At 39.3% G+C, this 70,280-nt stretch overlaps 1 protein-coding gene and 1 long non-coding RNA gene across 4 annotated transcripts; one reads left to right on the forward strand and one right to left on the reverse strand.

The window, feature by feature from the left end:
• Positions 1-4,458: 4,458 nt before the first annotated feature.
• On the reverse strand, positions 4,459-6,765 carry LOC127381364 (uncharacterized). Of its 2 annotated transcripts, none has more exons than XR_007888707.1 (2): positions 6,626-6,765; positions 4,459-5,770 (listed from the first exon to the last, which is right to left on the reverse strand). It is a non-coding gene; the product is annotated as an uncharacterized LOC127381364 (long non-coding RNA). The 2 variants fall into 2 exon arrangements; XR_007888708.1 differs by lacking the exon at positions 6,626-6,765 and adding an exon at positions 6,012-6,089.
• On the forward strand, positions 6,214-53,649 carry PRTFDC1 (phosphoribosyl transferase domain containing 1). 2 transcript variants are annotated; one of them, XM_051611611.1, is made up of 9 exons: positions 6,216-6,301; positions 10,173-10,279; positions 13,214-13,397; positions 31,676-31,741; positions 47,382-47,399; positions 49,242-49,324; positions 49,735-49,781; positions 51,745-51,821; positions 52,401-53,649. In XM_051611611.1, exons 1-9 carry the CDS (start codon positions 6,257-6,259, stop codon positions 52,446-52,448), a joined length of 675 nt encoding a protein of 224 aa, XP_051467571.1. In that variant the 5' UTR covers positions 6,216-6,256; the 3' UTR covers positions 52,449-53,649. The 2 variants fall into 2 exon arrangements, with proteins under 2 accessions (XP_051467570.1, XP_051467571.1); XM_051611610.1 differs by lacking the exons at positions 51,745-51,821; positions 52,401-53,649 and having other exon boundaries at positions 6,214-6,301; positions 49,735-50,919.
• The last annotated feature ends 16,631 nt before the right edge of the window (positions 53,650-70,280 follow it).

The raw sequence follows: 70,280 nt of genomic DNA on the forward strand, positions 1-70,280 counted from the left end.
GTCTCGATCTTGCTCCAGATCCTTTTTGTTATGTAATGATATGTAAATAAAATATGAATTCCATGGTTTCATCCTCCAGGCTAAGCAGTGGCATTATGGTAGGAATCCAGGGTGAGTTTCTTGGTTGTGTTTTTTTCTTTTCTGTTTAAGGGGTGCTAAGGTAAATGTGACTGACTTCCATTTCACAGAATCACAGAATGTTAGGGGTTGGAAGGGACCTGGAAAGATCCTCCAGTCCAACCCCCCTGCCAGAGCAAGATCACCTAGAGCACATCACACAGGAATGCGTCCAGGTGGGTTTTGAATGTCTCCAGAGAAGGAGACTCCACAACCTTTCTGGGCACCCTGTTCCAGTGTTGTCACCCTCACAGTGAAAAAGATTTTCCTCACCAAGTTATAAAAAACATACTTTTTTTTCTAGACTGTATGTCCAACAAATGGTTGTAGATGAGCAGGCATAGCAAAATAGTAGATTATGTTTATGTCAGCTGGTCTTGTGGATGTTGCTGTGAGGATTAAATTCTCTTCAGTCACTGTAGTAGCCTAGGTTGTTAATTTGTTATTCCATGCTTGCCTCCATATTGACTACACAGCATGGAGAAATGCACACAAACATGCAAACACTGGAATCACTTTGTATTCCAATCCTTCTTCCAATATTCTTTGCAGTGGTGCCCACCAGAAATGTAAGTGCAGCTGAGCTGCTGGTGAGCTGAGATTAGGGGTTATCTTGCTGGCCTGTGCAGTTTCCTTGAACTTCCCTGGCACCGTTGTCAGTTGTTAGATTGTAAGTTATCTGTCATGTGGATCATCTTTTTCTCTCTTTGCTTAGTGTTTGATGCATAAAATTTTGTCTGTAAGCAGAGCTCTCATATGATGATGATGATGATGATGATGATAACAACAACAACATTATTAATAATACATATTATCATCTAGGAATGAATTATTACCATGCAATAAAGGGGACAGATTCAAGTTGTTTACTGAAAGGATCTGTTTTCCAAGAACCATCATCTAATTTGTTTCAGTAACTGGGAAGTAGGAGTTGAAGGAAGAGAAATGAGATTTAAAGCACTTAACTTATTCCCTGGAGCAATGTCATAGAACATTTTTGAAATGCAATGGTAAATTCCTTTTACCCGGCTTTTCCACTGGTAGCTGTTTATACTGCATTTCTCATTTTTGTGGTTCCTGAATTCTGCAATTTGAGCCTGTATGTTTCCAATATGGCATATGTATGCCTGAAGTTAGAAGCTATGTTTTGAACCTAGACAGCACTATATAATAGTTTGAAAGCTACTGTCTCAAACTGGTCACTCAAACTTAATTAATGTTTCATTTACTCTTGCTAGGTGAGCAGCCCCATATAGAAAATTCAGGTGAGTCCTTTAATTCCCAGAGCTGCTGTAAAGATAGACAAGTACCTCTAGGACTAGGCCCCTCTTCAGGGGCCATATCAATGCTGAGGAAACAATGTAATCATTCTCTCTTCAGAGGAAAGAAAAAATTACTAGTGTTCAACATGTGGCCCCAAGCACTGCACAGTGAGGAAACACCAGGTTTTGCTGTTTGCTGAGGAGAATCGTCTGTCTTTTACGCAAACAATAAAATGAACAAATGGTCCAAACCCAGCATTCCAGCACCCCGAGGGAGCAGGTCATTCTGTGCAGCAGCAGAGCTTGGGGGTTGGCAGGCCATGGACATTCAGCAAGCCTGCCCTACTGGAGAACTTGCTGGACCAGATTCTGCTTTTCAATACACTTTTGTTACTGTGCTGTTTATTCTAGGCAAGCTGTGAGGTATACAAATTACATCAAAGATGACTGAGATGTTTGGGGGGGGAAAAAAAGAAGTCCTTAAACCATAACTTGTTTAAAACACTCAGAACTCTGGTTTTGCAGATTTTCCCACACTTGCTGAAGTTTAATAAAAAAAGTAAAAAGGGTGATCAAGCCAAGTGAACAACCTCCTTTGAAAAGAAAACAAAACTCCTAACAGCTTAGTTCATTACATTGGGTGTGACCCACTATGTACATATTTACAATTCCCTGACTAGTTTTCATGGCAGTGCATGATGAATTTGTCATAGGATATGATGTGAGCAGCATTCCCTGAAAATAACGCTTTATCATTCAAATGTCAATACTTCTCAATAGCTTGTTGGGAGAAATATTTGCATAATATTATGAGGGAAATAAAGTTTATTCTAGTATTAAAGGACGAGGAAATTTTTGTTTGCATTTATTTCAGCTATAAGGAACTCTTATTAATAACATGAACCTGAAAAGCAGGAAGAGTATCTTCAGGAGCCAGGAAATTGCCAAGTGAAGCTCTCACTGCTCTAGTCTGGCATAGCGAGATTAATAACAAACAAAAATGTAGTTTTGTATTAAAGATGTTTATCACAGACCAAATAAGTCAAAGCCTAGAATTCTGTCAAGCAGTGCCTAACACTGATTTAAAGGTAATAAAAAGGTAAAAGCAGATTAACATCTGGAATGGCAGCTTTTAGCAATTTTCTTGATATCAAAGTTATTGTAGTTAATTTTCAAAACCTATGTCAGTCTTGTAGGCTCAGTACAGGTAAACTGCAATAGCCTCATGTTGTGAGCTTCCCTTGTGGATCTTAAATGCTACGATTGCTTTAAAACTGAACTTTCCAATTCCTCAAGGTGCTAATTCTGCTGGAATTGAAGATGGACAAATAGATCCCAGCTTGCAGTGCTGCTCCATCAGCTGCTGTGGTACAGTAGTCACAAGGGGGAAGTAGAGCTTCCCTGCAGGATACCACCTTGCCCTGACTAATTGGACAGCTTTTCCTACTTTCTCCCTAGGTTCTTGAATGTTGGGGAATGGTTTGAAATAGTATTTCATGTTCTCCCAGATGTCTGCAACACTGTCTGGCAAGTAAGTTCTGTTGCACTCAGGGTCTTCAGCAGCCACCCTGTGGACTGGGTATCTGCCTCAGGTAATGCAGAAGAACTCAAAATTCTGGAATACATTAAAACTGGATATGAAAACAATTTAGAATTGCCTTCAACATGCCCTAAAGTAGTGCATATACTAGACTTTTGTTTTTAATATTCTCTTCAGTGGCCATTTTACCAAAAAATGTCTTTCTCTACAACACCTGGGGGGCGAGGGCGGGTAATTTGCCTTGTAACCACTAAGAAATGCAGGTTTATGCTTGATAAGACTGTTTACAGTTCTGCTGTTCACATAACAGCTACAGCAACAGGCAGAACCAGAATAAGAGCTCTCACTTCAACCCCTAATTGGCAAGTTTCGATCTAGGTAAGCCATACCTCTTGAAAGATTCTGGATGTTCATGCTTTTCTTGTCTATTTTGGTTGTTTACATATTAAACTGACTTTTCAAATGTTAACTTCTTGGGAGGAGAATACATATAATGGATTTGCAAAGGCTAACAGGTAACTCCATGGTAATGTTTGTCTTGGACTGCTTTCTTGATACATCTCTGCCCTAACCTTCCACTTCCAGTATTTCTTTACATTAGAGTTGTGAAAGGCTATACTACATGTCCTGCTTTTATCAGTAACAGGGTAAGAAAGGTAAGGATGTGTAACTGAAATGATAAAGTTAATTCTGTAAGGGCCCAAGATATAAATACATTTACAAGAGATTTGCATAGAATTCTTAACTCTCCTTTTTTTCTCTGTGTGTCGCTTCTTCCATCTGCTCCTTTATGTCTTTTGGCTATGTGTCCAGACCTACTTGTTAGTATTATCTACCCTATTTTCTTTGTTCTTTCCCCCTTTGATCGTTTCCCATGGCTGTATATCTAGAACTGTTTATTCTGTTCCTCCTATTTTTAGTTTATAAACAAACAACTAAACAAAGATAATAGGAACATTCTTCAGAACGCTTACACTTTTTTTCACAGTTAAGGACCTAACATCATGTTTTAAATGATCATATTTTGGCCCTAACTGAAAAAGATTTTGAAAATCTACTGTAAATTCATTAATTCTACACCACATAGTACAATATAAACACTAAGTAGGCACATACACATCCATAGCAAAATCCCTAGCAGCTGCATTTCCATCATGCACAAAGAGCCTCATTCATTCTGGTTTCTGATATTTCTGTGGGCTTACAGAACCGTGAATTTGTCTCATTTGCAACAAAAGTAAAAGAAAAAATAAAAAATTACATTTTATGCCAATGAAAAAAATCTTATGCAGAGAAGTGCAACTTTGTGTATTGGGCTGGTGGCTGCTGGTAGCAGCACTACCCTTCAAACTTCACCCCAGCTAAGTTTGTCTAGTATTTCATTTCCATACTCTTATTTATTGTTAGCAAGACATGACACTTCATTACACTTCTTAAGTGAGCCCTGTAAGATTGTTGGATGAGAAGAATACCAAAAGGAAGACCTGACAAATGCAGTCATCCAACCTTGACGGGAAGAACAAACATTTCCTGCTTAAGTTTTTCAGCACAATGCCAGAGGAATTTATTTTTTTTTTAGTATCTTGTTCATGTTTGTCTTTTGCAAATCATTAAGCTTCTCTCTGCAGCGCAGTTAGAACAATTTCTTGTATTGTTGTGTTCTGATAAAGAATGTGGTTTAAAAAGACATAAAGCTCTGTAATAGTATGCCAACTAGTCCAAAAAGTAGAAGAAACCAGGACTCATACAGCAGTGGCAACAGTAATCTTGAGTTTCTAGCTGTAATCCAATTACCTTCAGAATGTGGGCTTTAGAAACAGTTCTTGCCCATCTCCAAGCGAGAAGAACCTTCACACCTTGAAATGTGGCTGTGGGTACAAATAAGTAGCATTTAATCCCCAAGATCAGATGAAACGTTAGACTTTCTTTCTCAATAGTTGTATGAAATGTTGACATGCAATTGAAATGCAAAAGTATTTAGAGATTTTCCCCATTATTAAAATCTTCTATATATTTTACAAAAATATTTCTATTTACTTTAGATAGGTTTGTACAAGTCTGTATATGCTGTTTATCAAATTCATTACTTTTTATTAAGTTTATTTGAAGCACTGTGAACAGGAACTTTTTTTCAGCATACCTTTTCAATTGCTTTAGGACTTAGCCAGACTTGAATTGGAGTGAGTGTAAATGCACTAACAGGATGCACCTAAAAAACCAGCCCATGTTGGACACCAAACTCCTACTGTAGACACACCCATACTTTTCTCTGGATTCATCTGTTAGGACTTGTGACCAGCAAGTGTAAATGACTGCACTCTAGAAACCAAACTGAAATGTCTTCCTACTTGGAAGAAAGAGCACCCCAGGTATCACTAAGCATGTTTCATTATTGCCACATCTTCTCTAAAACTCTCTGCCTTTAATAATTTCTAGTATAGGAATGGCAGAATTCTACTACTTGTGTATTTAATGGATAAATACCAGAAATCATAACCAACTTTCACTTCTAAGAAAGTGAAAAGCTGCAACTTTGTCCACAGTGGACTGAGAGGCTGTTCGCATTTTTCCCCAAAGGGACGATACAAAAAGGAAAGAGCAAGTCCAAATTTAAACTTCTTACATGGGAAAGTAAAGGTAGAAAACAGAGGAACCAAAGAGAAGAAGCAAGCTCCTTCTCATCCATGAGGCTATGAGAGCAAAATATTAATAATAATTTTAAAATAATTGGAAGGGGATGGCAGAAGACTGCATGGTTCCTGGTCATGGTGGTGGACTGAAGGTTTGGGAAGACGTAGCTCATTCCATCATACACACAGTGGTGGGGATGAAGGAGCACCAGTTCAGCAGTCTGCAAGAATGGAAAGCAAGATTAAAGAACTACTGGAAGTTTGCTTTCTGGAATCTTTTTCTCCCTAGAGTGTAAATAAACCCATGTCAGTTTAAACTACACCAGCTTAATCTTACCCAGTAACTTATTCCCAGGCCTCTTGCTTCGCTCTGTCCAAACCTTTCCACCACCCTGCCCGTCCCAGCGCTGCCTGAACACCCACCCCGTCCCTTACGGACACTTCAGCTTGTGCCTTACAAACCTCCAGCAACTGAGCCTGTTTGGTCACGGCATAAAAAAAGCTGACGAGTGCTCGTCTGGCGAGCCCCGGCTGCCGGCGGGCACAGCGCAGCCGGCTCCCTGGGGAGGCGGAGGGAGGACGGGCCGGGAACACAGGGACACAGCCCCCCGCACCCGGCGGGCGCAGCCCGGGCCCCGCCGCCGCTCCAGCCCCGCTCCCCAGCCGGCCCCGCCCCGCCGCAGCCCCTCGGGCGGGCGCGCCAGAAGATGGCCGGGCGAGGCGGCAGCAGCGCTGGAGGCCGCGGCGTTGTGGTAAATGCAAAGCGTGGCCCGGCCCGGCCCGGCCCGGCCCGGCCGCCGCTCCCCGCCCCCCCCCGCCCCGTTCCCCGCCGCGCCCTCCCGCCCTCCGCGAGCACGCGGCGCCGCAGCCCCGCACCGCCCGGCCCAGCGCGGCTCCCCGGCGGCGGGCGCTCCCCCGGCGCGTTGTGCCGGCCGGGCCCCGGCACCGCTCCGCTCCCGGCCCGCCTGAGGCCGCTGCCAGCCCCCGCCGCCTGGCCCCTCACGCTCTTCCCGCCCTGCCCGGGTCCCCGCTTGCTCCGGGCTGCCCGGGATGGCGTTCGGGCCGTGTCCCCTCACCCATCTCTCCTCCCCGCGTTCTCCTCGCCGCACCCGCAGCCGGCCGTCCCCAGCCCTGCGGGGGCCGCCGCACAGGGACGGTGCCCGGCCCGGCCCGCGGGCTGAGGCGGGAAGGGACGTGTTGGCCTCCCCGGGCCGGAGGCAGGCAGGCCGGCTGGCTCCCCGGGCTTCGTGCCGCTGCTGTCTTCCTGCGTGTAAACACGGCCCTGAAGGGCTCCGGGCGGCGGCTGTGGCGGTGCGTTTCGCTAGGCTGTCCGAGGAATGGAGATCGGGGGGATCCCGCCGAGTCTGGCTCCCACCCGAAATGGATATTAAAGCGAGTATCTCGACTCTCTGTGTGGATCGGCTTCTTGCACCCCGGGTGACGGACCCCGCTTTTGGGACCACACTCGGAGGCCCCACGGCACCTGGGAGGGCTGCGATGCCCGTGTTGGGGTTGCTCCTTATTCTGCTCTGGTGGGAATAACCTTGGACTTCGGCAGCGTGTGTTGAGTACCCGTGAGCCTGAATAAATTAGGCAAAAATTAACGGAGGGGAATAAAACCACATTATCGTGTGAAGCAAAGAGCATCCCTGCCACCGCCTGAGTTATGGTTTTACTTTATTGTGGTGTTGGGATTTTAACCAAGTTGCAGAGTAGCTGCCCGGATCACGGCCCGGAGCTGAGGGCAGCGGTCACACCCCATCCATGCCAGCATCTCCTTAGCCCCACTTCCGAAGAAACCCACCACTGAATGTTCAAGCTCTGTCAGAAGCCACCATGCATCAGCCACCTCCCCTGACACCTGTGTAATAAATGGCATTTTTAAAGTGGATGACTGTGTTTAAGTGCCAAAGCAACGTGAGGATATTGCGAGGGAGGGGATGAGTGATCACAATATTCTGCTGAACTGATCTCATTTCTTCCACTTGCATACGTGCATACACTCTGCAGCCCCCCAAAAAACCTACCAAAAGTAAGGCCAGCACACTAGGATTTAAGTTTACAAAAGCTGGGCTTTGGTGGATGCTTGCACCCTTATTTTATACGAAAGCAGAATCCAGATTGTTTTTCCTTAGAGGGAAGCACTGTGCTCAAATGTCACAAGTACCACTCAGACAACAAAACTAGCGATGTTGTTCCACTTGAATGTCTTCAGCTTCTTTCTTATGCCTCAAGGGAATGCTTTCTGGTATTGCCACGTATTTGTACCACTTTTTGTAGACATTCACATCAACTTTGTAAAGACCTACTGAAGAATTATCCAGTTGAATACTGTCTTTTTATTGGCACAATCACAAATATTTAATATTTTTAAGGGCTAAAGCTAGAAGTACATAGAAGTTGAGTTTAATTTGGGGGAAATCTTTTTATATGCTTAGCTATTAAACTGAGGATAATCACTTTACAGTTACTAGAAAATTGTCTTATAGCATAACATTGTGAATAGCTTCAGAATAAATGAAAATTTCTAAGCCTTATTTTTAGGAAATGCCTGTCCAAAATAAAGAAGGATATGAAATGGCCTTATATGAATAATTAATTAGAAAGTACATGTGAATTTAATCTTTATTAGTCAAATGCTGGCGGTCACTTGTAAATGAGAACTTCTGTAATGCTGAAAAGTGATGCAGTTTATGTTATTTTACTCAAGACAACCATAAGGCTAGATAGTAGAATGAAAATTTCATCCTGATCCAGAAAAGACTTACTGTAACCTAAGTAAAAGCTATTGGTTTGTATGAATTCTGAATCATTTTCTATCCATGTAGTTTGATCTCCTGCATGACACTAAGAACATGCAATTTGATGAGAACGCAGAAGCAAGTGATAGTGACAAAGGGTTTTGTCAATGTTTATAGTGCTACTGCAATTTAAAGCACTATCTGAAATGGTTTCATTTTATGTTAAAATGCTTTTGAACAAAACCACGTGAGGCAGTTCATTGCTACAAAATGTCTAAAAAGTGTCAGCCACCCTTATGTACTGAAAATGAAGATGGGAAAATAGGCTTCCTAGGACTGCAGCAGTGTTTTTAGGGCAGGATTTGCCTCTACTTAAAATCCTCACCAGGGAGGATATTTATAATCTGTTTCTGTGGAAATGAGGAACATAACTAAGCAACTTTTTTCTTTGTGTAGTTTCAAGGCTTGTCTAAGTCAGGGGAAAAGCTTTCATTAATTCCAGTGATCTCTAAATCATGCTCTTTATGGACAAATAGTAGTTACCAACAAATAACTTATTTTTTGATACAGAAACTGCTGGGCAGAGTTAAGAAAACACAACAGTCAAGATGTCTGTAGCTCTGAATTAAGGTACAAAAAACCCCCAATCAAACTAAAATCCATGGCTCAGCACACTTGTTCAGTACAGCTTGAGGAAGGGCTATGACTAGAGTCAAGAAGACTAGATATGAAGGAACAGTTTAACATCAAATATCCTGTGTTAGCCTAGACATTTTTGGGACATTATTTATTGCTCTTATACAAGAAATTGTAAGCTGAAGTTGGTTTCCTTTAAAGGCTACATTTAGCAGAAATGCCACTAAGATGTGTGCTTAAGAAAGGCCAGTTTCTCACCATTTATCCTTCTACTCAAGATTCATGTGGGCAAGCTGGAGAAAGAAGAAAGACATGTGACTTGAGGAATATGATTGTAGGGAAAACCTATAAGGTGTCACTTTTTATCCTGAACCAATATCGAAGCAAAGCTTTGCAATGATTCTGAGATACCTTGTGAATCTGCCAGTCTTGTCTTTCAGAAGGAATTGTGAAAATTGTTGGTTTAGAATTTGTTTAGTTCTTGTGCTGATGACTTTGCATCTTCATAGCTTTCTGAAGCCTTTACCTGTTGCCCTAAATCTCTGCTGCCACTATATGCTGTGAGAACTAACATATATTAAATGTGTAAAATATTTTTTCTGTAAATACATGATTTACAGACTAGCTGATAGTGAGGTGAGATGTGAAAATTTTGTGATGACTTATCTTTGATAACTTACCTTAATTAAAAACCTCACTTTCGGCCAGAAGCACAGTCTTCCACTGATCTATACAGATACCATCCAAGAACCACACAATTTATTCTCTGTATGCTGTTTCTTATGTAGAATATTTATTTATGTGCAACTTTGAAACACCTCTAAGCCAGAAGTGTATAATTTTAACGTGATTTATAACTCTTAATCTCATTGTCTGAATCTCCTGTTGGAGAATCCCTTCTTACTGATAATCTTACATTTGCATTTTGAGATTGAAGGTAGTAAGAAAATTAGACTAGCCACTGGTCTAATGTTAATTAGTCACATATTAAACTTTCTCTCTAGTTGTTTGCAATTTTGGGTGAAATTTCCCATGTTCTGTGGGGAAGAAACTGTAGCATTTGATTTCTGAGATATACAGAGAGGCAAAGTAATTCATAGGAAAAGTGAAATAGTGAGTTATAACTGGAAGAGAGTATGACATACTATTAATTAATCCAATAGAGTGTACAGGAACTCTGATTTTATATCAGTTACATATTGTCAAATACCACAAAGTATTCTGAACAGAATTATCTGATCTTCAGATTTCAGACAATTGGCCTGGATACAGTCTGGATTTGTTCACTTATCCTCAGCACTACTATGGAGATCTGGAATATGTACTTATACCTCACGGCATTATTGTTGACAGGTATGTGTAGTTTGAATGTTACTAAGTAAATTTTTTGGTCAGTAGTAGCTAGTATTATTTTTAGAAGGTATGTCATCCAGACAGTGTGTATATAACATTTGTCCTAAAATATATTAGCAATTACAAAAATACTTTATTTAATTTGGAAAGTAAAAAAATGCTTGAAGGTTAGGAAATGCTAGACTTGCAGTTGTCTTAGCAATTCCCTGTCTGATTTCTTTCACCTAATTTCTAATTTGGACATTGAGATGGGTCCCACAAAAGGAAAAGTGTGACCATATAGTGAAATTGGCATTGGTATGTAAATTACAAGAGAGCTGGAGGTGAAAGGGTAAGTACAAATCTTTTCATATAGTTATATTAGAATGTCCCACTTGCACTCTAACCATCCTGTAATTTTAATACAAAAAGGACTAAAATTTGCATTCAATTATATACAACTTCTGCCAACTCCCTAGTACAGATCAGCAGTCCCAATGAAACTGTTCCTGACTGCACCATTGTCTTCTGTCATTCAGCACAACCATAAGTGTGTCATGGACTGTTTGGGTCCTGATTGTAGCTTGATCGTCCCTGATTCCTTACCTTGTAGTGGTTCCCATGTGGTCTCAGTGTAGGCATTTAACAGTGCTTTGGTATTTGTGGTAGTCTAGCTCAGTGTTCACACTCAGTTACCATCTTGACATTGTGTTAAAAATGAAAAAAAAAATAAAAATGAAAAAAGTTACAAAATGGAAATGGTAATTTTAAACATGGCATTTATTTGGAATATCTGAATGGAATTTTTTGGGATACTTTTAGCCTGCAGCTTTCTACCTACCACATTTAAACAGCTGGTTGCAAGTACTGAAGGGGTTGCAACTCCTTGAAAGAAGATTGTAAACATTCATTATAAGGAAGAGTTATGATTCCTGCATTTGTTCTTAAACACAAGCTTTATTTTGTTGCCTTTCCCGTTACCATTGTGTTGAATTTTTCATCTCTTTTGTCTATGCTCAACTGACTTAATTCCTTTTATTAAAATAAATAGGTTATATCTTCAGTTGTCATATAATTCAATATAAATTTGTTTGAAGTATGCATTGAACTTGTGTTGTTTTTGTACTTGAACAGAATGAACTCCACTGTTCTTTCTAAATTCAGCAGCAAAGATCAATTCTGTTCTAATGAAAAAGGACACAGAACCAGATATATTGTGTTCATGCAGAACTTTCATGTAGGAAGAAGTCTCATTGATAAAATTCTTGTCAGTTGGTAGCAACTAAATGTCGGTTAAAAAAACGAGTATGCTTTTATTTAAAAATTGAAATTAGTACATTTTTGTCAATGCTGGAATCAATACTCTTAAAATCCAAAGCAATCTTTGGAATTTTTTGAAATTTCAGCTCCTCAAACAATCTGCGGAAGAATATTAAAAAAATTAAAATCACCAACAAATGTTTTTTCTTAATGAAAGTTTTTTCCCATGATGCTCAGACTTGATAAAATGGTAAAATAGTATTTTACTAATCTTCAGTAAAGTAAGTAAGTGAAAGTCTTTTACTGATCTTCATTCTTACATCAGTAAAAGGAATTACATATTTAAGACTAAGCAAGATGATCTAATGATATCTTCTATTTTTCAAATCTAAAAATACTAATGACTGCTATATGGAATTTATTTAAGCATTACAAATACAATGATATGAAAAAGAAATGACAGCCTTTGTTCTTAATTAATCTATTATCTTCAGTTTAGAGCTTATTCTTCTCCAGTGCATGTATACATGTAGGTGTCACTACAGTTCAGTGTATTTGTGTAGTGGTAAATGAATTCCCATATTACAGTGGGCAGAGAGAAAAAAAAAAAGTATGAAAAATGCAGTCATGAAAGACATGGGATAATTTACAGGATTATTTAATAAATTGCATCCTGTCAAGAAGTTCACTCTCATTGAAACTACTGACTTTATTCAGAGAATTATCAAAGAAATTTCCAGCAGAAGTGTTTAGAGAAACAATGCACTGAGCTGTTTTTCCTCAAAACATCAAATTACATGGTTCAGTTTTCTGTTGATACCTGGTTTACATCTAGAAGTGACTTGCTACCCCATTTTAGGTCTAGAAATGCCATCCACCTTGTTCTTTAGAAAGGAAAGCTACTTAAGATAAGCATTCATGTTTATTATTTTTACCTTGAAAACATATTGTATGGCAGAGATGTGTATTGTTTGGTTTCAGCCATTTGCCACATTGCATTTGCAATGCAGAGTTGTCAGAGAGAGGGCAGATACTGAAACCCTGCAATTCCAGGTTCACTGGAGCATAATGTTGATTGTTTTTGTGTGTGATCTCAGAACAAGTCACTTAACTCTTTGCTCTCTTCCTGAAGTAGTGATAATGTACACGCTTTGTAAAATTGTGATTGATACTGCGTTTCTTTATAGTGTTTATGTATGTTTTTGTTGAAATTGTAGGGGTAGTGTCTTCCAAAGCCCATCAGTGTGAAATATTTATAGTCATTCTTTTCCCTATCTTTCACTTATGTATTGGTCTTGCGTGGTAATTAAAACAAGTTAGGGAACTACACAGGAATATTTTATATTGATGTTTCATGTGAGGTAAAACTGAAGGCTGAGTTGCATTCTTTGTTCAGAAGTCTCTGAAATGCTTATGAATTCAACATATGCTGAGATGTGTTACTCTCTTTTTTTAAGTGGGGAATTTATGCATTTCAGGTTGACCAGTTTGATTCTCATTCTTCCTGTCTTGCATCCATCACTCTCTGTCTGCCTACTGTGAACTTGATCCAAACCCAGTCAAGCCAAGGCATTTAGACTGTCAGTCAAGCTGTATACTCACCATCATGTTTCTTTGTAGTCCCAAGGAAAATATGCCATGAACTTGGATAATCTGCACCTAATGTTATTTTATCCTTAATTTTTTTTGCACCAGGACAGAACGATTGGCCAAAGATATTATGCAAGACATTGGAGACAATGATATTGTGGTTCTCTGTGTCCTCAAAGGTGGCTACAAGTTCTGTGCTGACCTTGTGGAGCACATTAAAAATCTCAGCAGAAATTCAGAAAGGTTCATCTCCATGAAAGTCGATTTTGTTAGACTGAAAAGTTACCACGTAAGTCAGCAACTTATTTATGTAGATTCTGGTTGTATGTTCATAATAAATAATGGACTTTTTTAAGTGGGAATTTCCCCACCCCACAATTGTATAAAAACAGTATGAAAAAAAATTTTGTTTGAAAAACCTGTGAGGTTTTCTTTCAGAATATTTGTTCATGACCCTTTTTTGGGTCATTTTATGGGTAGTATGAATGATGATATGAAGCATCATCCTCAAGCTGTTTTTTTTATTATTTAGTCTGTCTTCACTTTTGGACAGAAAATTATGCAAGTTTCCATCATGTAAAATGTCAGCATGTTGTTTGTTCCCCAAATCCTCAACAGTTCTGTCAAATTTATTTTATGTTACTTCCTTTTCCACTCCCACATAGTTTGGCGTAACTGCAAGATGATAAACCCAAGTCTTATTCTAAATGTTTAACACTAAGTAAATTAAATGCTTTCATCTGCATAACATGCATTTTACATAGTAGCAAAATATACCACTAGATGATTATAGTGTTTTGTAAGAAAATGCAATAAATGCCTATAAATATCTAAAGGGCAGGTGTCAGGAGGATGGGTCCACTCTTTTTCGCAGTGTCCAACAACAGGACAAGCTGGAGCATAGGAGGTTAAACATAAGTTAAACATAAGGAAAAAGTTATTTATTGTGAGATTAACAGGGCACGGGAACAGGCTGCCCAGAGAGGTTGTGGAGTCTCTTTCTATGGAGACATTCAAAACCCATCTTGACATGTTCCTGTGTGACCTACTGTAGGTGATCCTGCTCTAGCAGGAGGGTTGGACTAGATCATCTTCAGAGGTCACTTCCAACCCTGACAACTCTATGAACCAAATCCAGTGTTGAAGGATCGACTTCTGGTATCTTCAGAGGAAATTATGCAGCAATGATTCATTTGATTCAGTGAGACAATGACAATGAGATGACCTGCCTTTTTTTTTAGAATGCGTGATTACAGTTTCTATTTACATAAGCTGTACATTTACATTTCACCTTGTAGTTCACACTCCATAGTGAGGGAGCATTTCTAGAAATAAGTTGTCCTAGAAATACCTACATACACTAAATAAATGGAGAGATAATACAAGTTCTTTCTGAGCACAAATGCAATTAGCTGAATCTTAAAGTTCCCACAATAATGCTATATCCTTCCCACAGACAGAGGCTGATTGGTTGGCATTTTGCTCTGACCCCAGTGATGATAAACTTTTCTGAATTTCACAAATCCAGTCTGATTTTTTTCTGCAATGGAAGAGAAGCAAATGAGAGGCTTTTACAGCTATTTGATTAGGATGTGGTCTTGGGACTTCTCTTTCAAGAATTAATCAGGTCTATGAAGAGCATGTGCAATACTAGTATTATACACTTTCCAGCACATGGAAATTTTACTCATTTTTGTGTGTGTGTACTTATGATAGCACTTCAGTAATACTGTTTGGCAAATAGTGGAATTATTTAAATTAGTTTTTATTTTGCACCTGGCATATAGGTAATGCACCTGCTTTTCCTAATGGGTTCTCTCTTATCCAGTACGAAGATACCCCAGTTCTAAAACTTCTTTCATTGGTGGCAAGTCAACTCTTACTAGCCATACTCACCCATAACCAATGAGTGGTAGGAGATGCTATATTGCTGAAGTGTGGAAATATTCACATCATTGCTTAGGGTATAAAATAAAACCATATCAAGCTGAAGCTGCAATACAAGTTTTGTTATGCAAGGATGCAATTATCAAGACTAAGCCCTAGATGATCCTAGCATTTAGTAGCTGTGCATATTTTAGATCTTAACCTCATTTTAGCAGGAAGGTTGCGCCTTCTTCTTGCATCCAGTTTTTAGAACATAAATCCTTTTTTTTCTTATATGTGCTTCCAAACAGTTGTCATACATTTAGAACCTGAAGCTCTGCTTGATTTAGTGCTTGGAACAATGCATGATATCTGCCTGGTCTTGAGAAGCTGAATGGCTCTGCAGTGTACATTTGAAATTACATTAATATTGGTAGATGAATTCCATTCACACCGTTACCATTATCTGCCATCCTTTGTGTTTTGAGTTGTTGTTGTGTCCTGTCCAGCTGCATGTTTTAGAGAAATTTTACCTTTTCAACCTAGCTGTAGTCAGAACACTTCAGGAACTCGCTGTTACTAGTTTAAGTGACTCTTTATGCCTGCCTTAAATGAGACTCCCAAACCCCCTATGTCAGTTTAATCTGTAATAACGTACCTCTCACAGTGTTTTACACTTTAATCAGAGGCAAATAATTACATTTTTAGAGGTAAGACTGTAAATGAAGTCTTGGAACAGCACTGGTTCCACTCCTTTGATTCTCTGCATTTTCTTTTCAACTTTCTGTTAAGACTTACTACTGCTTTCTCTCTTTATCCCTTTTTCATTTTATAGACACTGTTCTTATCACATTATTTATCCTGCTTCCTTTTACTAACTCTTCTGTTTCTCTCCTAAAGGGAGTCCTGCTGCTCTTCCTTCAGATGCATCTCCCTTCCCCCCTCCAGCTGTTTAAATCCAACAACTAATTTCAGCTCAAACTCATGGAACTTTTTAATTGTATCATTCCAACTTCAATACTGAAAGGTTAGTTGATTTTTAGAGGTTGTAATTTAAAGTGGAATTTCTTAACTTAATCATGTAGCAAAAATGGGTTGTATTTGTGACCCAAAGTCAGATCTTGGCATCAGTGAAAGTGCATCTTAACTCCAAAGTATTAATGGAAAATGTTGTACTTTGATGTCTGGCATAAATACATGATTACAGATTGTAAAAATTGCAAAAAAGCTTTATGTGGTTCTTTGTTTTTCAAACCTGTCATCATATTTCAGATTTTAGACACTTAATCAATATGTTAAGTTCTGCTTTCCTATTAAGTAGCTGAAAGTTTGACATGTAATTTCCATTTTCTACTTTTTAATACAAATTAATTGACTTTTTTTAAGAAGCATAGTAGTTTTAGATTCTCTGGAAGTTAATGAGCAAGGTTTTATCTGGTTTGCAAACTAATGACATATGTGCATAAGCTTGGATATTTTTGTGAGAAACTTCCCTGTGTTTTACAAGTGTTGCCTTCTTCCATTATCTCAAATTGGCATGTTGAATTACTGAATTTACTATATATTCCCAGATAATGTGGGAATCTTCCATTTGCTTATTATTTTTAGAGGGAAAAAAGTGGAATGCACCTTAGGAAGCTGTAACCTAAAATTAATGTGGTTGTAATGCTTTTATTCTATAGACATCAGCATTAGTTCTTAGACCTTTAATAGAATTCCTGCAACTGAAACTGGAGGTGCAGCCTGGTCCTAAAGCATATTTGTATTTCCTCTAGAAATTTTATCGTATTTTTCCATTTATTTAGTTGTTGGTTTTTTGGTTTTTTTTTTCACTAGAATGTTAAAATGATATAGTAGAGAAAGTTAAGGAGTTTATACATGTGGATGGAAACTTAGAGGCTCAGATGTAGATCAAGAAAGGAAAAATTAGGTGTGCTTAATTGTAAACAAAGTCTATATATGTAAATTGAGAAGTATACCATTTACGAAGATACACTTGATAACAGTGTTATAACTCAGATTTTAAAGGCTTCTGAATCAGAAAGACATATTAAAAATAATTATTAACTGGAAGAGAATCATGACTGGAAGATACATTAATAGTTTTCCTCCATAGAAATGTGATTTTTGGAGGACACCACTCCTTGTAGAGTTACAGATGATACGAAATACTTGTTCTCGTTTAATTTTGTGTATTTAAGTAAGGGGAAAATAAGGACATGGTTTAAATGGGGATGTGATTAGAGGCTGTATGGTGGCTTTACAAGCATCTAGCACAGCGAGCAAGTTAAAAGAAAGCATAAAGGTGAGAGTTTGAAAATGTGGTGGTAGGAATAAATGGATACGGAAGTCTGGAGTCCAGCCTGGAGAAGAGAAGGCTCTCGGGAGACCTTATTGTGGCCTTTCAATACGTAAAGGGTGCCTATAAGAAATGTAAGGACAGACTTTTTAGAAGGGCCTGTTGCGATAGGACAAAGGGTAATGGTTTTAAACTAAGAGAAAGTAGATTCAGACTAGATATAAGGAAAAAAAAAATTTACAGTGAGGTTGGTGGAGCACTGGAACAGGTTGCCCAGAGACGTGGTAGGTGCCCCAGCCCTGGAAACTCTCAAGGCCAGGTTGGATGGGGCATTGAGCAGCCTGATATAGTTGAAGATGTCCCTGATGGTTCCAGATGGGTTAGACTAGGTGATCTTTAAAGGTCTCTTCCAACCCAAACCATTCTACAATTCTAAGGAATTGTGCAGTGCACTTCTGAAAGAGGATAGGATGTGAATTGTTGATAACCCGATTGTTATCACAGTTGTTAATTCCATTTTGAACACAGATGATTACTGAATATTGATCTGTTTTTCATATAGTGTCTGAATAGTGGATTATAAAAGAATATAGAAGAATATCAATAAGATATTGTTGAAAATAATCCTGAAAAATATTACTGAACTTCAAAGGCCTGTTGCTTGCTTTGGGGAAACTTCTAGAGGATTATGTGGATTTGGTCAACTAATGTCATTATTTAAAATAAATATATTATTTCTGGTTTCCAGAACATAACTAATGAAAAAATCTCTGAGTTCTTATCCGTGTACAATGGTTTCCCTGAAGTCTGTTCACAAACAAATCCGTTTATATGATCTGTTTCCTCTTCAGCCTCTGTTTGTTTGAAATATATTTACAACTGTTGGTTATTAATCTTGGCATAAACAGGACCATTAGTGTTGCAATATTCTGAAAATATGCAACAAAATAAGCATTGTTTAGTAGAAATCTGAATGTTTGACTATATAAAGCCATCTCAGTAAATAGTTCTGGCAAATATATTTTCTGTAGGTGTAAAGCAACAGAGGAATTTTATAGTGAGTATGTTGAAAGTCCATTGGTAAACGTAGTAAAATAATTTATTTTTCTGCCCTCTATGTTTACTTCTCATACACCATTACTAAATACTTAAAAAGCACAACAGCATGAAGCATCAGACTATAATCAAAGCAGAGAACAGTGTAAAAGGTCCATTCCTGCTTTGCTTAATAACTGGTCCTTATTCAGTATAATTTTACTGTTTACAACTTGTTTTTTTTTTTATGATCAGTATGAACTTGGCAACAGATTGTTGTCATCCTGACCCTAAAAAGCAAGTAATTTCAAAATGGTTTTATTCGTTTAGCAACACAGAAGAAACAACTAGGTGTACTGCGTGGATTTAGTGATTCATATCTATACCCAGACTGTACACCAGTGTTACAATGATTGTTTATCTCCATGCCTGTGTGTCATGAAAACAGAACTTATGATCTCCTGAGAAAAATATGCATCCTGAGATGAAAGAGAACTTATAGGTTTTCTGTTGGGCAAGTTGCGAGTTCCCTTTATTTTGCTTCATGTACCAAGTTTAGCTGATGACTGTGTCATTTTCTGGATACTGAGTAGCCCTGGAAGGATTACAAATTGCAGCCTACCTGGTAGAATGAATTCGTATCAGCTTGAAGGCCAAATTCCACAATAATTTCACAGGATGGAACTCCAAATTATCTGTGAATTATCAATTTGACCTGCAACAAGTATTTTCAGAATAGACAAACTGTGGTTTATTTAATTTGGAGAGAAGTTGTGTGTGTAGTAGACATTGAAAAACTAAAATATACTCTTTTAACCTTTTTCAGAGGCATGGGTTATAGTCAGCACTGTAGATAGTGTACACCTGTAGAGAGGATTTTGCAGTGTGAATTGCTTTTAGAAGGTAATAGGCAACAAAAATATGACATTAATTTAGTCCACAGAAGCTACCAGTATCAAGGATATGGACCTTAAAGCCATTGCTGTTCTTAGAAATGTGTTCTTGTGATTGTAGGTAGTGCTGCCAAATAGATGTCTTATGGGCAAGCTAAAGATGAGAGATTTGGGACTAGAAATCTGCTGCCAAAAATTGCCAAAGGGATTTTATGGCTATTTTTCATGTCTATGAATGGATAAAATAGCATTTGCATCCTAAAGTAGTAGGATCTTTTTGAGTGAGAGCTCTGTGAAGTGTTCAAACCTGCTAAAATGAATAGAAGGTCCTTTACAGTCCTAAGCCAAAGATACTCATGAGTCTTCAGCAGGCACTGATGATATGTCTGTATCCCAGTTATTTCATGAAACTTAGTAAGACCTGAGATGGTTAAGAAGGAAAGGAAGAATGGAAACACCGTGTTTTAGGTGGATAGAACGTTTGGAGATTCTACAATTCACAGTCCTTATAACTGTGTTCAATGTTCATTTTCCAAGTGTTAAGACATGTTTAGAATATTTTTCATGAAAGAGACAAAAACCACTTTTACGTGCATCAATGTCTTACTGCAAAATGTCAGCCTCAGAGACACTAAAGCTTTTCAGAGAAGTACTTGAACATGTGTTAGCGGAAGTTGTCCCAAAAGCTCATTCTTGCAACTACATGATTAATTTTTTGAAGATATTTACAAAAATGTAATGAGAAGAACAGGAGTCTCATTGGTTAAATTATGGGTGCTGTTATTAGACTGAACCTGCATCTACAGTGTAATTCAGGCAACTTTGAGAATAAGCTCTCCTGCCATGTTCATCTGTACCTCAGCTACAGATAGTGGTTTGGTCTGAAAATGAAGACACTGGAAGTGGGTCTGTTTTCTGACTGCATCTGTACTGGCTGGAACAATGACAGTCTCCAGTTCATTGCTCAGGGTCTGCAGTGCCTTCCTGCCAGCTCAGCTGCTTCTGAGGACTTTCTAACCTGTCTCAGCCCAAATGAGCTTGCTGGGTTCATTTTTACTGACCCAGATGCCCACAGGTATTTCAGCCTGGTAGTAGCCCCTGCCACAGGGAGTTACGAACAGCTGAGGACAGCTTGTGGGCAGTAACTTCTGTCATCAGCACAGCTCTTGATGGAAAAAGAAGTCTGCCTGTAGTCAAGGGATCCTCATTACTGTGTGCAAACCTCAGACTCCCCTCTTATTTGTCTGAGAAATGCACTTCAGAGGCATCAGAGGGAGCATGGATATTTCAAACCTCATTATTTTTGTGAACCAACCTACTTTTCCTAGTGTTCTAAGGCAAATGGAAGAAGGCTGTACTATGTGTAATAAAATGTCACCTTAAAACTCAGTGTCATGTCACTTCTCAGGTCTGGAGGCAGATGCTCTCCTTTCTAGGTATCTAGAGCTTCCATTTAACATGGCAGTGTTGTGAAATACGAGAGCTAAAACTCATCACTTGCCCAAGGTTGTTGAGTGTGAAGAGTAAGAAAATGTTTCTGATTGAAGTTGTTTTAATTCAAACATACAGTATTTTCCTGCTGGACACTGCTTAGGGGCTTGTAGAGTTGCTAATAATATAAGTAGGCGTTAATTTATGGGCATAGTTCAGGAAAGGTTATAATAAGCCTATCTTGCACTCAGTTTATCAAGTTTATCTGTAATGTAAAACTTACTCACAGAGGGGTGATCTCTGTAACTGGATGCATCAGATAACACACCTACACACCACTTAAATATGTTAGCGCCATCTGAATCCTTGGTGATTTGTTTTAAGTATGAGTAAGTGTTTCAATGACTCATATATAAGAGGTTTGGGGGAACCAAACAGCTCAACCGGGGGAGAACTGAGTAGGAAGCAGCCTGATTGCCATGGGGACAGAACGAGAACAGATGTGACAGTGAAGGCAGCCTGGTACTGAGCTGTGCTACAGCTCTCCAGCAGTATCAAAATATTGTTTTAAGGCATTCATGGGGCATATTAAAGCAAGAAATTACTTGCCTTGTCAAGATACTTCTCGCTTTTATCTCTTGTTCCCTGCTTAGGTGTTACCTTCCTTTAAATTGATTTGTGATTTTCAGCTGTGGAATTCTTTTTTTCTAACTGAAAAAAATTTACAGTTTCCCTGTATTTGGGTTGCTACACTGTTATGCTGGACTTCAGATCTAAAGTAAACTCCACAAGAGGTATTTTCTAATCTTTCTGGAGAAATTTGTCTCCTCAAGGGTCACATTTTTCTAACAAGCTGTAATGTTTTCCTTTTAAAAATGTTTTGCAATTTGAAATAAATGTTTTAGATTACAGTATGTTACAGAGGGCAGAACTACTATGTATAAATGGAGTTTTAGATCTCAAGTTAATTTTTTTAAAGTTTTTTTTAATAAACTTCTTTTTGTGAGCTTAAATCTTTCATTTTTTTAAGCAAATCTAGGTTACTGGAACATCTTAACATTTGAGACTGTGGATATTTTTTAAATTGGTCAGTTTTAGAACAGGTTCAAAGCATCAAGGGATTTCACTAAAAGCATTTAAGAGGTCATCTTTTCAACAGTCAGATTCTAAAGTTCCCCTGGATACAATATTTGTTGTAAAGCAGTGGTTTGTTACAAAGCCTGAGAAGTTAAAGTTTAGTCTGCGTAAAATATTTTGTTTCATGTTCAGCCAAAAATACAGCAAGCTACTACTAAATTATGACATTTGCAGCAATACTACATGTCATAATTAGGAGAGACTGTAATCTGTATTTTCAGCCTGCTTCACAGATTTTTACAGTGATAGGGAGAGAGGCTTTTAGATGTAAGAAAGGTCCAGAACATAATGGTTGCTAATCTTGTACAAATAAGATCTGATTAATTTGGAAACACCATGACATGTTTACACATTGGAAAATATCACCTTGATTACTTATTTGGATGCTAATAATGCTATGTAGTGTGTGGGTTTTTATATTAAGGTCTGAAACGGGGCAAAATTGATTAAAATAAGCTGGAGGATTCTAATTTTCACAAGGAATCCTATGACTCCTTTACTTGCATCTCTTAAATGCTGTTTCTTGTAACAGATCATAGCATGTGCCATGTTCACACAGAGCCACACCCCAGGAGTGCTGCAAGGCATAAAACAAAAAGATTACTTTAAAGGAATACAGCAATAACAAGAAGTACTGTATTATTGCAGTGCTTACCTGTGTGACCAGTACTGAATTATTTTGACTCCTCATTTGATAGACTGAAGTTAGAATATTTAAATAGAGAAGGGATACTATGAAATAACCTTGCAAGAAGTGTTATCAAAAGTTTCCAAGTTGTCACTAGCCAAGGGACTAAACAGAGTGGTATGAAAGGAAGCACTACGAGATTGCAGGAGTCAGTGATACACTCGACTCCAGATTGCTGGAAGGGGCTGTTTGAGGTTTTTATCAGTCTCATCTTTTGTGAACTTGCTTACACCTATCTGTTTTCTCAGCCTGTGGCTGTTTGACAAATTTGAAGATTCTTCTCTTACCTTCCTTTTATCACCAGATCCCAAGAGCTGCTGATAGTCAGGGTCAGAAGGTTAGTGCTTTGTGCTTAGTCTAGAGAAAGCTCTTTTCTCTTGTTCTTGCAGAACAGGAAAATTATAACACCAGAAAACCTTGGACTACACTCTGTGGAAAGTAACCTGACTTTTGAGGATATATTGTGTTTCTGATTTATATACAATTTAAAAAATTCTGTATCACATGTTCTTTGTTTCAGTCCTTGCTGATCTTTTTAAGTGTACAGGTGCTGTTTGTGCCTTACAGTTATATGTAGTGCTGCAATCTTGCTGCCTCATTCTTAAACGAAATAACCCATTGGACCCATTGAACTAAGCAATATATAAAACATATTTGCTAAACTAGAAAGGAAAATATTAAATAATTTATTCTTTATAATCCTTATTAGCCAAGTTAACTGGTCTAAATTCTGCTGCAATTTACAACAGTTTGGCCCTTTCCCTGGAGATGCCAATAAAACCAAAGTAATATTTCTGTCTAGGTATTTTAAGGGAAGGTTTACCCACAATAAAGCTACAGGGATAGATCGTGTATGCAGTCATGTTTCTAGAAAATCTTTATTTGAAAATATTTAAAATATGGAGATGTAATGTGTATAAGTATCTGAAGGGTGAGTGCAAGGAAGATGGAGACAGGCTCTTCTCAGTAGTTCCAACTGTCAGAATGAGGGGCAACAGGTACAAGTTGGAATGTAGGAAATTCCATTTAAATATGAGGAAAAACTTCACAGAATCACAGAATCTTAGGCGTTAGAGGGGACCTGGAAAGATCATCTAGTCCAGCCCCCCTGCCAGGCAGGATCACCGAGAGCACATCACACAGGAACGTGTCCAGGCGGGTGTCCATCACCCTCACTGTAAAGAGGTTCCACATAAACATCAGAAAAAACTTACTTACTGTGAGAGTGACAGAGCACTGGAACAGGCTGCCCAGAGAGGTTGTGGAGTCTCCTCTGGAGACATTCAAAACTCGCCTGGATACAGTCCTGTGTAAAGTGCTCTAGATTATCCTACTCCAGTGGGAGAGTTGGACTAGATGGTCTCTAGAGGTCCTTTCCAACTCCAGCGATTCTGTGATTCTGTGATCTATATTCTGTACATCTATAGAACTTCAGTAGAAATACCATGTTGAACACATGCTTCCAGCAAAATAAGAGTGTAAAGAATTTACAGCTGTTAATATTTGCATTTGCAAATTTGATCTTAGTTCCTGGTGTAATCTGTATTAACCTATGGTAACTGCATTAACATTGCATGTGAGTTCACTTCTGTTGATGTCTGAGTGTACACACAAGAGAGATCAATTCCAAATTCCTCTTTAGGAAGGGAAAAGCTTCCGTGCTTCATTAGACACCAGAGAATGTTCATGGAAGCAACACTTACAGGGGATGAATTTTCTAGTATCTATTTCAAGATGCCTTGCCTTCTTTGAATTAAACACAGAGAAGGTATGCAAGAGTCCTGGTACAAAATAAATTACAGTATATGTGAACAGATTATTGTAAACAATCCTATTTATGAAGTTTAATAACTTGCTGTTACTCTGAGAGTTGTTGAAGCTGAATGATCTGCCTTGCTTTTACAGCAGGGAAGAAGCATACACGTTAGCCCAGGTCAGCTGATAAGGAGTACCTTGCTGCCAGTAAGTTCACTGTTTGTGTTTCTCTGTCCAAAGCCGACTTCCTCGTTGCAGAACTCTGGCCTTCCCTGGCACTGGACAGACTAGCCTGAACCTCAAGCACTTCCAAAGCTATGTGATGGAGTGTTTTGTTAAGGAGCAACGAGGAAGAAAAAGAATACAAAATAAGTGAAATCTTCAAATTAGTTATACCGTAGACCTAACCATAGAGATGTATAATATGTCTTACATTGCAGTAACTGGAGCTCAGATAGATAAACCTACACCAGTTTAAAATTTACTGTCTGAGGTTATCCTGGCAATAGCAGTAGGACAGATCTCAGCCCATCATAGTCAGTGGTGCAGTTACTAAGCAGCTCCAGAAGGCATTGTTATCTCAACTTAAAAGCTAACAGAAGTACACAAAACATTAGTGCTTCAGTGCAAATGTACCTTTACTGTCCCTCTGGGATAGGTGATGTTCCAACAGTGGGTGTATGCCAGTTTACTGTATTTGATTTCCAGTTGGTTCAGCACTGTTGGCTTGTTTGCAAGATTTTCAAAGCACCTCCTTCAAATATATCAGTGACCCTGCACTTGATTATTTTTAATGTGGGTGTGCCCTGGAGGTTGCAGTCTGCCTTTTGGTGGTGTACATTTGATTCTGGGGAAGCAGAGGCATGCTTTCCAGTCTTTACAGGGAAGTGATCCATATCATTCCCACTCATTTGCACAAGTTTCCAGCTTAACAGTAGTTACTAGTTGTCCTCTGAATGCTGATACTTGAGTCTGGTTAGTCCTTCTAGTTCCCTGCTATGAAACCATGACAGTCCATGTACTGACCTACAGTCTTAGAGTCCTTTGTTCTTAGCTATTGTTCTTTAGAGAAAAAACCCACAGTGGTACCAGTTTAAGTGTGTGTTGCTTGTAAGTATGGCATCTTATGTATCACCACTCCGTGGATGTTCTTTCTTTGACTGATATGCTTTATATATCAGTTTGGCTTGACCTAGTAGTCAAAATAGGTTAACAGGTGATGTATATGCCATACTGACTCTTCCCCAACCATCTTACTCATATATTGAAGCATTTCTCAGGAGGCAGGCTGCAAAGCAATTAGATTTCATCCTAGGGTGTCAGCATCCAAACAGGAACATAAAAGTTTTCATTTTAATTATCGTGTTTATGACTGAGATGGTAAAGCATGGTCATGTAGCTAAAGATTATTATAGTTATTGAACAGTATGTAATTTCAAAGCAGAAGTCATTATAATTGCAGATATATCTATCTAAACTCTGCCAATACCTGCAATTAATTTCTGCAATGCTATTTTTTTTTTTATACAGAAAGCTTGGCTGTATAATTAATCAGTTTGCCACAGTAAGTCACATAGAAGTAATAATTTTCTCTTTAAAGGATGTAACAAGACATTTCTTCTGTGGTTTCATTTTTGAAAGATATGAAATAGAAGGAAGTTTCTTGTCATGTCTGCTCTGCTTTCATCTGAGCAGTATGCTTTTTCTCAATTGAAAAACATAACTGTAATAGGTGTTAACTTGTATGCCAGAGTACACAGTTCTGCTTAGGTTTTCTGTAATTTTCAGGTTTGTTGCAGCAGTGTATTGTAGCCATGTATCTGAAAACATTTCATCAGTCAGTTGTGTCCATGTGATGTTTCAAATTCTCAGCTTTTCTTCACTGTATGAACTAGCAAGAATTTTGTTCAAATCTTCATAATACCTCGGTAATCGTCATCTCCTCTTTGGCTTTAATACCATCCACCTTGTTCCCTCAGTGCCATTCAAAATGTAGCTGTTCAGATCACCTTCAAAGTTACTATTAGTGCAGCCTACCCAGTCACTATCCTTCCTCCAGTATCAAATGCAACGGACTAGAGGGTCGCAAATGTAAGACCCATCAATAAGAAAGGCAGAAAGGAGGATCCGGGGAACTATAGACCTGTCAGTCTGACCTAGGTACCAGGGAAGCTCATGGAGCAGATCATCTTGAGTGTTATTAGAAGACATCTAGAGGATAACGAGGGGATCAGGCCCAGTCAGCACAGTTTCATCGTTTATGAAAGGCAGGTGCTGCCTGAGGAACCTGATCTCCTTTCATAACCTGATGACCCGACTATTGGACGAGGGAAAGGCTGTGGATATTGTCTATCTGGACTTCCAAAAAGTGTTCCCCATAGATCTCTCATAAAAAACCTGGCTGCTCATGGCCTTGATGAGCATACGGTCTGTTGGATCAAGCACTGGCTGGACAGTGGTGGTCAATGGAGTCAAATCCCGCTGGTGGCTGGTCACAAGTGGTGTTCCTCAGGGCTCAGTGTTGGGACCATTTCAGTTTAACATCTTTATTGATGATCTTGATAAGGACATAGAGTGTGTTATCAGTAAGTTTGCAGATGACACCAAGCTAGGCGGGAGTGTTGATCTGCATGAGGATAGGGAGGCTCTACAGAGAGACTTGGATAGATTGGATGGTTGGGCTAATGTTAATGGTTTGGGCGTCAACAAGGCCAAGTGCCGGGTCCTGCACTTGGGCCACAACAACCCCAGGCAACACTCCAGGCTTGGGGAAGTGTGGCTGGAAAGTGTCTGGCAGAAAAGGACCTGGGGGTTCTAATTGACAAGCAGCTGAATATGAGTCAGCAGTGTGCCCAGGTGGCCAAGAAAGCCAATGGCATGCTGGCTTGTATTAGAAATAGTGTGACCAGCAGAAGCAGAGGGGTGATTGTCCCCCTGTACTCAGCACTAGTGAGGCCACACCTGGAGTATTGTGTCCAGTTCTGGGCACCTCAATTCAAGAGAGATATCGAGGTGCTGGAGCGAGTACAGAGGAGGGCAATGAAGCTGGTGAAAGGGCCTAGAGAATAAATCTTGTGAAGAAAGCTTGAAGGAGCTGGGAATGTTTAGTTTGAGGAAGAGGAGGCTGAGGGGAGACCTCATAGTCTCCACAGCTACCTGAAAGGTCATTGTAGAGAGGTTGGTGCTGGTCTCTTTTCACAGGTAATTAGTGACAGAACGAGGGGATGGCTTCGAGCTGCAACAGGGGAGGTTTAAACTGGACATTAGGAAAAAAATTTTCACAGCAAGAGTGGTTAGACACTGGAATAGGCTGCCCAGGGAGGTGGTTGAGTCACCATCCCTGGATGTGTTTAAGAGTTGTTTGGATGTGGTGTTGGTGGATATGGTTTAGGGGAGATCTTTGTAGAACAGGGATTGTAGTTGGACTTAGTGATCCCAAGGGTCTTTTCCACTCTGAATAGTTCTATGATTCTATGATTTTATTAAAGCAAAACAGGAGAGGTCTAATGGTCACATCTTTCTTTGTTAAAAAGTTTCCCTGATTAATTGTGAGGGAAAAGGTAATTTTTTTTCCCAAGAAATTGCATATGATCTATGCAGACTATAGAAAATAAATGTGTGGTAATGACCTGGTGTCCATATTTAATCATTCAGTTATGCAGTTAAACTGTTATGTTAGAACTTTTTTTTTTTTTTTTTGCCACAATTAAATAATATTTGTTTCAGTGAGCTCAGTATTAATGCACTCCAGATTCTGTTTCTTTAGAAGACTAACAGATGTTCACAGTTTGGTGCAATTTTCAGAGAAGCAATGCTGTTTATAAGAAATTTTCCTGAGACCACCCAACTCATTTCACTTGTAACTTGAACTATATCCAAGTGTTGATCTCAGGAGATATAAAAGAGATGTAATAATTCTGCCCCACCCACTTCAAAAGACATGACTTTGTATAGATGGAATTTAAATATCTATACTTCCAATCAACATAGAAAACCGAAGTTTATCTTTCATGCCTTGGAGAATAGAGGTGGAAATAGCAACATTCTTGCTTTCGTTCATCAAGTATTCATAGGATCTGAAGATGTATATTGACAATGTCTAAATGAAATAAAATTATACAATAAAATGAACAAGTGAAAAAGCACAACATTGCAAGTAAAAATAAATAAATTGAGATTTATCCTGGAAAATGCAGATTTATTAAACAAAGAAAAATACCAGAAATGCTGTATTACAGATAGAGCTTGGGATGCTTCGAAAAGGATCGTGTCTTGTTAGAAACAGCTTCAATAAGTTTTGTGTTGCATTAACCAAAACATAATGTGAGTTTTATATGTCTCTTACTGGGACATTATATTGAGTGTGAACCATTTAACAGCAAAAATAGTGTTGATAGGGCTTAGGGATGTTAGAAAGCAAGTACTGAGGAACTTTGTGAGATGGAAAATGAAACTTTAATTCACGCCTCTGCATTTATAAGAAGTCCTAGAGACTCAATCGTATCCATTTTGTGAAGGTATGAAACAACTCCAAAAGGAAAAAAACAGCTCTGAATGGCTTGAGACAATGAAAATTAAACACTTCTGAATTGACAGTAGTTGGTATTGAATGAAACAGTACCAAAGTTTTTTTCTTTCCTGACATCTATTGTACTTTATACTTGACGTTTAGTGCAGTGTTATTTTGAGATTATAAACAGAGAACTCAGAAAAAAGCATTGAGAAGTTCCTATGGCAACCATAATGAACATTATGATTGTGGTAATGTGACATGGTAGTATGGAGGGTTGCTGTTTGGCAGGTATGTATTTTACAAAAGGAGTTAATTGATAAATGTAGAGATTGTTATAAATGGCATTAAAATAAATTACCTGCATTTTTTCTTGCAGTGAATTGCATGATGCAAGTAATTTCTTTAAATTTCTTGAAAGCACCTTGGCTGGAGGGTTCTGAGCTGCATTATTCTATATGGTTTTTAGATGCAGTTAATACCTAGCCCTGTCCTCTGAAAGCAATTGTTCTCCAGTCAGAACATGAGGATTTTCAGAGCCGATGTGTAAATATGCAGATTGATGGGATGCTCTGATCCCCCAGCTCTCAGTGGCGTTTGTGTTTGCTTAACTGCTTGCCAGCAATCAAGATGCTATTTCAGCATCTTCCTTTCAGATGGAGCCAGAAATACCAAGTGCAAAGGAAACAGTGCTGCTGTGAAGACTGCTGAAAGAGATTTTTTTTAGTTGAAAATAAATAAATACATTAATCATCGCACCTCACTGTTGTGTTTTGTTCTGTTTTGTTTTTCTCTATTTTTATTCTAGCAACTAAGGGCAAACGGCCCCTTCAGTAATTTGTGTATGGTAGTTGTTACTTAAATTCCAGTCTTTCTCATTTGGAAATGAAAAAATACTTTGTCACTGCCTTGGTTACACATGCCATGGTAGATATTAGCAACTACCTGCTTTTTATAGTCTTGACCTGAATATGTCTGACTTTTGGAGAGTGACCTGTCTTCTCTGCAACAAAAGGCTTATGCTTGTAAGTCTAAGTGTAAAATTTTCTCTATCTCCACTTTTTAGTTAGTTTAAAAATAATCTTCTGAAAAATTGGTTGCTTGCTTTTTTGTTGTTGTTGTTTTTTTCTATCTATTTGTCTTTACAAAACCAAAATAAATGTTGAAACTTATCTTAGAACACATACGGGTTGTAACCTTCATTCCTGCTCTAGCTCTGTTTCCCAGGAAACAAATCAAACCAGCATGAAAAGGATCTAAAGCTCCTAGATCCGGTGCAGAAAAAGTGGAGGCAGGTCTAAAACCTATCTTTTAAGGCGATGCGTGCTAAGGACCTCTTATAAAGCTGTGGTACAAGAGATTTTTGGGGCATACAGTGTGACTAAAAGGGGAACCTTTTGATAGCTTTGCGAACCTGAGAAATTGTCATCTGGGCAATTCTGCAACCTTTACTTACAGTTACTCAGGAAGGCTGTATTTATTTAGACAATCCATTCCCGTGGGCACCACAAATATTTCCGGGGGTTGTTGGTTTGGTTGTGATCAAGTGGCTGCAAAGTGCTTTGGAAGTCCCTGGATTTCTGCCACCTGGGCTGTGAGTGTGGGCAGATGTGGCTTCCATCTGCAAGGGTGTGCAGCTGTAACCTGCGTGGCAGAGTCGGGCAGCCTATCCCTGCTGCTCCTGCTTCTTGAGAGCAAGAAGAGGAGCTATAAACCCCTTAACCCACTAAATCCTCATCTACCTTATAATTCATGCTGCCTTATTATTTATTTATGGAAAAACATTTGACTTCAAAGCACTGGACTTATGAAATAACAGTGAAGTGTTCAAGTGTTGCATTTTTGCCTGTTGTTTGTAATGATAAAGCTTCCTGATGTTACTAGTAACCTACCGTGTCATGTTGTGGTACTGAAGCTATTGTTAAAGTTGGACTGTCTTCCTGTGGATAGGAAAATTAGATTAACACCTGCACCAATTTGGCAAAAAAACCCCACATTTACTATATGTAGTTTTTTCTCTTACTTTCTCTGGCAAGTTCATATGGTCTGGCCATGACTGTGTATTTTTTAATTTGCTAACTTACTTAAGGCCTCTCTTACCTTCCCTTAAAAGTAGGGCTTTTGTATGTCTTCCTTATGTGATCTTAACTTCATGTGCTGCTGATAGTAAATTTGAACTAGAGGTGGTTGAGAATTTCCCATCAGAGTGAATTGCAACTAGAAATGTCTGTAAAATAAATTTATCCAAAAAAAAGTTTTATTGATTTTTTTTATATGCCTTTTCTAATAGGAAATTCCATGCATACTGTTGCGTGCCATTTAGTTCAACCCGGTTAGCAGTATTTTATTGTATGGAATTGACCTTAAGGATTTTATCTCTGAGTTAATTGAAAAAGCAAAGCCAAAACTCTTAAAACTGTGTGGTACACTGAAAATGTTCTTGATAAAAAGTGATAATTTTTCAAAACCTTTTTCCCCCTGAAAAAAATACTGAATGAATTTCTTCAAAAATAGCTGAGTTCTCTGTGTGAGTGACAGATGTAAGCACTTTTGTCTGTGTTCCTAAAGACCATTCCAAAAAAAGGAGTGTTTACAGGTGTTTGGTCGAGTGTTGAGGTGCTTCTGTCTCCCTGTTGTGAAAGGGACAAATACATTACTCAACACTTGTCATATTAAGAATTAGCAAGCAATGAAATGTTTTTTATTTTAATAAAGAAGAGGCAACTTTTCCAGTTTAGTACAGCCTGGAGCTTGATGTTAGTAGCTTAAATACAAGCAGGAGATGACAGAAGCCACAGGAACAAGTGAGGGTGTGGTTTTGTCCTATACCAGTACTAATGAGCATTAGAAAATATTGGTAACCAAGGCTGTGGAAGATCAGAAAAAAGTTAACTTGTTTATACTTCTTTTTTTATAGTTATATCTAGTCTGAAACTTTTCTTTCTTCTTTCAGAATGATCAGTCTATGCAAGACATGCAGATAATGGGAGGAGATGATCTTTCAAAGCTGACTGGAAAGGTTTGTTAATTTTAAATTTAAGAAAGAAAATACATCCACCAAAAACACCTGAGAAAAGCTGTATAACTTTGCATGTGGGCTGTCAGATACTAATATTGGAATAAAATGCTATTGCTTTCTGATTGCAGATGTTGAAAAAGGTCAGAATGCAGCTCCGCCATCATAGTGTAGGGATTTCCCAATAGTTACATACATATCATCAGTGAGATTGTGGGTAAAATGTGCTGGAATGCTTTCCCTGACATTGTTTGTGTCTTGGAACATTGTGTTTTCTGCCCTTGGTGGGTGCATGCAGGCAAACTGCACGTTGAGTATCCCTGTTGAATTCCACATATGAGGGGTTTAATACAATTTTCCTTACTGTACACAGTTTCATTGTGGAACCTTTCACTCAGATAAGCAAAGGGAATTTTTTTATTTCACCATCAGGCTGGCTGGGCTGTATGACTGAATTTGCTTTGCACTATCCTTGAACACTGTGGTAATGAAAGAGTGATTTGAGTCAGTGAAAACGCTATTTTCATCCAGCCATGGGAAATACAAAGCAGTGCTTTGAAGAGGAAGGAAGGCTGATTTCTTTAGGCAAATGGTCTGTGTGGAAAATGGTCAGAAATGGATTCTTATGCATTAAGGCAACATAATACTTACTTCGTTATTTGTGCTCTATGCAGTTCCTTTGTTGTTAGCTAGCACTATGTAATACCAGTTTCTTCAAAGAACTTGTAGCAGTAGCAAATGAATTTGTTTTGTTGTAGTACAGCATGCAAGAAAAAGAATAACTTAATTTTAAATATTTCTTTAATATTAAATAGGTATTTGATGCAACTAGAACTTAAATGAAAAAAATGCTGTTATACTGTGAATATTTAGTAATATATATATCCTTTGCCCTTCCAAATACTCCTGCTGGGTGTTTGTTTCCAAATTATCACTAGAGCATTTAACATGTTCTTGGAAAATATTGACTTGCTACTTTCTTATATTCCAACACTGGAGCAACTTGTTTTTCTGTGATGATTTTGCATATGTTTCTCACTCACAGGCAGAACTGGCAGTGCACCTCTTAATCTTCCCTATCATGTCTCTTTCCAAGATAGTCCAAACACTTTCTAAGCTTCCAAACCTAGCTACCTTTCCCCATCTTCCAATCCCATATTTTCCCTGTGAGTGGTTTTAGTTACTAATATCTTTTCCAAATATAATATTTCTAGTATAATTTGAATTCTCTGGGCCAAAACATTATTTTCATTCACAGGACTTTTGTGTATTTCTGTGTGTCCATGTGTATGAGAGAGAAGGAAAATTTCACCCCGAGTTCTGCTCTTTCAAAAAGTGAAGTAAATTGTTTTGTTATACTGAAGATCCCTGTGACCTTTTCCTCATTGGCACAGCCAATGAAATGTGGCTGTAGGGGGGCTAGGAGATACTTGGGGAGAAGACTGGACAACCCTATGGTTTAAGATTGCTGGGTAAGGAAGCTGGTATCCTGAGTAGGTGTGAAGGGGCTGGTTGGGGAACAAAGGCAGCTGCTGGTCAGGAGGGGAGCCCAGTGCTGGAAGCTGTGTGTGGAGTGGCTGAAGTGGAGCAGGAAGGGAGGGCTGGGACTGCCAGGGGAGCAGACTTGCTGAAAGGACATATTTGGTGGTTGGTTGTATGTGTGGTTGCTGTGACACTGCTAATGTATGAATAATTAAATAGCATTTTCACAATTGCACGTGAAAATGGGGTTTCCTTAAAACTTGTTTTACTCATTGAAAATCTGGGATGCAAAGCTTGAGCTTAGATGTTCATAATTACACGTCTAAAGTTGGATATACGAAGGAGTGGCCTTATGTCCACGGGTGCCAACTCCTCCATCTGCTGTTGACTTAAGCAATTAGTGCAAGTATTCAGCACATTTTACTAATCAGCCATTTGCAGACTGATTCAGAGCCTCCTACAGTCAATGTACATCTTTCTTTGAGGTGTTTTTTAGTACCTTAATTTAGCTGCTGGCTTTTAAAACTGCTGGCTTTAGTAACCATTCTCAGTCACTGAGTGAATTAGTGGAAGACTTACTGATTTAATTCAACTTCCCTGCTTTTAAGTGAGCTGGTTGCTTCTTCTGCCTCTTACAGCACTTAGTAAGAAAAGATTGTCCAGTGTCCCTACTGACAGGGATCTGTTTATCAGTCTATATATAGCATGTACTGTAACCTTTCAAAAAAGTGTCCTTGCAAATGAGACAAGGTAGACAAAATCATCAACAGAGTTTATATATTTTGGAATTCAATACTTATTAGAGTTGTATAATGTGTTTGATGTAAAAATTAGATCCATATCTTTTTGTCTTCACTATTTCTACAGAACATAGAATGTGAACAAAATTAATCATTCTTATTTGATAGGTTGGTAAGAGCTTCTAACTAAAGCAAAATAGTTATGTAGTTACTATGATACAATTACGAAGCCAATGATTTTCTGATAGTCCTCTGTCTGTAATACAGATCAATGCTTATGTTCTTTATGCATGACTATTCCCCTTGTTCATATTGGGTACATCTTCTTCACAGCCAGTGGTTTTGGCATGTTCAGAGAAGTGTAGAAGGTAATAAGTAGTGATCAAGAAAAACATGAAGTGAATGTCTTGTATCTTCTCTGCACTTCATTGCATTGGTTGGAGCACTCTATCATTACTCTGGTGCTCTCCTAAAACAAGTGATCAGCTCATATCTTAAAGGGGTTTCACTCAAAGGAAGATACCCACTGTGCAGCACACCTCAGTTCCTTCTGGTAAGAATTGGGCAACAGAGCCTCCAAACTTCTCTTATATGTCTCACATAAATCAATTTATCCACTGTCTACCATTTTCTTATCCCACTTGTCATATGGGAGGATGATCCAAGAACATAATGCAATTTCATTTTCTTTCCTTATGACTTTTGTTTATTTTCTTTTTATACAAAACCATTTTCTCTGCATGTTATAGGTTCTACCAACAGTTCGGATAACTGTTTCTTTAGCATCCACCTAAATATGTTAGCAATTCAGTATTTAATAAACAATACAAGGGGTAGCTGTGTAAGTTTTATTCTCTAGATTTAAGATACATATTATTCTTTCCTTCATCATTCAAAGTGTGTTTCTCAGAATTCTGTTGGTTCTATATTTATTATTTTTTTCTACTTAAGTATTCACTGTCTTGGCTAATGTGCTTTCTCACCCTATATGCATTATTTTCTGGAATAAAGCCCATAAATTTGCAAAAAAAAACAATAATGGCATTCTCTTTAGAAAACTATGTACATGAGAAACTGTATATGTGACAGTAAAGGTCTTCAAAGTCCACTATGCAATAGTCTATGTTGTACTGTGTTCCTATCAGGCATGCATCTTTGCCTTTTTCATCATTTCAAAGGTTGATTTTATGTGTCTTGAAGGATTCCACATGTCAGTACCTCTACTTAACTGCCATCTTTAGTCACTTCTGTTGTTCTGCATTTTTTCTTAATTAAATGTTTTGCTGCCTATTCTTCTGACAGTTGCCATCCTTAACTGCTTTTTCCACAGCGAAAGACACTGTTTTTTCTCTCCCCCAAAGTCAATCACCTTTCTTTGCACTTCTGCTTAGGCAATTTGTTCTACTGTTCATCATTATTTTCTTTTATTGTTGTTGTTCTGGAGAAATGAAGATACAAAGAAAACTTCCCAGCCTTCCTCTCCTGTTTTTCTCATGGGTTACGCTCACCTGCTGTCTACCTCTCATAATTCTGTTGATTTCACCTGTGTCCTGAAAATCCTCTTCCGATTCCAGATGATCAGAAAATTATACTTTTCCCTTCAAGTTACAGAATGGAGACAGTGATGCATTCCTGCATTACCTGTAGATTGCTTTGCTTCCTATGCCCAGCAGAAGTGTGCTGTAAGGATGGCTGCAAGCTGGACACATGTATATACAGCATTCAACACACTGCTCTCTAAGAACAAAATGTTGGTGAGAGTGTATCATCATGTCCTCCATTATGTCCCCCACTCTTTTAACTCTTGGAGGTACTGAACTGATTTTACGGACTTTAAGTAGCTGCAGTCTGTATACATGGACTCTTAGCATACAAACCAAATTGCTCCCATCAGCAGCTGATACTGATCTAATTGAGTGTCTAAAAATTAATATCTTTGCTATATGATATCTTTCATTTCAGGAATGCTATAAGATGTGGATCAACCCAGCAGAAAGAGTAAAATCAGACATTTGTGACCTTTTCTAGGACCCTGTAGAAAGCTCCTACTTGGATGTCTGATTTATCAAAAGTCTTTCATATCATTTTCTAACATCTTGGTGAAGTGTTAGTATATACTGATTTAATTCCTGCACATTCCGTAAAATTATTTCCCTTCTAACACCAGTCCTTGCAGCTTCCTTTGGACCTCTTCAATGAAGCTCAGTGCATTATTGTTTAACCTTTGCTTGCTGATGATTCTTCAGCCCTTCTTCTTCAAGTCCAACTTTGGTGTCATAAAGTTTAACCAGTAGTACCTGAAGTTCCCCAAATACAATGCTAAGAAAGCTAGTACTGCAGGTGTGATGAGTAAGGTGATAATCCATTAACAATTCAGTTTGAATATCGTATTTCTGATTATTCAGAGCACACATGAAAAGAAAGGGTCTTTAGAAGGAATCTAACTGAAAATGCAGACTTCTGAATCAAAAGTGAACTAAAGAGAATGAAAATACACTATTCTGTAGCCTTCCACTCCACTCCCACTCCTCCCTCCCCCCCCCCCCCCAAAAAGAGAGATAGTTACAAAGGGGCTGTATCTTTTTTTTTTTTAGTCACCTGTATTTTTAATGAATATGCCTTCATCTGTGGAATCTGTGGAAATGGATGTATAAAATAACTCCCCTTTTCCGGCAACTGCATATTCATGCATACTTAATAAGCTGGTATAACTAAGTTATGTGTATCCCCAATTAGTTCAAGAATAGTTCTATCCAAGGAGAGAAGAAAGTGCTTAGGACACCAATGGAGACTTGATGATAAAAGTATTTCCATCATTCCCAATTTCCATGTATTTTCTCTATCTGTAAGACCACCATTACCGTACTACAAAGGATTAAAGGTCTGTCTAGGCTTGTACCATATCTTTAGCAGCAGACAACTGGAATTTTATTAAGGAAGGGATAAATGAAACAGCAACAACAGAGACTTCCAAAATCCAAGTTACATCTGGACTGTCTTTTTTAATACATCCCATGCTAGAACTGTTATCCGTGTCTGTGTCATCTCTTTGCAATACTTGTTATGCCTCTAGTCCTACAAAATCCTATAGCAAGGAGTTTCATATTTAAGTTATATGTGGAAAAAGTTATTTTTTTAAAGCTTCCTACTTGCTTACCTTCAATGAGCTTTACAAGGCTTATGTAAATCTGCTTTATTGAATTGCTTCTTAATTAAGTTTCATCTTCTTGTTTTTTGTTTCTTTGTTGTTTTTTTTTTTGTTTGGTTGGTTTGGGTTTGTTTTGTTTTGTTTTTCCCAGCAGAGTTATTTGGCCTGATCACAAATAGTGCTTTGTTTAGAGATTCCTATATTTGAAGGTCCAAAAGCACCATTATATTCTCGTCTGAACTTCGGGGTAATTAAATTGAAGGGTTCCAAATCATAATATTTTCACTGTGCTTGCAGTTTCTCGGTTGAGCCACCAACTATTTTGATGTAAAGACTTGATGGAGAAGCCTTTATACTTCCCTCATGTTTTACCAACAGTCAACTGTCATCACTGGTAAAATGGTAAACCTAGTTTTCTCTCCTGAATGTGGATAGCTTTTTGCCTTTTACTGTTGCCTTTTTTAATATCTTTCCTACTAGGTTGAGCACCTTACCATTATAAAATTTATGTTGCCATATGGTTGCATATTTGCCTATTATCCAGTCATTACTTAAGCTATTTTACATAAACTAATGTGTTGGGAGCCTGCTGTAAAGTACTGGCATACTGTAGGCTGTAAATGAGACAAGGTTTGAAGGTAGAATTAATTACAGGAAATTCATACTAGGCAATTGATATAGCTGGGTGAAACAAAATTTCAAGCATGCAGATCCTTCTATTGGTCTGAATAGAATCAGCAAAGTTCAAGCTAAGTACAGACTGGGATAAACTTTTAATTTTAACCTAATATGGTAATCAAATAATTTGGGAGAAAAAAAGTGATTGCCTTACATGATCACCTGCCCTGTGACCAAAGGGGCAGATAAAAATGCTAATAATTTATCTGAGCTAAAATAAGAGAGTAAATTATCAGCTGTGGAACACTGATAAATGAGCTGCAAGTGAGCTGTAGTGAAATATTATAATGTGCCATAAAGCCAGTGTTTTATTGAGTCCATGATTTCTGGTGCATACAGCAGTTCTGAACTTTTGTTCCCAGGCTCAGCTGTTGAAGGTACTTTGTGGTCTCTTTGAGGCTGTGGCCTGAAAGGTCAAAGTTCTCTTGTGAAAAATGTTCTCCTACTGGGAACTGGGCTGTTAATTAAATAAAAGCTATTACCTCCTGCTAAAAACTTTACCTCACTGTAAGGTGTTTTTTCCAGGTCTCAAATAATTCTTTTTGCAGTCTTAAGTTCCTTCTGGGTTGTTGTTTTAATAGTTTTGGTTTTGGTTTTTTTGTGGCTTTGGTTTGTTTTTTTAATGTGTGTATGTGTTATTCTACTGATTTTATGCTGAAATATTTAAGGAGAAAATACCCTCTTTGTGTATCTACCTGACTTTCTTGCTATACCTGTGAGGCCTGTGCTTATCCTCTTAGCTGTAGTATTGCATTAAGTGGGGTTGTTTATTTGATTATTTTAAAGTAGAGTTTCTGCTTTCTGGGAAACACTTTCCTGTTCTAAATTTGCAACTTAGTATTTTACCTTGTTATATTTTATGTGGATTCAAAGACAGCCTTTCCCTCAAACTCTTATTCAGTGCTAATTTCAAAGCACTTCTATTGCATAGCAATTCTTCCTTTGAAATCAGTCTTCTAAATGGAACATAAAATCAAAATCTAGAAAAAATTGTTATTCTTTTCCAGGAAGGTGAAAAATTGTTTCCATAGCACTTACTACTGTCAGGCAGGAGGCATACATGATCTCATTACTCTGCTTGGTCTTGTTAGCTGACATTGTTCCATTTATTACTGACCTGTGGGAAGGTAAACAATAGAAATCTATTGACTCGGTGCCAGAGTATTTTTCAGCTTATTACAAGTCAGGATTTTTCTTACGTGTGTTATAATAACAACCTATTTTCTTGCTGTGCAGAGGCTCATGTGGCTTTGAAAGGAAGCAAACTACAGATTTTCAATTTTTGCAGGTTTCCAGTCCATTATTAATAATTGTAAAATTCATAGATACATTGATATTTATTATAAAAGTGAAAATGTGTCTCTGTAACATGAGATACAAATAAACATGGAGTGCAGGGATTAGAAATTATGTCTTCTTATTTTTGCATTGGACTAATATTGTCAAAAAGCTCCTGCTTTTTCCAGATGTCCCAAGATATGCTGCTACAAACCATTTCTACTAGTGTCTGAAAAAGGATATGAAAGCACAAATTTTATTTTTGTTTAGATCCAGTTCACACTACAAATATTATTTCTACTCAGTGCAAATGTCCATGTGCAGAGTCACAAGTTGTATGAACCCTGATCACTCAAAGCTACAAAATTTTAAACTTTGCAGCACCTTTTTGCATTTAAAAACACAGAGTACCATTTTAAGGGCAGCACTCTTTCATGTTTTTATGAAGGATCTGGATGCAGAAATGAAATGTACATTAGTAAGATTGCCAGTGACGTTAAACCAGGAGGAGCAATAGGACACTAGGGAATGGAATAAAGCTGCATCAGGGGAAGTTCAGATTGGACATTAGGAAAAGGTTCTTCACTGAGAGGATAGTCAGTCACTGGAACGAACTCCCTAGGGAAGTGGTCAGGGCTCCAAGCCCATCAGAGTTCAAGGAGTGTCTGGATTATGCTCTTAGTCGTATGTTTTAGTTTTAGGCAACTCTGCGAGGAGTAGGGAGTTGGACTCGATGATCCATATGGGTCCCTTTGAACTTGAGATACTCTGTGATTCTGTATTGCACCAACTTACTTCCTGCCAGCTACCTGGTAGAAACAGCTGTAAACAGGATGAATCACAGTCATCCATATCTATCAGCTCCCAGCCATCCCTCTAATCCATCAGCAATGAAAGCCTCTGATTCTCTTGCAACAACTCAGTAGGAAGGTGTTTCAGTCTCTGACAGTTGAGCCACCACCCCTTCTTTATTTGGACTATATAAGAAATCTTTCCAGGATGTATTTTAAAAACTAACTGTTCTCTGTGTCTTGCTGTAAGATGTATTAGCACCATTATTAGATTTATGGACATACTCACAGATTGTATTCATGAAGATGGCTCTACTCAGAAATTAAACCATCTTCAGTCTAGTCAACATGTCAGTAAATATTCCTATTCCTATTCCCTGTTCCCCAAGCTCCAAAAATAGACAGAAAATATCAAATGTGTGCCAGAAGGCTGGATTACTTTTCATGTGGTTTCCTTCTCTGCAATTGCCTCAGATATACCTGAAAGGACAAAACAGTCTTGATCTATGTGATACAGGATCTTCAAACACATACACTTGAAAAACCTTCTTTTCAGCATCTTTTAGCCTCCTATCATTTGTCCAGCTACCAGTCACTGCTGTAGGACCACAGCCTGAGGAGTTTCACCAGCATTCTGCCCACCCGCTCACAGGTGGATTTCATGGTAAAGCTGGATAAGGTCTTACAGGTCACTGAAACCTTTCCCAGAATATGCTGGATGAAGCCAGCTGTGCATTTAGGATGATGGTAACTTCACTGATAATCTACCAATTTGTTGTATCCATTGCATTCTTTTATCTTCTACCCATCTGTTCAAGGATAAGCTAATCTGTTTCAAACGCTCTTAGTTACACATCACCACTACCTAGTTTGGACACTGTGTATCAAAACATTTCCTGGCAGTTTTTTTTTCCCTGCAATGCCATCCCTCTTCCAGACCCTTCTATCAGCAGCCTGCTTCAACAGGAGAAAGGTAGGACAAAGGCAGCATTGCAGTCAGTTTCCCAGCACATCGTGTAGTTTTTTAGGAGACGGTTTTTGGTACCAGAGGATGGCAAACCATGTTGGATGCCTTCAGTCATAAGTGAAGTATGATGACGTTAGTTACAGTAAACCTGCCTAATCAAAACCAAGATTAATGTATAATTCTAAATTATCAGGATGCCTGCTTATTTATATATACAAAATATTCTCATATCTGAATATTTTATACTTGCTTGTCCACTACAAAGTCCTTACATACAGGCTTTCTTCATAGCACAAAAAATCCCGATCAATGTTTTGGAAATAATGAGAATGTGCATAATAAAAAATGGAGAATCTCTGATTCCTGACCCAGACAACTAACTGCCTGATTAAAGGGACTTTCAAAGAACCAAATCTCCCCATGCATATAATTTGCAACTGTTGGACTCTGAAGAGAAGAGGAAAGAACAACAGAATGCTGGTCAGATTATTACAGGGTCCACCAGTATCCTTCTTTCTCAGATTAGTCAATAAATATGAAATCTTACACGTCAGCTGAAGTCACACACAGGTGACTATCACTCTTGTGGCCAGACAAACCCTTCAGGCATGTCTGGATCCATCTTGATATTCTTTCCTATGTATGAGTCATCTGTGATAAGGAAATGTAGACAAAATTAAATTTCTATTAGATGGATGTATAACTGGTTGGAAAGCTCTTCTCAAGAAACAGTTCATTATGCTTTACTGTCAGACTGGATGCATTAAAGCATGTTCTCCAGGGACTACACAGTATTTAATTCATGATTTAAAAGATTGAATTAGCATTTAATGGTTGTGGTACTACCTGGAAAAATACTACAAAAGAGCATTATGATCTTGAGAAATTATTTTAAGAATTTGGTTCAAAGAATTACATGTAATGGCAATAAAGATGAATACTAATTTCTGTGCTTATATAGAAGCAATCTTCTACATAAATGCAAGTGAGGTGGCTGCCCCATCCCTGGACCTGTTTGGGGTCAGGCTTGGAGCAGCCTGGTCTTGTGGGGAGTGTCATTGCCCATGGCAGGGGTTGGGAGCAGATGGTCTTTGGGGTCCCTTCCAACCCAGGCCATTCTATGATTCTTTGATTCTGTGAAATGAAAGGAGAGACGCTCAGGGCTTGGAAACTGAACTAAGCAACTTTACTGAACACACAACTTTTGAAACAGTAATGATGAACAAGAAAATACTGAAATATAATAAAATAGATGCAAAACCACAGATTGCCAGGATCACAGCCTGGCTGCTGGGGGTGGAAGGGGTGAGGCTGCAGGACAGGCTAATGGAAACTGGGCTAAAGGAGGATGTGGGGGTTGGGCCAGGGTGTGGTGCTGGCTGGGTGCTCCTGCACTGGCCATGGGCATGAGTCTTGGCACAGAGTCCTGCCTGGCAAAGGGGTGTGCTGCTGGGGGCACCATGCTGGAGGTGGGTCCATGTCCGTAGGTTCTTCTGTGTCTTCCAGTATGTCCACTTCCATAGGTTATTCTTGAACTTAATGTGGGCCCACCTCCCTAGGCTCCACACCATCAGCAGGACTCAGCTTCTTCTTCCTCTTCATGCCCTTCTGCTGTCTCTCCTCTCTCTGGCTCCTGGCTGGGTGACCACCTGCCTGGCTGCTCTTCACTCTCTTTCCCTCATGGGAAAGATTACCATCTTGGCACACGGCTGCCTGGCAGGTCAGCTAGAACTGTAGACAGCCCCTGGGGTCCCAGCAGGGAGAGCGATTCTGCTGTCAGGAGGACACTGTGGTGGTGATGTATGTGGCCAAGTATGGCTGTTCCAGGAGCTGGGGGGTCGTGGCCCGAAATATGGCCTAATGTGTGAGAAGGAGGAAGGCTGGGGGGGTGAAGGGCCCCTTTCCTGGGGGTTGTCCCCCTGTGCCATTTTGCTGCCCTTGGGCCAGGGGCTGCCCTGCACCTCCCTGTGTGTGCTGGGCTGTGGTCCCCTCCTCATCCCCCCCAGGGTCCCTGGATGAGATGGTAGTGGCAGTGTCCCAGAAGGGTCAGGGTTCCTCAGTGCCCCCCACCAGGGGGCACAGCCTCCCATGCCCAGCAGTGGCAGAGAGGGTGCAAAGCATCCCACCGTCCTGCAAGTGGGCAGGGAGGGAGGTGCAGCCGCCCTGTGCCAGGTCTCCCAGCGCTCCCTCCGGGAGCTGCCGATTGCCAAGTGTTGTGTGGGCCCTTTCCCTGCCCCCCAGCCCTGCCCCTGGAGAGGTGCCATCTCTTCTGCACTGAGCTCTGAGGGATAAGGAGGAGAGACCTGGCACTGGGGCTCTGCTGCCATGGAACATGAGGAGCCAGTTGGAGGGATTCTTTGCAAGTGAACATCTTGAAAAATAACTTCAGTCAGGTCCTAGGACACACTTGGACTGTTGCATATGGCCAGTGTCTTCTAGGGATGATTGTAGGGGAGTTGTGGGATGCCACCAATACAGGTTATTGCTGTAGGCACGTTATGGGACTGGCCAAATCTCGTTGGGGATCTGTGATATTCCTGTTTCCATTTCCATCAGTCCCTTCCATAACTTGTGGTTTAAACTGGTGATTAAAACTGGAAGAGGGGAAGTTTGAATTAGACATTAGGAAGAATTTCTTCACTATGAGGGTGGTGAGACACTGGCCCAAGCTGCCCAGGGAAGTTGTGGCTGCCCCATCCCTGGAAGTGTTCAAGAGCAGGTTGGATGAGACTTGGAGCAACCTGGTCCAGTGGGAGGTGTCCCTGCCCATGCAGGGGAGTTGGAACTAAATGATCTTTAAGGTCCCTTCCAACCCAAGCTATCCTATGATTCTGTGATTCTATGATTCCATGATTCCATGACTAAGCAACAGTTCTGAACTGGAAATTGGTGGATCACAAGCTGCACATGAGATAACAGTATACCTTTATAAAAAATATAACTGTTGTACTGGTATATAGAGAAAGGAGGATTATTTGTAAAGCATACAGAGTGTTTCTTTTATTCTTCTTGACACTGGAAAAGGCTTCTTTCTGGTTTGGGGCACCACAACTGGAGAAGGATCTTGACCAACTGTACAGGTTCCAGAAGAGAACAAAAGAATTATCAGAAAGCTAGAAAATACAGCTTGTGAGAAAATGTTGAATAAATAGATGTTGTTTAATCTGAAAAAGAGGAAACTGAGAAAATAGATCTGTTTTCAAATATAGAAGAAGTTAAAAAGAGAAGAAAGTAAAGCCTTTTCTACGTCCACTGCAAAACAGCTTCAGGTCAAATAGCAACAGAAATTTTCTAACTGTATTTTTGCTCTTAGATAATGAGGCACTGGTCTGGGGAAGTTCTAAAGTCCTCATCATGTTCAAAACCGGTTAATCAGATGTCTCTGAGGGATAGTTTTAAGTTCACACTTTGGACCAACAATACAGTCATTACGACCTTTCTTGATCTTCTCAGCCCCGTTTTCTATTCATGTCTATTATTTTTTCTCTCACAACTTGTTTATTAAGGTCACTCCTCCTTATTCCTTTGATCCTGATTCCATGGCCAGGGAGGCTGCAGTCCTGTCATTCTGTTTAATTTGATGATTTTCCCTTGAGAGAAAGCAAGAGAATCCCTATTGCTGCTCATGATAAGATAGCTGAAGCAGCTGTGGTAGCAAAGAAACTTACTTGTCTATCAGTGAAATGTCCTAGGACTGTGCTTTTCTCTCAATCTGTCAGGGCCCTGTGTGCACTGATAGGACTTGATGGCCATGACCTGTGTCACTTGTGGCCCTGCCCACACCTGTGGGCACAGGAGCCCCAGTTCAGCTCAACCGTGGGCTTTTAGTCCATGCCTGAGCTATGGTGTATGGGTACTGATCTTCAGCTCAGCTATAGCCATGCCTGTAGATTTCTACAGATGTTGATCCAGATCCTAACTGACAGACTGACTTCCCAGCTTAACCTCAGACCTGTGTTATTGCTGTGGACCTGCCTGGACATCAGTGGGCTGTGTTTGGTCATGGTTACTCTCACTGGACCCAATCCCAACCTGTGGACTGACAGCTTGACCTCAGATCTGCTTGACCACCATGAAGTCACCTGATCATATGCACTCTCAGTTGAACAAGTCTCAGGTCTGTCCATTCCCCTGGCTGGGGCACTGTGGGGCTGGTGAGGCCCCTGCACCACTGGTTGCAGCTCATGGCTACCCTTTGCTCAGGGAGCAACTAGCCTTTGCTGCACCCTCACACAGTCTGCTCATGCAGGACTTTGCAGTCCGTGTCTTGTCAGTTTATGTCCCATCTCGTGCTATAGCTGTTGGAGAGGTCTTGCCACTAGAAGATCTGTGTTTTTCCCTTGGCAGGAAAGTTCTTGTCAACAGTATGAAGAGCAGCAAGAGATGCATGAAACTGGCCAAATGGGTGAGGATGTCAGGCTGATGTTGTCAGGTCAGCCTCCTACCAGGTGCCACTTGCAGTCATCCTTGACTGTTTGCTGGTACTAAAGGAGTTAATTTAATCTTTCATTCTGGTGAGGTTCTTGCCAGCTCTTCTGCTCTCTTCCTATATCATATATGTGTGTATGTATATATACACACATAAATATTTACATATATCACCAGCTGTGCAAGTTCCCTGGGGGATGGTCAAACTATTACTCCAGCACGTAATCTTCAGGTGTCCACTGACTGAATCAAGTGATTTGCTTATGCCTCAGACTCAGGTGTCCTGGGTTCATCTTTGAAAGTGTTCTTCCTAGTTATGATTTCATCCAGGAATCCTGATGAGAAGCAAACCTTTTTTGGATCCAGTGGCTTCCTTGAAGAAGATGTGGCACTGCACACTTGTCATAAGCTTCTCCTGAACATGGTTTTGGTCTCTTCATCTTATGTAAAGGACTGACATACTTCCATTCTTTCTTGAAGGAAGAAATTTCCAGAGGCAGGGTGTCTTTGGGCTTTTTTTGTTAAGAGGCCTTTGACTTTTTACCTCCACAGGACTAGGTCTTTCAGATCCAGAGTTGTTTGTGTCAACAGCTGAGAGGTTGAAAGTCAGGAGTGCCAAGCAGAATAACCACCAGTGAAACCTGTTATGAAAACACCAAAAAGGAGCCACCCTCCGAGATTAATACACATTCCATTGGAGCTCAGTCTAAATTAGTGGCTTTCTTGAGTGAGATCTCCATTGCTGACATCTGCTGAACTACTACCGGGAGTTCCCTCCACACCTTTACCGAGTGTTTTGCCATTTCAGAATCATCCAGGTATAATACTGTGTGTGGTAACATGTTTCTGCAATGGTTAATACATGAAGCATGCTGTGTCTCCTGCCAAGCACTGTGATTGTTAGGAGGAAACGCAGTATAAATATAAATATGGATAATCTATATAATAATTTCTGTTTTGAAGATTAAAAACATATTTACATACCAGGTATTGAAACTGTCAAAGGTGTGCTGTTTATGAGCATACACTCCTTCTTCATGGTGTTTGAGTCTTTCTCAGAACTCTAAACCTTGGGATTCTGTGATGGAAAGGAAGTTAGTCTCCACATTATGTATCTAGCAAAGCCAATAAGCCTGATAGAGAGGACACGGAATGTAAGCTAGTCTGGTTAATACTGGTGGACATGAAGCCATCTGTCTCAAGGTTTTGCAGGTCATACAATATGCACATACATATAAGATGGATGGATAGATGGATGGGGAGAGGTATTTGTGAAATAACTTTCCTCTTGCTATTGCAGTTTTCACCTTAGAAAGCAGATCTTAATGCGTTATTGTAAGAGTCCATCCTTTTGAATATGCACATGATAATGCTCACTAATAAATAGATTTTTATTTATTCTAATAGGAACATTCCTTCTTATTAATGTTTTTCATAAAAGAACAGAAGTCACCTTAGATATTGTGATTCCTTGAACAGTGATGAACTTAAGCAAAATTATCAGCAGCTGTTGTGATCATGCTGTCATAAGGCTTGACAACACTGCTTTTGTCTGCATCACTGCCCTTCTCTTCAAGTAACACTGCTCATTTCAGCAGCAGTATTTGAAGAGAAGGAGGAGACTTCACAGTATGAGAAAGGGTGGTACAACTTGGCCTGTAATCCTTTACTGTGAGGTTTCGGGGGGGAAGGGTGGGGGCAAGAGCATTTATTTCAGAGTAAGAATAATATTGGCATAGTCTCATAGTAGCATTGGAAATAGTAACATTGTAAATATTGGAAACAGTACTATATATACAGTAATACACAGCTAGACAGACTGGAATGAAGTGAAGCTCATCCCATTTTGATTTCTTCCATCTAATTGTATTTTCCGAAGCTACATCCCGTTCTTGCACAAAGAGGATAATCTAGGCAGAGTTGAATAAAGTCATAGCCCCTGAGTGCAAGGTTTGCTTTTATGGCTGGCTCTTTCTGAGGACTCAAAAATGAAAGAGGAAACTCCTTGTGTTTCATCATGGTGTATGTATGTACATAGGACTGCAGGTCTTCATTTCACTCTTTCAAAACTTTGTTTATTTTAATTAGTGAATATTGTCTAATTGTGTTTCTTTTTGTTTGTTTCTTTCAGAATGTGCTAATTGTGGAGGTAAGTCAGGTGTTTATGTCATATAGTACTTATATAAAGTCACACAGTAAAGTTGTGATTGTGTGCTCAGTTTCTAAAGCCTTGTCGGTGTTTACACTTCTTTAGCTCCGATGTGGTGAAGAGGGAGAGAGGCTAATTTGCTTAATGATCTCTCAGTCTTTTTGCAACTGCATGACAGATCACACACACTACATTGCTGCCACACGTACTTGACTTGGATACCCAGGAGTCCTTGCTTGTCATTTGATTTGTTCTTTCTGTGGTTTCATGAACTCCTGTACTGTAAGTTGTTCTGTTCCTTGGAGAACAATGAATCAACTGCAATCAATCATAGAACAGTTTTGGTTGAAAAAGAGCTTTAAGATCATCAAGTCCAACTGTTAACTAGTACTGCCAAATCCACCACTAAACCATGTCCCTAAGCACCACATCTACACATCTTTTAGATACCACCAGGGATGGTGACTCAACCACTTCCCTGGGCAGCCTGTTCCAGTGCTTGACAACCCTTTTGCTGAATAAATTTTTCTTGATATCCACTCTAAACCTCCCCTGGCACAACATGAGTTAATTTCCTCGTGTTCTGTCACTTGTTACTTGGGAGGAGAGACAAACAACCACCTTGCTCCAGCCTCCCTTCAGGAAGTTGTAGAGAGTGATAAGGTCTCCCCTCAGCCTCCTTTTCTCTAGGCTAAACAACCCCAGTTCCCTCAGATGCTCCTCCTAAAACTTGTGCTCTGCACTTCTCGGTTGCATGATTTTGAAATCGTAGCATAGCTCTGCACATGCTTTGCAACTTCAGGGTTTTTCACATGGTGGTTGAGAATGTCAGTCATTCTCTCAAGTGCCCATGACTCCTGCTCATCAGCATTGCATCCTGCAGTGTCCCCTGGGGAGGATCCATCACAGATATGTTGCTGGTGTAAAGCAACAGTGTTCAGCTGTGGAGGAAGAGAATGTGTCACCCCACTGATGCTACAAATTCTCTCATAATTTATGTAGATGATTCTCTTTTAAAGTTGGAAAGGCAGCTAGGATGGTTAGAGAGTGCATCAGGATCTGACTGGCATTTTAGGCCCAGTCTGCTTGAGTGGGAAGTAAGCTGGATGGTGTAATGAAGGAAATTTATAAATGTTGGAATGGCTTTTCTTAGCAAAGAAGGGTGAAAAAGTCATGAGACACAGAGATGGCTGGTTACCTGAATGACTGCTAGGAGTTCCATGTTTGTTAACGCCAGCTGCTGTAACAGAAACAAAATAATGTCTACAGCAAATTCTGTTATTGTTATTAGATAGCTGGGGAGCAGAGATAAAAGTGTTGCTAATGAAAAATCCACACCTACAGAGTTCAGAGTCAACAGCTGCTCTCCATGTCATGGTCAGTTTTGTAGCCAGGTATCTCCTGGTCTCATTCAGGCCAGGTTGAGTACAGTATCTCTGGTGAATACTCATTTGTGCTGGACTAGTAAAACAACAATTAGGCCAGATTTAGTCCTGACATGGAGAGATGTGGCCATACTGCATTCTTGTCCATAATATGAAAAGTCTGATCCCTGCATCCTTGCAGTGGCAAGTAATCTCCAGTAATACTAGAAACAGAACTAATTTCAAGAGGAAGTGGACAGTCCTTTAAGTGATGATTTTATTAGTAGAAAGGGGTTGCTTCAAAGAGAGTGAACTCAGTTATGATCTTTCTTGGATATGGCTCACAATACCCTGGGAAAAATACATTGTTTCCACAAAATAAGAAGGTGGAACTGCTCAGTCATTGTCCAGATTTCCTCTTTTCAGCTTTCCTTTTTTTTTTTTTTTTTGCTTATTCTGTTTTTTCATGTTTTGTAAGGATATTGTTGGAACTGGAAGGACTATGAAGGTTCTGCTTAATAATATAGAAAAATACAAGCCCAAAATGATTAAAGTGGCAAGGTGAGTAAAACAATCACAGAACTTAATAATTAGTCTAGCCCAACATACTTTCCAGTCAATGTTCCCATTCCAAGATCCTGCTTTAATGCAATGCTGCAGGATGGCAGAGGGAGTTCTGCAGAGGAGCTGCCCGAGTCACTAAGAGGAGGGTGGAGGAAAGGAGAGGAAATGCTTTTGTGTAGTTCTGCAGTGGCAGTGACCCTTCAGCCATGTCAGGACTGGCACTGATGGACTTTGAAGGGGAACACACCCATCTCTTCCCTGCCATCAGGACGTTGTTGGGAGGAGGAGCAGAACAAGAACAGTGACTCACATGGCTTGGAAGTTTTTTGATAAAGGCAATAGTTTTTATGCATGTATTCAGTTAAATATGTAGATTTACATGGGGCTTATGTTGTTTTTAATTACAGCTTGTTGGTGAAAAGAACATCTCAGCCTGATGGGTACAGACCAGATTGTAAGTGTTGTTGTGAAAATCTGTACTTGACAGTCCAAGAAGTTACCATTACTCTACCACTTGCCTTTCATATCATTCTGTGGACTGCTAGAAACAGTGTAAAATATCAGTTGTCAATGGGACTGTGGGATGCAATGGAAGGATTTGTGAAATTGTGGTTTGGAAAGCTTGGCCTCCTTATAGTCTGATGTTTTCTGCATAATACTAACTTTATCAGGAAGCCATGAAAGGGTGTAATTTTATTGATGAAGAGTGAGTGCTTTTATCTTCTGTCTCTGACAATCTATATAGAAGAGAAAGTCCAATTCTTCCTTTTCCTTCCTCATTGCATCTCTTTGGAGGAGCTGCAGGGTTCCATCTGAACATGAAAGGTGTTTTATTGTGATCGTTATTCACAAGTTTTACATTTTTATAACAGAATAACTTTTTTGAAAAGTTTTATTGTTTAAAGAGTAAACAATTATATTATAATTAAACCCCACCCTCCAAAAAAGTAAGAGATAAATTGGACTTTTAAAACTCCTACTGTTCTGTTTGTGCCACACCAGCACCACTTACCTCTGAGTTATTGGTACTTGTACTGTGCTATGGGGAAGAGCCAGAGCTATACCAAGCCATTGTCATTTTAGACTTATTAGAATAAATTATATAATAACAGGTATGTGGATAAATAGTGAAAAGAATAGATCCATCTAGAAGAGATCAGCCAGTATTTGCTACTGAAGAAGGCCCTGGTCAGCTGAGCTGGGGAGGAGGGTAGAAGGAGAGTAGGCAGGTGAGTACCAGGAGACAGCATGAAGAGTCTTGATCTGCGATGTGGGAGACAAGGAAATGTTATGAAGCAAAAGTTACTTGATGGTGGACATAGCCCTGAAGTTTTAGCCCAATAGTCTGAACTGTGACCCAAACATTTTGTTGTACTAGTTTTTATACACTGTTATTTTTAACATTTAGAATGTAATCCAGTAAATTGAAGTATATATTTGACTGGATTCAGTAATTTAAAACATATAAAAAATACAATAAAATTACTTCATGAAAGGTAGCTTAATATTTTTACATAATGATTTGTAAAATGAAACTGGTTTTACCCTTTTTTATATATACTGTGATTAATTTTATAAAACATCTGAGATCACTCCTGTATATCAATGATGTGTAATTTCCTCACTCAAATTTTTTATTATGATTCCAAAGCATCTGTTACCCACAATTCTTAACAAATTAATAAATTCCTTCATTGAATACCTGTAAAATTTTTTATGCTGACCTATTTTTGTGTCCAAAAGGTTGTGGTTTTCTCTAGTTTATAAGTGAACAATATGGAGAGCATCTGACTCGTTTTACACAGTGCTGATACCTCACAAAACTCCACACTCAAAGATACATGCCTGTGCTCAGCCTGAAGTGCAATGTGTGATCCAACTGCCCTGCGTGCATTTACTTTGTTAAACATGTGCATGAGTCTTCATAAGGTTGGGGCTTTAATTTAAGAAGCATTTGACGTGTTTTGGTAGCATGATATGCAAAGTAGTTTTTGCTGTTCTCAGAAGAAAACATACAAACCTCTGAAAATTACTTCTGAATTAAAATTGTACTTATTTTTCATTACTGTGGTACTAGACAGTTGTCATCACACCCGTGTACCAGTGGAGCTTCCACATAGACTCAGTTTTTCAGCTCTGATTTTGTCTTCCTTCCACCCTGTGTCTGCTGTGCTACTGCTCATTGTGCTCAGCTCTGCCACTCTCTGCTGACTGTTCACATCCCTGTCACAAACAGCCCGTGAGCAGGAACTGGGTACAGTGCTACTGCTGACCTTGATGGCTCTAAGTCAAAAGTAACATAACCTGGACTACATACATCTGGAGTTTGCTTGTCAGAGAACCAACACATGAATTTAGGGGCTATGTAATTTCAATTGATGTTGTATTGATGGTGTTTGTTATTTGTCTCAATACAGATTATGGATTTGAAATTCCAGATTTGTTTGTGGTAGGTTATGCCCTGGACTACAATGAGCACTTCAGAGATCTAAATGTAAGTTTCTTTAAAAAATAGTTTTTAAAAGTCACTGCTTTACTTTTCCAGGATGTCTTAAGTACCCCATAGTTTGCCTTAATGTCATGGTTGGAATCCTTTCAGTGAGTGTAGGACTCCCTGAAAAACCTCAAATAACCTCAAGATTTTCCTCAGAGCAGAAGTCATAAGTCTGCTATGCTCCAACTTCTGTCAGCCTAGGACCTCACAGATCCACCATTCCCAGGACATGCAGAGACAGCAGTAAATGAAACACAGCTACAGTTCAGACAGGTTTGGACTTTTACTGCTATGTTGTCTGCCCCTTTTCTCAGTGAGATAATGATGGAAAAAAGGTGCAAGCCTTGCCTTTGTTTCCTGTGGTGCTCCCAAGGGTGGACCTCAAAACTGGGAATTGCAAGTGGAAAAAATTGCTGTAGCTAGAAAGTGAGATCAGAATCAGAATTCAGTTCCAGGTCTCTGGAAAGGAAGGGGTAATTACAAGATCACTAGATTGGTCATGCAGAAATATTTCTGAACAATCAATTAATAATAAAGTAATCAACTGTACATTTGCAATCAGTGTTATCTTTTTTTCAGCACATATGTGTTATCAATGATCATGGCAAAGCAAAATACAGAGTCTGAAGCAATAACATCCTCACCTGAAGATTTGTAAGCTCTGTGGAGCAGAAATTTTACTACACTCCCTCAAGCACCTCCCAGAAGAGCAGTTCAACTGACTTGTGTTTCTTTCAAATCAGTGTAATAAGGGGTTTACTCTAGAGAAAGTGATTAACATTTAAAGAAGTGAGAGCTTTTATAAAAAATGTGAAGTAGAGGGCTTTTAAAGTTATTATATTTTTTAAGTATTAAAATTACTGCATAGAATGCCTTTTGTCTAATAGTTTGTCTGCCTCAAGTCTCATGGTGAATTCTTTTTTACTTTGTGCAGTCCATTGTACCCACTGCAACTCATGTACTTCATGGTGGTGCATGAGATGATTCAGAAGTGCCATTCTGTGCATTAAGATTATTTTACAGAATTTAACTGACTTCAGCATCCCTTTAGCCTTGGTCAGATATGCTGCTGCCAAATTGAAAGCATTATTTTGATTTAATTCCACAATTCAAAAGTTTCAGCTGAAGCTGAATGTTGCATGGTAATGCATTTTGGGCAGTCCATTACTGCCTCTCCCACACAGGAGCTTTAGCTCTCAGAGTGCACTGAACTAGAGTGCTGGCACAAAATGAACCTTTGCAAGACACTGTTGATCTGAAATTGGAAGATGTCATGTAACCATAGATCTAACCTTTTTAATGTGCTGAATTTTAATTGAGAGAAAACAATGCCAGGCAGGTTTCAATTTCTGCATAGTATCCCTTTACTGCTATAGGACACAAACAAGTAAAAAAAATTAACACAGTGTTCTCCTATGTGCATATTCTTAATTAAAGCTGATCAAGCACAGAAATGTAATGCTAGTCAGACAATTGCTCAGTTATTATTTGATTTTCATACCATGTCTGAGTTGAGATTTTTTGTAACTGTTATTTTTAAGAATACAGATCTGACAATGTTGGAAAAGAAAAAAAAATTATAGAAAAACAAGTTAACCCATAAATAATCTAGAGATTCCTTCCTTCCCTTATATATGATGTTTGAAGTTTATTAATTTATGTGCTGTACTAATTTTGAAAAATTGAATTCTGTACTGAATCTAACAGTTCTCAACAGCTTCCCGAGGGAAGCCAATGCAAAGTATGGAGCTGTGTATCACTAGCTTTGTAAGAGGCAGATTGTTATTAGCTTCAGGTTCTGTAAACTAATAAAGAAACTATAACAACACTTACTACTTTGCACAGTTGTTTATTTTCCTACTTCAGCATATTTCTCACATCCCATAAAAGCTCTTCAAAAATATGCATTTAACTGATAATCTAGACATACCTTATGTGTGTATCCTGTGGCTCAGAAGCTACTGTTATTTGCATACAATCCATGAAGTTAATGACATGAAGAAGTAAGATCAACGAATGATTGTGCTTGCTAGAAAAATGCTTTAGCCCTCTCTTCTTTACTCTTTTAACCTGTATTTTTTAAGAGTTCTGTTGAAAAGCTTTTACTCATATAACAACTTTGTTCCATTTTGGAGATGAAAGGACACCCACACGGCCCCTGGAAGAAGCTGGTGAAAAGAGTTTAATCTCTTTTTCTTTTATGAGAGTGTTAAAGTTTTTCTTAATGCTTCTGATTTCTGTGGCTTTATTAGTATGGACACACTTTGTAGGCACACATGCTTAGGCTTAGGCTCAGTCCAAGAGATCCACTAGGTTATTGCCTTTTTTTTCTCTCTTCTTCAAAAGGCACAGTCCCATTCTCCTTGCTACCATGGTCAGTCTTCAACAGCAACAAAGTAATAAGTGAATGAGTGTGAAATCAATATGAAAAGATGAAGTACTGTAGAAGCACATAATTCAGACTATGTTAAATATGTTTCACTGGAAGATTCAGGTTATTTCAATCTACATACCTAATGGAAAAGAGCACAGTTACAGAAAAGAGAAAAACTAGAATGTTTCTTCAAATGAATTTTATTTCCTCCTTCCACCATATTTTTAATGTGTGTGATAAAGCATCATAGACATTTCACTAGTTAATTTACATGTACCATTATACTGTGAATAAGAGGTGTTTTTCTCTTCTAATGTCATATTTGGGTTTTGTACCTATATTATATCTGAGCATATGCAGATGTTTCTGTTGCCATTCCCCATCACTCTTTGCTTCCATGTGAAAAATTAGTTTTCAGCTACTTTAACAATTTGATTCCAAAATGTCATTTGTGTAACAGAGAGAATGGGTAATTATGTGTATATGTCTTACTAATATTTGGTCTTAGTTTCTTCCATGTGTTCAGATGTTTTTTAAAAAAATCCCATTCTTTTCCTGCAGCTGTCTCCTGGTTCAACTAGAGTGTGGTTCCCTGTGTCACAATGTGCTTTAACTAAAAGCCCACTAAATATTTCTTCAGTTGTATTTGCACCCCACGGCCCACAAAGCAATGTAACTTTTTCTAATCACTTCAGCAACATCTGTTACTGAAGAAGAGAGGATGTTCTTTATAATCTGTTTTGATTTGTTGGGGTTTTTTATATTGTGTTTAAGTGTTTGGCAGGCATCCATTTTAATCTCAGTTTTACTTCACATGCATTTTTAGCACCAGCATCCTCTCCCTACCTGTACCATACAAGTCAACATGGGCAGTAACCTGGTTTAAAGTTACATAAATGTTTAGTAGCCATCAGGTTTCAGACTTAATATTCAGTTCATTCATGCCTACACCTCATCTCATTCCAAAATATCAGAAAGTGATTTGCTGGAGAGAAAACCGATGTAGGAAGAATAATTCCTGAAACTTAGTTAACTGAATAGAATTTAGGATTTCATGTTACAAACTCTAGATGTGGTCTGCATATCTAGTAGTTTCTGCTTAAAAAACAGAATTGAAATAGTCTAAAGGGTATTAAATCAGTTGCTGCATTTTTGTATTTATAGCTGGATAAAGTAGAAAATAGTGTTTGTTTTTTTGATTGCTTATTATTAGTCTTATATTTCCTGACTGTATTATGTTAATTTTAAAAGTTTTATTATAAATTTCTCTCATGTAAAATTCCAACATTTCCCCCCAAAATACAGTACTAACTGTGTGTGATATTCAGCTGTAGAACAGTTTCTGATCGGTGAAAAAGTCAGTCATCACAGTTTATACACAGTAAAATGCTTAACTTGGAAATGTACGTTTGTCATGAATCATAATTATTGTGCTGTGGCGAGAACAACATTTATTTCAATAAAAATACTGAAGTTTTAAATGTTAATTTTTCTTAATACTGAAGTAGATAAAGGCAAAATCAGCTTCTCCGCATATATTTGCATTTTGATTTTCTGCAGATAAATAGCTGTGAAAACCTCTATTGTAATCAAACTTGTACACATGCAGACTGTAATTGAATCTAGCTACCCAGAAAACTTTTGATTTCCAGTTTTGGTTAAAAGTAAGATGAGAACATAAAAAACATAAAAAATTACAGGGTAGCACAGCAAGAGATTGAGGGATCCTTTCCCCTTTGAAAAACCATCACGTTTGGGAATGTTTTTCCTTTCTTTTACCGTTTTTAGTATTTTCCAAATCCTGTGATAGTCTATGTATAAAGAGCTGAGAAAAATGCAATATCTAAGTGTACTGTTAAAGGTAGCTTAGATTCTCTTCCTCCTTAGACTGGAGGGAGAAATTTACAGATACAAGTTTATGTAGGTGTGTGTTACCTCATTTTAATCTTCCCAAAGTTAGCTCCAGTTGTACAAGATAACTAAAAAGGATGAGTCAACGTCCTTCTGTGCATATTTCAGTGGTCCCAACAGGAAACCTCTTAGGTGAGAGCAGCAGAGTGTCAGGTACTTTACCCCTCCTTTAAAAAAAATTAGAATAAGGTAGAGGGAAAAGAAAACCTTGCTCCCCAATTTCATACACCTTTTGCAATTATCCATTTAATGCTATATGCCTTCCTCTGGGAAGTCAGCCACATACAGCCGTCCCAGTACCTGAACTAGCAGTGTTTGTACCATGAGGGAATAACTGCTGTGTTTGCCAGGGATGGTCAGAGGAGTGAGATCATTGCTGTGACACATGGCCAGCTAGAAGAGGTTGGTCACAAGAATAAAATACAGTGTGGGATTCTTCTGTGATGGTGAAGGGATAATTCTTTGTTGAAAAAGAGCAATATTCTGCACTTACCATAAATCATAGACTCATAGAATGGTTTGGGTTGGAAGTGACCTTACAGATTCCTCAAAGTTCCAACCCCCCTGCATGGGCAGGGACACCTCCCACTAGATCAGGTTGCTCAAAGCCCCATCCAACCTGGCCTTGAACACTTCCAGGGATGGGGCTTCCACAACTTCCCTGGGAAACCTGGTCCAGTGTCTCACCACCCTGATAGTGAAGAATTTCATTCTAATGCTTGACCTAAATGTCCCCTCTTCTGGTGTAAAGCAAATACCCCTTGTCCTCTTGCTACAAGCCCTTATAAAAAGTCTCTCCCCAGCTTTCCTGTAGCCCCTTCAGGTACTGGAAGGCCACTAAAAGGTCTCCCCAGAGCCTTCTCTTCTCCAGGCTGAACAGCCCCAACTCTCTCAGCCTGTCTTTGTAGCAGAGGTGCTCCAACCCTGTGATCATCTGTGGGGCCCTCCTCTGAACTTGCCTCAGGAGCTCCATGTCCTCCTTATGTTGGGGGCTCCAGAAATGAACAGTACTCCAGGTGGGGTCTCACAAGAGCAGAGTAGAGGGGCAGAATCACCTCCCTTGACAATGCAGCGCAGGACTCGGTTGGCTTTCTGGGCTGCAAGTGCACATTGCCGGCTCACGTTGAGCTTTTCATCAACCACCACTCCCAAGTTCTTTTCCTCAGAGATGTTCTCAATCCATTCTCCATCCAGGCTGTATCTGTGCTTGGGATTGCCCCAACCCAGGTGTAGAACCTTGCACTTTGTCTAGTTGAATTTCATACAGTTCGCATGAGCAATGATGAGAGGGAAAAGACAACAGGGAAGAGAGTGCTAATGTATTGGAGGAAGGTGGTCATTTATTTTGCAGAAAAGATTGAGAAGACTGAGTATTTTTTAGAAGGGGAAAAAGAGGCTGTCAGTTCTGAGTGAAGCTCTTTCAGCCCATTGAAAGTTGTCAGCTGTAGTTCAAATATTTGCTTGTGCTGTTATGAAGTACTGGCTGACACCGCCTCCCTTTCTGTCGCTAAACTAGTGCTTGGTTTCTTTGTACCTTCACAGGAACACATGTGTATCCGCAGCTGAACTTTTCACTGTTGCCAGTGGTTGTTTTGGAACACAGTTAAAATACTTTGCTGTCATGCCTTGTTCCTTCTGCTGCTGCACGGAGCAATGAACTAATGACAAACTACTGCAGTTTGCAGTACAGAGATTTATTTGTAATACTAACATAGAAAAAGGTTTGGATACCATTCAAAGGCTGACCTTTAGTTTGTTTCAGGAGTGGCATAAAAGATTTCCCCCTTTTTTTTTCCATAGCAGAAAGAGACAAAAATTACTTGTAGTATTGTGGTCTAGCAGTCTTTCTTAGACCTGCATTATTCAGCCTCTGACAATGGTAAGAAAATCTCATTTCTTATCATGATGCAGAATTTCATTACTGTGTATCATTGCTACATGTTTCAAAATCCATTGGTCTTACTGCTAATAAAGCTTTGTACACTTGTCAGCACTGTTAAGTCATGAGGTCATACAAGGGACAACTCTAGTGCTGGAAGATATATTTTATGCCTTAATAGCTATTGGATTTGCATAGAAAAACATTGGAATTTAGCTATGATGTTTTGGAACCAATACCTGAAAACAGACTTTTCTCTAAGTGCTTTTTCTCAGTAATTTTCCATTTTCCTAAACTATTAGAAGTATTAATCTCTTTTCTTCAGATTGCTTTTCTCCAATTACACCCTATTTTTATGTTGTGTTCTATCCTGGTGTCTTTTAACCTAATTATTGACAGTCCTGTAGTTTTTAATGATGCTCACAAACATTTGTTGTTTTCCAGGAAAGAGAAGCCTTTGTTCTGAAACATTCAGGGGTTAAGCATTCAAGAAATTTTTAAGGGATTTCACCTGCTTGGGTGGGTGTCTAACTGCATCCTTCAGTGATTATGTACTTTTGAAAATCTGTTTCTTGCCTAATCTGGATAGTCTGGGAAAACATGCAATACCACAACTTGGAATGAGAACAGGAGGTGCCAGAATAAAAAAGCAAGGCAAGTACAATTGTATTATTCTTTGATTTGGGCATTAGTATATTTCTGTCTTTTTTTGAATCATGCAAGTGTTGTTTAATTGATTTATTTGTTTGGGTTTTCATGAGAATTATTGCAGTAGTGTTTCTGCTTTTTCTTAGGAAATTTGGAATGAGGTGAGTGCTCAAAATTTAGCTTTTAGAAATAACAGCTTGGCATAAACACTAGCACCGACAGACATAGACCAGACCAGATAAAAAAGAATATTCAACAGTAGCATGAGCAGCAGAAGAGCCAAGAAGGGTAAAAAATGAAGTGTTATTTTAAAACTTTAACTGTAGAGTGTTGATTGGAATGGATGCACCAGTGAGTGTACAGGAAGGATATTGAAATTGGTTAAATATGACCTGCTAAATGAGTGTGGAGATGGAGGGCTTTCTGCTGAGAGCCAGTTTGGTCCTGGGCCCGTTTGTGCCATATGGGAAAGAAAACCATAATAAGATAAATTGTTTATCTTCCTCCAGAAGGCATTTCACATAATAACATGATGCTATTAACTGCATTCATGTTTTTAACTCGAAATACCCAATTTAAGCTTCCAGTAATATTTTGCCTAAACTGTGTATGAAGCAGTCTCAGCTCTGTAAAATCAGTCTGAATCTCTCTGTGTCTTAAATGTAATCAACCACATTACACACCTATGTTACTCCATCTGAATAGACTTCAGTGTAGTTACTAATAGCCTCTTTGTCTTTTTATTTGAGGTTTTTAGGTCTTTCCATCTCAGGCTTTATGCTGTCCCTTAGATCTTTATTTCCATTTATCCTAATTCCTCTTAGTTGGGTGGAAACCAATTTACACGCTCAGCAAGTGCTGGGAGCAAGGTGAAGTCTGATCTGGAGACATGACACAAACACTGGTGAGTTCTCAACCCTTAGAGAAAACAAAACCCACGAACCACTGAGACACTCTGCTGGGTGATAGTTACTGGTCTTTCATGAGAGATTTTAAGATTAGCAGCAAATACTTTTAAGGAGGTGGGGGGGAAATCTCTAGTTTGTTTCCAAAAGTATCAGAGTGGAGAAGCTACCTGGCTTGCAAGGCTTGGAGAGAGGGCTCTGTCTGCCACCAGCATGGCCCAAATGTGGTTTCATTTGCTCCTAGATCTTTGGCAGCAGCTGCCCTGGAGGAGGAATCCAGGTCTTGAGACGCAAATCAGCACAACAAACGTTCTGCTTTGCTGCAGTCTTTCTAGCTCCAGTACTCAGACAAGCACGGGAGAGGGTTTATATCCAGGTCAGGTCTGGCACACAGTTGAGTCTGTCAGGCCTCAGTCATATCTTGCAGCAGCCTAGCCAAAATATGCCTCAAAATATTTTGATATTTTCCCCACACAGGTCACAAGCTGGAGTCCAAACTAGTGACTGTTTTCCTGATTATGTCCCATTTATTTATAAAAAAAGAGTAAAAGAACACATTTCCTGTGCAGAAGGGAAGAAGGAAGTCAAGGCATGTCACTGCCCTGCCTCAGGCTGATCTGAAGCCTTTGGTTGGGCACAGACTTACCATGGTTATTTTCCATCCCTCAAACTGTGTTTAGACTCTCTCAACTTCAGTAATCTTGGAGACATGTAAAATGTTTTATGCAGGACAACAGCATTTTGTGAGGTCAAAACAGGTGGTGAAAACTGTATGTAAAGCTACTAAAGGAGTCTGTGTTCTCTGTATTTGAATAGCAAACTAATGCCCCAGCCTACGGGCCTACAGAGAAAGACCAACTGAAGACAGCTGCTCACATGCCCCAGCATAAGCCCATACTGAGTCTTAGCAAGATTGGAGCCACAGTCTTCAGTTAGTACAGGTGTATGCATGCAAACAGTATCATTTTCAGTGTGGATGTAATTCCAAACAGTTCTTTAGCCTCCTTTAGTATAATGGCATAGGCCCAAAAATAGGCCTGCTTGTACCATTGTTAACTACAAGAAGTTAAATTTTTGGTACGACATTTAACACATTATTAAATAGCATAGAAAAGTGGTTGTGCAGTCTGTGGTAAGGCTTACCAAATGTTCATTCACCAGTGTGGAATCACAGCTGTTCAGGTAATTCTTCATTACTTGAGGAGAAGAAGGCACATCATAGCTCATCTCCACCATCATTACATGGACTTTCCAAAGTTCATAATAAAAACTTACAAGTCCCATTTCTAGTGGGGAAAAAAAAAAAAAAAAAAAAAAAAAAAAGTAGTAGAATATGAAATCTAGTTTATGAATTATAACAATCAACACAAAGCGCATCTGCTTTTTTCTGCTTTGTAGTTCACATGCTCATAAATGCCAGAGCATTCTCCCTTGAGGCTCCTCAGGGCCAAACCTCGCCTGCTGAAAGCCATAGTTTCATCCACACCTGCATGCAGTGATAAGCCTGATAGAGCAGACAGAACCTCTGCGTCTTCCACCTTGTGAAGAGAAAACATTTTACATGTCTCCAAGATTACTGAAGTTGAGACAGTCTAAACACAGCTTGAGGGATGGAAAATAACCATGGTAAGTCTGTGCCCAACCAAAGGCTTCAGATCAGCCCGAGGCAGGGCAGTGACATGCTTTGACTTCCTTCTTCCCTTCTGCACAGGAAATGTGTTCTTATATTTTACTCTTTTTATAAGATCATCAAGTCCACCTGTCTGCCCTACAACCCCTAATAATGATTGTTAGGGGAAATGTGGGCATACAAAAACAGTTAAAAAAAAAAATCAGTCTTTTTACCCATTTGTAATAACATTGCAACTTTAAGGTACTTTCTACTTCCCATGTTTTCAGTTATTTTCCAGAGCTCTACCAGAAATTTTGTGTTCAGCATTCTAAGTCAGTCACAGGATTCTTGCTTGACTGCCTGCTGAGTGTACTCCATTAGCTCTACCTTAATGACCTTAGAAATTACAGTTAAGGGAACCCTCACAAGTCTGGTTTTGACTAAGGATGCTCACTTTCCCTCCTGCCAATCAGTCTGTTTCAAAGGTGGCACCCAGACCACTCATCCAAATATCTTTTTGCCCTGTGCTTTCCGCAGCAGGTCCGCTCGCCTTACTTCTTATGATACATCTTGGGTATGGACAGCACATCACAGTTCTCCCATTTAAATGCTGAATGATTTCAGCAACCAGGAAATTGTTTTCTCTTGCTCCAGTGACATTTCATGGCACAATAAGGCAGCCTTAAAGTGAGAACAACTGGCTTTAACGGAATACCCTTCATTGTTTGAGCCCCCCTGGCCATGACAATAGTGTGCCTCATCTTAGTTCCTGGCCCAGATTCCCGTGGCAGTGCCAGGGCATGTTGAACTGCAGTCCTGCTCTGCTTTTCCCATTGCATTGCAATCGACAGTTACCTCAGCAACTCCAGGTTTGCTTTCCCTGACTCTGAACTGGGCAGGCTCCTGCACAAGCCTTCCATGGTGCCAAGGTGCCATAACCCCCACCTCGCTCCCACCCTTGGTACTGGTTCCACACACAGGTGTCAGGTAGTGCAGGGTTACAGTCTCATGCCTTGTGCCTCTCCTACTATTTTTAATTATTTGCAACACCTGGAGAAACATCCAGAAGTCCTGCTTCTGGTTTTAGTCTTCTTCACCTTTGTCTCTAGACATCTGTCAGTCTTTTAAAAAACAACTTTTTTCTTCCTGACAAAGCCAGATTCTTGGCACATTCTTGCAGCATTCCTTTGAACAGCCAGTCAGCAAACAACAGCACAAACACTCGCCTGCCCTCTCATTGTTTCCTGACCCTGATTTATGAGAGGTCAGCTTGATAGATGTGTAAACTAACCACAGGCTCGATTTATGCCTGGCCGCTCCATCTGAGCTTTCATATCATATTAATTACAATTACTTTAAATTCCATTGCAATCAAATTTGAAAGAAACCGTTGCATGTTTTCAGCACCTCCCACCCAAATACTGTGTATCACTCAAAGCCATATTCTACCCCTCTCCTTCTTTCTGGATACTACCTTTTCTTCTATTATTTATATTTTCAAATTGTTCTTGAATAATGTGGAAGTTCATCTGATCGAGTGTACAGCCAAGTGTAGTGACATCCAAGAGCAAAGTGCTACTCCAGATAAGAGTGTTACAAGCTGGCCCTTTGCAGACATTTCTAGGCTGGCTTTCACAACATAAATATGTGATGTGGGCAGGCACACAGCCTTAGATTTTCTGTTTCAAAAATTGAGAAGTTACAGCCCTGATTTTACACATATGTATCAGCTCCACTTGCAAGCTATAAGGGACTGTGCCACAACAAATTAAAACAAACTGCTACAGGAGCTATAATATTAATGCTTTTTCATACCCAGCAGTGGCACTGCATATGGCAGTGCCCTCTTTAGCAGCAGCATCTTGAGGGGATGCCCTTGTCACAGCACTGGCCAGTTCCACTGGGGTTTACCTGCTCGACCCCGTCCCGAGTACATCAACTCTACTTGCTGCACCTTGGCCTCATCCTAATGCCACCCCCTTTCCCCTCGCTGCATTTCTTTTACTGTCTTGCTTTATGTTTTGTGGTATTTTAAAATCTGCTTTGTCTTAATTTCCCTGGAACTAGCAGCCTTTTGCTGGGCTCTCAGACTCTGAAGGATCTTTTGTACTTCCTTTCTGGTCTCACAGGACTGCTGCTGAAGCTTCTGGCAGAATTTCTTTCTTGTAGCTTTTTTCCCCCAGACTCGTTTGACTTTCCAATAAGAGATGCTGCATTACTACCAGCAGCAGGTGGTTCTCATTTGAGAAATTTCAGTCAAGAAACCAAAGCATGTGACATCTTGTGAATCACTGATTCTTGCTTTCTGTCCTGACATTTCTCTTATCTTTCTGAGTTGAAAGCTGATCCTTAAAATGGATAACTAAGTGAAATTGCATTCCATGCCACAATAGCCCAGCCAAATAATATCTAGACAAATGGCTTAGGTGGAGTCACTGCAAAATGCAGAATTAAAAAAAGAACACTAGATTCTGGCATGTGCAATATTTTTATATTTGTACTATTGCTTTCCAGATGAAATAAAAATCACATAGCCTGACAACTGCTAAGGCACTACTTAAAATTTCCCTATGTCTTGTGTATCAGCATAACCCTCTATTTATTTTATTTTTCAAAAAATTCAACCTGAGATCTTATTTGCCATTTTGCAACCTTTCCATACTCCTGCCTGAGAACTGGAGAGCTGGCAATCCCAGGCAGCCACCAGTCCCTTCAGCTTGTTCCATGCTGCAGAAGGTCAAAGCAAAAATGTACCATTCTCCACCCTACAATCTGCCCAATGAACAAAAAGGACAAGGGAAAAAAAGGAGACCATAGAGAAGTTTTCTTTTTAAACATACTTTACAGAAGGTTACCTACAGCAAGAGAGGCTGCCAGATTTAAACATTTAACATTCAGAATCTGAATGTCTTACACATTTTAAAAGATATCTCTGGGCTTGAATGTCTCTGGCTAGGGTCTATCTCTGTATTTGGTGTTATCTGGATTGAGCTAGCTGAAAGGAGATTCTGCCGTCTCCAGACGAGTTCACCCAGTTTCTATCGCTAGTCCATAACATAACAACAATAACTTTACACTTAGCTCATGAAGATATGCCAGAGAATCTCCTTCCACACCTCGCTGCAGTCCAGATGGGCTGGAAGGCAATGCAGTGTCCCAGAGTAGCTGAGCCTCAGCCTCTAACAACTGGTTTTTTGTCCTACTTGGTATCTGCATGTTCCTTATGTTTTCAGTTGTGTGCAAAGGACAAGAGCTCAGAGCTTGTGCATGTGCTATATGGGCAGCCTGTGATAATGTCAATGCGACAGAGTTACAGTCATTATCCCTGGTAAAAATGATGTTCTCTTGTTGCCTCCTTAGTGGATTCACTGTGAAAGAGAAAATAGCATATTGCAGGTGCAAGGAGCAATGTTTCCCAAGGATACTGCAGTCTCTCCCACCTGAAGAAACCTGTCCTTGACTCCAGTAGTCCATCCAGGTGCTCTCTCCTCCTTGCTGTGGTTCTGCTCCTTGAGCGACACATTTACAATCATTGCTCATAGTTTTTCTTCTTCACTTTGGACCTAGATCTTCCCTGATTTTGCTTCTGCCACCTGTGCTCCACTGAATCAGGGTGCTTAGCTCATGACCTCTGTGAAGTTCAGAACTGGAGGTAAGATGAGTCTATCGTTCTAATTTTAAACTGTCACTTCAGAAATATTTTAAACTGTTACTTGTAAAACTGAGGTATTTTAAAGACAAGAGCTTGTGTGGGAAGGAGAAGGAATAGTGCATCTCTCTCAGCAGCTTCCTTATGAAGGCTAAGAAGGAACAGACTGTTCCATTGATGCTGCATTTCAGGGCAAGCTTCCAGAAAGCCCAGTTATCCCCTAAGGGTCCCACAAACCCCTCTATTTATTTTTTTCTAGCTAATATAACTTCTCCCTCCTCTGATCTGCCTCCTGCTTTAAGAGATTTGCTCAGGTTACTCTTCATTCTTTCATTTGGCTTCCACAATTCTATTTTAGCTTCCACAGTTTTATTTTAGCTTCCACATCCTTAATCTTACTTACAGAGTGTTCTGGGTCCTCATTCTCTTTTCAGCATTTCTGCAAATTCAAGAAATAGCTGTAGTCAATCACCTTTTCTTCCCTCTCTGTGCTTTGCCTCTGAGGATCTTACCATAAATACAATTTGAGCAGCTTTCTCCATGCTCATGATTCATCAGCCTTTCTACTTCAGATTTGTCATATTCTTTCCAAGTGAAATTTTGTCTTGTCTCCCTGGCATTAATTGCCATGCTACTGTCTGGTATTTCCTAAGCTGAGCTAGTGCAGCACCCACATTGAGATACTTTTGGTAATCTTTTTTAATGCCACTCCTCAAAGCACATTTTCTTGCAACTCTTTAGCTTCTGTGTCCTCTTAATATAGAATCGTGATTTTGGTTTCCCACATCCATTATTCCCACCTCGTATAACTTGTGTTTTCACAGTTCTGATACAGGTAGGAAAGAGGTAGTAGGTTTGTGTGGGATCACCCGCCACTGTATACTAAAAAAACTTGAGTAGGTCTAGACTAGGTTTGGTGAACGGAGGTAGATTAAGTCACGAAAACATCCTTTAAGACTAACTTGTACTCCCCTTTGCTCATATTTTTTTTTGTTTTATCTCTGCATTTGAAAAGGTGAATAATATATAATTGAGCCTACCAGATTTTTCTAACAACAACTGTATCCAACTGTGAAAGTGTAAACACAAAAGAGAGGGGCTGAGAGCTTAGCACTGACCGATGGGGAATAACTGGGAGTAATGAGATTAAACTGAACAAAGGAAAACCACTGAAGGTTGAACATCAGGAAAATATCCTGGCCGTGTCTATCAGACCATGGACTAATTTCCCACGGGAAGTGGTGGAAACTCCATCTCTTGAGTAATTTAAAATTAGACCAGATATATCACTAAAAAACAGAGAGCTGGGAACAACCCAGTTGAAATTGGAAAGGGACAACTAGATGGTTTTGAAAGATGGTTTTAGTCTCTGTTTCTCTTATTCTGAAATGAAATAACATGCCTTGTTTGGGGTCTGTTCAGGCAGGACTGCCAAACCTGCAGCTGCACTGCACTCTCCTCATTATGGTCAGGTTGAAATGCTAATGTGACTCTAACTGATCATTTTTCTGCGTTGTGGTAATGTTAGAGCTCAAGCCTGCTAGCACAACCAGAGGAGTCCCCCACAGGCTCTCCTCCTCCCCACACTGCAGCCCCGGCTGGGGACTGTCGTAGGATTTTTCTGCCAAATTGTTCTTTTGTTTTTGACTGATTCCTTGTTATTTCCTCTACCACATACCCCGTTGGGCTGAGCTCCCCTAGATGGCAGAGCTGAAGCAATTTAAAATGCAAAATGCTTTATGCAGCCTTGCTGAAACAGGGATAGCCATAGACAGCCCACTAATTTCTTGATCTACTTTCTAGAAACAGCTTCTGTTGTCATGGTTCACTCTCTGCTGCATGTGAGACACAGGCCAGCTCCACATACAGTTAATGCTGTCAGTATCTGGACCCAAAAGGTTTATTCTTTCGCATAAACAAGTCAAGTTCCCAGTTCTCAAAGCAGCAGGCCAAGAAAATGGTTCATTTATGGTTGTGTCTTTAGCAAACCCCCATGGTCCAGCTTCACTTACTTTCCAAAAAAACATCAGCTTTGGTACAGTTGTGAAAACACCTGGAAAAGCAATGAACGCGATGACGCAAGTTCAGAGAAGCTACCAGTGACCCTCTTGTCCACTTACACTTTTCAAGCCTTCTGTTACATAAACCTACGGGTTATCCCATTAGCTGCATTAGTCCACACAGTTCTTGTTTCTGTCCACACACAGATGTTCTTCCTACAAATTGAATTCTACTGCACTGCATTTTTTCATGTTGAAGTGCTGAAAAAAGCTGAACCCAAACTGGGTCGTATTTCAAGGATTTCTTTGGATATTACACACACAACTTCCTGTAAGTTGAAGGATCTGATAAAAGGTATTTAACTTCTGTTATCTTCAGGTAACAGGTCAGGAACTTTTTTTGTATTTCTTTTTCAGCTGAGCTCTTCACATGATGTTGCATTTCCCAGCTGGCAAAAGACTATTTTCTTTGAACTATGGTTGGATTGGCAGGAGATGCCTCAGTTTCCCATCTTCAAGTCAGAGACAAGGTAAATAAACTGCTAATGGCTGTGGTAGATACACAGAGGGAAAAAGGGGATTACTTGGGAAGCAAGAAGATCAATCTGAATTATTTCAGGAGTCCCTTTTTTCTTCCATATCTGAATAGGTAAGTTTAGGTAAGTAATACAATTAAAGTCAAGAGCGGTGAGTAGAGTACAGCAAATATATATAAATATATAAATATATATATATATAATTTTACCTCTGCTGGTAAGTCATCAGTTCAGAATCAGGCCAGCCTCCTTAGCTCTGAATTTATATAGCTTTACATTTTTTTTCCTAAAGAATTTTATTCTTATGTCATGGTTATTCTGCTTGCACTGAGTCTTTTACTGACCATGCCTTATTACTGCTTCTATCTGTTATACTTTCCACTATTTTAATCTCTTATTTGCTAAGAGTTTTACCATTTCTAATTTGTTACTCATCTTTGATTGCCTCCAGCTCATTTCACATTTACTTTACCTATTTTGCCAGCTTTTGCTTCCTCCCTTTACCAATCTTATCTTCACAATCACTGTACATCTTTTTTGATTTTCCACAGTACGGCTTCACAGTATCAAATATGTTGCAAAATTTCCCCTCATATGAAGATCAACAATAAGTTAGCTGAAAGTCATCCATATTTCATTGTATTTGGCATTGAGAAGTGCAGCTTTTAAAGAGCCTCCACCCTACAGCTGCATCTCATCACTGATCCATTTAAATGCACTAATCTAGTCATAAAGCAAATGTTTCCCATTACAACCTGTCTCTAAATGACATCTGTGTGCTAGTTTAGGAACAGAACTTCATGAGAGAACTAGTTTGGAGGTAAAACAGGAAAAGATACTCTTCTGGTTCAGTGCTAAACACTTGCATGCTTTTAGCCTGAAATAAATACGGAGCCATGTACTTCCAGCCAGTTATACAGTGGGTAAAATAAATATTGTGAGTATCTGCCACTGAATACAAAATCTCTAATTAGGGGTTATGTGTATGACCAGTTAGGTGACTAGAAATTGGCTCCTAGGGTTTTTCTCCATGGAAAAGGAAAATTATGAAAAACCTCTGAAGTTCATCATGAACATAGGGTAGGATATCTAACATGCTACTAATATCCCAAAGGCCCTAAGGTCTTTATAATGGTAATCACACCACTATAGCTTCATGAAAGGAGTGTTGTGGCCTGATGTGCCCACAGGCTAATATAAGGGTGTGTGAGATGGCTTGATGGTTTGTTTGACTTCACTGACATAGTTATACTTCTATAAATCCTGCTAATCAAGATGAAGTGTCTTAAAATAAAGATAATGTGGGGTTTGAAGGTCCTGTGACACAGGAGCATTTTGATGTCAACCTCACAGAAAGCTGAAAAAGGGTTTTCTTATAATGTCAAAGGAAAATATACAGTATATTCAGCACTATATTAATTATTTCATATGTTGAAAAAATTACCAATATCCGATACAGATTACCTTTCAGCCCTCATACTGCATTTGTACTTCTTGGATGTTGGTGGGCTGCAGGACTCTCTCCCAGCACTGCTCCGTTCCAGCAGCTGTTACAGGGGAACTAGAGGGTTATAGAATGAGAAAGTGGGTAGCTGTAATTTTGGTACTCAAGAGCTCATGGCATTCTGTTGCTTGACACCAAAGGCAAGTGAATAAAGGACAACATACAGTGAGAGATGCACAGGCTTGGGAGCACTTTGCAGGAGGTGCTACCAAGTGATCCACAGAGGCTGCACCCAACTACTTACACACTCTGGCACCTTTTGAAATATGACGGTTTCTCCTGAAGGCCTTTCTCACTGCCAAATGTTTTTTGCATGTGTTAGATGGGTCTCTGAATCATAGTTTCTGCAGTGCTAACACTCACAAAACTAAGTCTATTTTTTAATCACATTGCATCTCCTTTCCAAAACTACTTTTATTCCCCTTTAGTCAAAAAAATTGGCAACAGCACCTTAGACCTCGGCTGTACCTTTCCATACACCCACCCTTAAGGTAGATGTACTGGTAACACTCTGATTTGTATTTGCTTTCTGAATTAACATCCCAGCTGTGATGAATGTGGCAGTTCTTGGATAACAAAGTTCTTGTTTCACACTTTGCTGGCAGCATGAGGAGAGTAATTGCAGTGGTCTCAGCTCAGTCACACACTGAAGGCTGATCTTTACAGCCACAAGGACTGAAAAATAACCTGCTGTAGGGGGGCTTTGGTTCTCAGTTCCAGTTCCATGAAAGGGACACATCTCCAACTACTATCTTGTCCAGCAGCAAACAAGATAAGGATTTATCACTCCTTGCTACAGAATAGTTTAGAGAATATCTGCATTGAAAAGCTTTCTATGAGGCTGACACAAAGAATCAAAATCCAACGAGCAAAAAACCCCAACCCTGTGAGAGTGTATATTGTGAAAAAGAGAAGATTTTAATTAAGTTTTAATGCATTTGGCACATAGCACATAATGCTTAACTCTTCACCTCAAGAGAGGTCAATTACATCATGTCTCAATATTTTACCTTTCTCTGGACTTACAAGTCAGTTTTGAACAGATCTTCTAATAATTTCTTATGATAGTAGACACCACCACTCAATTCTTTATTACTAATTAATGGACCCAGCTTCTGCATCAATGAAAATTACATGCACTTTGTTTCCAGACTTGCATTTTGTTTCCAGAGTCACAACCATTCCTGTCTGCAACAGACAGACTGCTAAGTTCTGTAACATGATGAATGAAACCAAACTGAAAATCTATATTTTCTTTTACAGAAGCTTTCAAAATACAAGTCCTGGTGCCTTGGTCAGAGTAAAATATCCTTCCTTATGAAAAGCAAATCTCTAGTAATACAGATCCTGCAGCACAGTCACACTGTTGCTTTCACCCCACGAAACAGTATGACAATATATAAAGTGATAAGCCAAAGAATTAGGAAATAACTAATTAACA

This window comes from Apus apus, chromosome 2 (genome assembly GCF_020740795.1).
Source record: "Apus apus isolate bApuApu2 chromosome 2, bApuApu2.pri.cur, whole genome shotgun sequence".
Taxonomy (NCBI): Eukaryota; Metazoa; Chordata; class Aves; order Apodiformes; family Apodidae; genus Apus; species Apus apus.

What these genes read in the sequence shown, in the direction of transcription:
- PRTFDC1 (XM_051611610.1), top strand. Translation starts at nt 6,257, where the DNA reads ATGGCCGGGCGAGGCGGCAGCAGCGCTGGAGGCCGCGGCGTTGTG. An exon ending in TTAGACTGAAAAGTTACCAC is followed by an intron (nt 13,398 to 31,675) that starts GTAAGTCAGCAA and finishes TTCTTCTTTCAG; the next exon opens with AATGATCAGTCTATGCAAGA. An exon ending in AAAATGATTAAAGTGGCAAG is followed by an intron (nt 49,325 to 49,734) that starts GTGAGTAAAACA and finishes TTTTAATTACAG; the next exon opens with CTTGTTGGTGAAAAGAACAT.